A 71,014-nucleotide genomic window follows, 5' to 3' on the forward strand; every position below is an offset into this window, starting at 1 on the left:
CCTCTCTCTGAGTCTCTTTGCCTTTCAAATAAACAAAAATTTACAAAAAGGCAAATTTTATGTATATTTTATCCCAGTAAAAAATGCATTGGGTCTGGGAGAAAGAAAGCCTTTCTTCCCCTGCCCCCCTTGACCATTCCTTTATCTCGACTTTGCCTGCTGCATTGCTCTGCAAACAGGAGAGGAGAGAGAGAATGTGCTGGACACATCAGGAAGGCCATGGGACGCCCCAGCCCTCCCTCCAGGCTGGCTGTGATTTCTGGGCTAACACCGAGCTCATCCACTGCACAATGCCCCATGCAGCCCTGAACGCCTGGGTCTGTGCAGGGACCTCAGTGTGTGTCACGGAGGCTTGATCAGCACCACGTGGATGTCAGACAGTGGAGCCTTTTCCAGATAGCCCAGATCCCCTTCTGTTCTCAACCAGCTTGGCCTCCGAAAGCAAATGTCCAGAGACATTCTTGGTGGCTACAACTGGAGCCCCCGGACCCCTACACACACACACACACACACACCAGGGAGTTATCTGGTCTTCCAGGTAGGTAGTGCTGGAGGTAAGCCAGACATTCTTGGTAGCTACAACTAGGGTGGAGTGGGTGGGTGCTGCTGGCATCTCGGGGGTAGAAGCCAGAGATGCTGCTAGACATTTTCTAGTGCACGGGACCTCCCGGACCCCTACACATACACACCAGGGAGTTATCCGGTCTTCCAGGTAGGTAGTGCTGGAGGTGAGCCAGCCCCAGAAATACACGCACACACACACACACACGCACACACACCCTTAACCTACACCCTTCCAGCCATCTTCCTGGTATTTGTTAATTTTCAATGAATCACAAGATGTTTACAGTGTAAAAATCCACTTCTAAAATTAGCTTCTTGCTCAATATCCTTTAAAGCAAAGGGTCATGCAATAAAATTGCCTTGGATTTGACCCTATGTCCATCTGACAGGGCAGCGACAGGGAGAGGGGTGTTAAGACACCCTCCTGGCCGGCGCCACGGCTCAATGGGCTAATCCTCTGCCTGCGACACCTGCACACCAGGTTCTAGTCCCAGTCGGGGCACTGGATTCTGTCCCAGTTGCCCCTCTTCCAGGCCAGCTCTCTGCTGTGGCCTGGGAGTGCAGTGGAGGATGGCCCAGGTGTTTGGGCCCTGCACCCCATGGGAGACCAAGAGAGGCACCTGGCTCCTGGCTTTGGATTAGCGTGGTGCGCCGGCCGTGGCGGCCATTGTTGGGTGAACCAATGGAAAAGGAAGACCTTTCTCTCTGTCTCTCTCTCTCACTGTCCACTCTGCCTGTAAAAAAAAAAAAAAAAGACACCTTCCTGTGATCCATTCAAACCTCAACGGACAGGTGTCAATCAGCCAGTCGGACACATGGAACAGACTTTCTGGGAGCTAGAGACGGTTCAGGGTGAGGAATGCGTATTGTTTGACAAAATATATTTCACACTAGCATACTTGAAAACATTTATGGAAAATGAAATTAAAAGATAAGTATATTTTAGTGCAAAACATTTTTGAAATTCATGCATAGTTTTATTCACGATACACATTTGTATAAACTTAGAATTAGACTTAAATTGAAAGGCAGAGAGAGAGAGAGAGAGTGTTCCCATCTACTGGTTCTCTCCCTAAATACCCCCAGATGAAGTCAAGACCCAGGCATTCAATTCAGGTCTCCCATGTGGGTAGCAGGAAACCAACTACGTGAGCTGCCACCACTCTCCCAGGGTATGCACTACCAGGAAGCTGGAGTCAGGTTGACGGGGGAGTAAGAACAGCGTTTGTGAAGTGCTCCACACAGGGCCTGGTCTATGACTTACCGGCTGTTAACCTTAATTGCTATTTTTTTTTTTTTTTGACAGGCAGAGTGGATAGTGAGAGAGAGACAGAGAGAAAGGTCTTCCTTTTTGCCGTTGGTTCACCCTCCAATGGCCGCTACGGCTGGCACATCGCGTTGATCCGAAGCCAGGAGCCAGGTGCCTCTCCTGGTCTCCCATGGGGTGCAGGGCCCAAGGACTTGGGCCATCCTCCACTGCCTTCCCGGGCCACAGCAGAGAGCTGGCCTGGAAGAGGAGCAACCGGGACAGAATCCAGCGCCCCAACCGGGACCAGAACCTGGGGTGCCGGCGCCGCAGGCGGAGGATTAGCCAAGTGAGCCGTGGCACCGGCCCTTTAATTGCTATTGATAACCATTTCAGTCACTAGAATAATAAAGCCTTATGGTTTTCTAAAGGTAGCTCCTAACTGTGTATGTTTTTATGCTCATATATTAGAGTGAGAAAATGTTATAGTTAACAGCATTGCGATGGAGTTTGGCATTCTCTTCCTATGTGCCATTAGATTCACTTATGGATTTCCTCTTGATTACATCTAGAAGTTAAGTTCCTAAGGAATGATTCATTTTATTGCTCCTCTCTCTCTCTCTCTCTCTTTTTTTTTGGTAAGATTTATTTATTTATTTGAAAGGTAGAGGGCAGGGAGACAGATGTGTCCTCTGTCCACCGGTTCACGCCCCAGATGGGCTGAGCCAAGCCAAAGCCAGAAGCCAGGAACTCCATCGGGGTCTCCCATCCGCTGCTTACCAGACTCACCTGCAAGGAGCTGGATCCAAAGAAAAAGTGGCAGGGACTTGAACGGGGATGAGGGCATCTCAAGACACAAGCTTAGCCCACCTGCTCCCTAACACCCGCCCCTATTTTTATCTTTTTATTCATGAATGGCACACACATAGAAAGCTACACAAGTTGTAGCAGCTCAATTTTTACGAAGTAGACACACTCATGTACCCAGCATCCACGCCAAGAACACACATGACAGCCCTTGTGTGCAGGTGCCTCCCGAAGTTAATGGTAGGTCCAGTTTCATGTATGTTTTTCACTTTGTAGTCTCCAGAGTGTATTAGTTTGTGTCTGGCTTCTTGCTCTCTTCTTTTTCTTTCTTTTTCTTCTTCTTTTTTTTTTTTTTAGATTTTCCTTATTTGAAAGGCCTAGTTACAGAAAGAGAGGGCAAGAGAGAGATTTTCCATCTGCTGGTACACTCCACAAATGGCCCCAACAGCTGGGGCTTGGCCAAGCCAAAGCCAGGAGCCAGGAGCCAGGAGCTTCATCCAGGTCTCTCATGTCTGGGTGGAGGCCCAAGCACTTGGACCATCCTCCGCTGGTTTCCCAGGTGCATTAACAAGGAGCTGGATTGGAATTGGATCATTTTAGAATTCTCCTATCATGGTTGAGACCGAAGGCTTGAGCAGTGAAGTCCCGAGGACACAGAAGGCGGCCGTCACTCGGAGAATCCTTCCTAGCTCAGCTGTTTTCTTAATGATGCCCACTCAGACTGTTCCCAGGGTTTTTCTACAATAAAAATGATGAAATCGATGTCCCTGTACATACACTCTCACCTACTAGCATTTTTATTTCTGTAGATTTCCCAATTTGAGATTTGCTGAGTCTAGGGGTGTATGTGTCTACACATGTCATAAATATTACAAGTCTGTGTTACAAAACATTGTGCCGGTTCCCACTCCTAACAGCAGTGTGTGGTTTGCTTATTTCCCTCACCTTTGTCAGCACTGAGTGTTAATTGGTTAAAGATTGTTCTGCTAAACTAACTGTGAAAATGTTACTTCTGGGGCCGGTGTTGTGATGCAATGGATTAAGCTGCCACCTGTGACACTGGCAGCCTATAGCAGAGCAGCAATTCGAAGCAGGTGCTCCACTTCCAATCTAGCTCCCTGCTAATGAGCCTGGGGGGCAGCAGATGACGGCCCAAGCCCTTGGGCCCCTGCACCCACATGAAGCTGTGGATGGAAGACTTCTGTCTCTACGTCTCTTTCTCTCTGCCTTTCAAATAAATAAAGAAATGTTTTTAAAGACAAAAAAAGAAAAATTTTTTAAGAGAGAGGAGAGACAGTGGAATCGGGGGGGAGCGGAGAGCTCTTCCATCCACTGGGTCACTCCCTAAATGGCCTCAACAGCCAGGGCCGTGCCAGGCTGAAGCCAGGAGCCAGGAACTCATGGGCAGGAGGGACCCAAGTATCTGGGCCATCCTCTGCTGCCCTCCCAGGTGCATTAGCTAGGAGTTGGATAGGAAGCGGAGTAGCCAGGACTCAAACTGGCACTCTGGTATGGGATGCTGGCGTCTCAAGTGGTGATCCAACCCCTTGCCACACAACACCAGACCCTTTCTGGTTTTTTAATTGAATAATTATTTATTTGAAAGGGAGAGTTAAAGAGAGAGAATGAGATTTCTTTCATCCACTGGTTCACTCCCCAAATGGATGCAATGGCCAGGGCTGGGCCAGACCAAAGCTAGGAGCCAGGAGCTTCTTCTGGGTCTCCTACGTGAGTGCAGAGGCTCAAGGACGTGAGCCATCTTCCCTGCTTTCCCAGGCCATAGTAGAGAGCTGGATTGGGAGCGGAGCAGCTGGTACTTGAATTATTGCCGATATGGGTTGCCAGTGCTGCAGATGGTGGTTTAACTGGCTACACCACAGTGCCGACCCCCCCCCCCCCCCGCCTCTGTTGTTTTTGAAGTTCTGAAATTTTTGAAGTTTGAAGTTCTGGCTATTGGAGACAGGAAGTGTCTTTTCATGTTTATTGACCAGTAGGATTTCCTCCACTGTAGTTATTAAATTTGGATCTTAGAGAAAAGGGTTTCTGATGGTTCATATGAAGCATGTTCCAAATGGCTCGCTCCCAGGAGGTCTTCAGTCCGTGGAAGCCGCTTTTACGCCGTCTTCACTGTTGTTACGCAGAGCAGGTGGCCAGATCACGGACTGCTGCTGTTGCTGGGACCCAGCTGGTGGCGCCACCTCGGTGCCACGCCTCTCTGAAACAGCCAAACTGCCTGGTTAGCACGCTGAGCTTGACATTGGGGGGCAGAGAGGGAGGTGCTGGTGCCTGCTGGGAGCAAGGAAGAGGCTCAGGTTCAAACTAACCCAAGGTGTGAACAGACACAGGTGGAAGCCAGACTCACCTCCAACAGCTACGACGCCCCGGGTTCCAAGTGCGCAGACGCGGAAAGCAATGGCAGAGCTAATTTACCCAGGCTCAGAGGTGCCGTTTCCGAAGAGCAGAGACGTTCTGCCCATGGCTTCTGTGATGGTCCAAAGAACACAAACCTCAAGTTCTGCCTGAATTATTCCTGGGGAAGCCGGTCTCTCTGCCACTCTGGGGATGACAGATCAGCTGGAAATGCTCTTTCCTGCACACCGGGTTCTAGTCCCGGTCGGGGCGCCGGATTCTATCCCGGTTGCCCCTCTTCCAGGCCAGCTCTCTGCTGTGGCCCGGGAAGGCAGTGGAGGATGGCCCAAGTGCTTGGGCCCTGCACCCCATGGGAGACCAGGAGAAGCACCTGGCTCCTGGCTTCAGATCAGCGCGATGCGCTGGCCGCGGCGGCCATTGGAGGGTGAACCAACGGCAAAAAGGAACACCTTTCTCTCTGTCTCTCTCTCTCACTATCCACTCTGCCTGTCAAAAAAAAAAAAAAAAAAAAAGAAAAGAAAAAAAAAAAAAAAGAAATGCTCTTTCCTGCATGGACTCCAAATAAAAGGGCCCGCACTGTTTTTGCCAGAGGCTCCCAAGCCTTCTTGCTTTATACTCCATGTTGGGGTCAAGAGAAACACCTGCTAGTTCTGTTTACTAGGTAGTGAGCACCCCTACTCCCCTAAATTTTAATGCTTATGTTCTTTTTTTTTTTTTAAAGTATACATTTTTGATGTAGGAATAGCAAGCTTTTTTTTTTTAAGATTTATTTATTTATTTATTTGAAAGTCAGAGTTACACAGAGAGAGGAGAGGCAGAGAGAGAGAGAGGTCCTCCATCCACTAGTTCACTCTCCAATTGGCCGCAACAGCTGGAACTGTGCAGATCCGAAGCCAGGAGCCAGGAACTTCCTCCTGGTCTCCCACGTAGGTGCAGGGACCCAAGGACTTGGGCCATCCTCCACTGCCCTCCCAGGCCGTAGCAGAGAGCTGGATCAGAAATGGAGCAGCCAGGACTAGAACCAGTGCCCATATGGGATGCTGGCGCCTCAGGCCAGGGCGTTAACCCATTGCACCACAGCGCCGGACCCAAGGCTTATGTTCTAACAACTATGCAGGCATTTGGGAAAAAAATAGCCCAAGTGCACTAAACACACACACACACACACACAAACCCATTGTACACACATACAATAATACAGGATTGAAAATAGCATGCTGAATAATACACAGACATTAAATGCACGTTTAATTTGTATTTTGTTTCGTTCTTAAGTAACTCATTAAATAACTCAATCTGTGGGTTCTTGAATGACTCTCATGTTTAGAGGCTACAGTGACTTACCACGGAATGCACGTGCCTTTGGGACACTGCCCCATATCTCAGTCCTTGGAATTAGCCTGGGTACTGCCATCCTCATTCCTTTATCCTCACTGATTTTCTTTTCATCTTTAATTTTTTTTTTTTATTTGATGGGGTGGGTGCTGTAGCGTAGCAGGTTAAACCACCATCTGCAGTGCCAGCATCCCATAAGGGCACTGGTTTGAGTTCTGGCTGCTCCGCTTCTTTTTTTTAAGATTTATTTTTATTTATTTAAAAGACAGAGTTACAGAGAGAGGCAGAGACAGAGAGAGAGGTCTTCCATCCTCTGGCTCACTCCCCAGATGGCCGCAATGGCTGGAGCTGAACCCATCTGAAGCCAGGAGCCAGGAGCTTCTTCCAGGCCTCCCACATGGGTGCAGTGGCCCAAGTCCTTGGGCCATCTTCTACTGCTTTCCCAGGCCACAGCAGAGAGCTGGATCAGAAGAGGAGCAGCCGGGACTCGAACCAGCACCCATATAGGATGCTGGCACTGCAGGCGGTGGCTTTACCTGCTACGCCACAGAACCAGCCCCTGGTGCTCCATTTCTGATCCAGCTCCCTGCTAATGTGCCCAGGAAAGCAGCGGAGGATGGTCCAGGTCCTTGGGCCTCTGCATCCAAGTGGGAGACCCAGTGGCTTCAGATCAGCCCAGCTCTGGTCATTGTAGTCATTTGGGGAGTGAACCAGTGGATGGAAGACCTCCCCCACACCCCAACTCTGCCTTTCAAATAATTAAATAAGTAAACTTTAAAAAAATAAAATTTTATTTGAAAGGCAAAGAGTAGTACAGATATATGCGGGCAGAGGGAGGGAAAAATGGACAGAGAGAGATCTTCCATTTGCTGGTTCACTCCCCAAATGCCCACAACAGCCAGGGCTGGGCCAGGCCAAAGTCAGGAGCCAGGAACTCACTCTGGGTGCAGGGACCCCAGCACTTGCGCTGCCTACCCCTCCCCCCCCAAGGGTGAGCATTAGCCCGACACTAGAATTGGAAGCAGGTCTAGGACTGACACCAGTTACTCGGATATGGGATGTGGGCATCCCAAGCAGCGTCTTTTTTTCCTTAAAGATTTATTTATTTATTTGAAAGTCAGAGTTACACAGAGAGAGGAGAGGCAGAGAGAGAGAGAGAAAGAGGTCTTCCATCCACTGGTTCACGCCCCAATTGGCCGCAACAGCCGGAGCTGCGCCGATCCAAGGCCAGGAGCCAGCAGCCTCTTCCAGGTCTCCCACGCAAGTGCAGGGGCCCCAGGATGTGGGCCATCTTCTACTGCTTTCCCAGGCCATAGCAGAGAGCTGGATCAGAAGTGGAGCAGCCGGGACTCGAACCAGCGCCCATATCGGATGTTAGCATTGCAGGCGGTGGCTTTACCCTCTACGCCACAGCACCGGCCCCAAGCAGCATCTTAAACCCTGCACCAAATGCGCAGCCGCTTCCACCTTTACCTTCAGGCGGTACTTGCCTTTTCTCATGACAGCTGCCATAAAACCAGCTTTGCACAGATACAACGTCACCAAAAGGAACAGAGGGGCATCTGATGTTAAACCGTAAATGCGCCTGTGCCCCCCGTAGTGTGAGTGGTGACTGACAGACATCGAGAATCATTGTTTTCTTTGAAAGTTTTAAATACTCATAGCCCCACTGTGAGCTGCCTGTGGCTCCCTGGGGTGCCCTGGCACATGGCCTGGGAGCTGCTGGTTCATTTAACAGGAAATCTGGAGTGGGTGGCCTTGGGTTGGTCTAGCGACTTGGTGATATATTAAGGATCCACTTTTTGGCAAATGGCGACACATTCTTATACTGTCTCTCCATGCAAGAAAGAGATAGAGGGCTATGTGCCAGGCAATCGCAGAGGGAGGGAGGAAAGGAGGGAGGGAGGGGGAAGGGAGGGAGAGAGAGAGAGAGAGAGAGAGAGAGAGAGAGATCCCATCTGCTGATTCCCTCTCCAAACTCCTGCAACAGTCTGGGCCGGGTGGGGTTGAAGTCAGACAGAAGCAGGGCACCCGATCCAGGTCTTCTACGTGGTGCTGGGAACTCCACTTGAGCCATGCCTGCTTTCTCCCAGGATCTGCATTAGCAGGAAGCTGGAGTGAGGTGCTGAAGTCAGAACTTGAGCCCAGGCCCTCCGGTGGGGGACCCAGGTGTCGTAACCGCAAGGCCCAGTGCCGGCGCCATGTCTGGCTTTTGCACTCCCTTTGGGCCTGCTCGTAGATGATGCACAGATACTCATGGATGCAAAGACATCTTGGCCCATGGCTGTGCAAACAGGGATAAAAATCAGAGGACTTGGTCACGTCAGTCAGACTGGGATTGCAAACTTGGGAAGTTTGCCAGCTAAACAGTTTCTTTGGAAGATGATATCTCTTGGCTTCCCAGGTCTTTAGTGGTTTAGGGAGGCTAGTACGTTGTATTTGGGAATGGTAGGACATATAAGAATCCCCCTGTACTGTGAAGAAGTTGTTTTACCTGCACGGCATTCAGACTTCCCTGGAAAGCCACTGGCTCCGAATCTATGCAGCTCAGCCTTGGCTCTCCAAGGGAGAGGCGTGTCGAGATGACTAACATCTCGTTGGGTGAGGAGCCATGGAGGCTGTGATACCTGGTCTGAGGTATGAAAGCCAGGGAGTTGGCCAAGAGGGCAAAAGAGGACTCCAAGCAGAGGGAACGGCACGGGCAGGGAGGGGTGAGGGCGGATGGCTCATTTGGTGAATTGTCTGCGGATCATGTGGCAAAAGGTGAATCAGGGGCTGCGACTTGACACCTGTGCGGCTAAGGGAGTTTGATTTCGCCTGGAAAGCACGAGAGGCGCTGCAAGGTTTGAAGTCGGAGAAGGACTCCGTCAGGCTGGGGACCTGCAGCAGCCACCATGTGGCAGGAAACTGCTCGGGGCTTGCACCATGTCTTCTTTCCCTTCCTGCACACACAGCCCCACTGGAGTCCGAGGGGTATTTGTCGTGTCTAGGGGTCACCCAATAGCCATCTTTTGCACAATCCTCTGCCTTCTCTCTTTCCCCTTTTACTGAAGATTCTCGACTGGATCCCTGAGTCGCTGCGTGGCAGAGCGCACAATGTGGACTGTCACGTGAGCAGTGGACCCATCTGTATTACACTAAGGCACAGAGATGTTGGGGTTATCGGAGCAGTAAGCCTGCTGCACGACCAGCCATGCCCATGGCTGCTAGTTTTTGAATACTTGCTCTGAATTGGGCAGGTGCCAAGTGAATTGTCTTCCTCCATCCACACAACAACCCTAGGGGGTGGACTCCACGGTTAGCCTGTTACAGAAACCTGGTGTGGGAAAACTCTCTTTGTTCAAACAGGCACCAGAGATAGTAGAGGATCCACGCGGTTTATTACGCCAGCGGGCTCAGCTGGAATCATTTCCCGAGAACTGAGCAGCAGTCCCAGGTTTCTTACAATATTTATAGGTTCATTAGCATCATACCTGAGCTGTTACAGCACTGGTGGGTTTAAATTGCAGCCTGTGTGACTTAGGACCACACTGCCAATGGTCGGCGGGTCCGCTATGTTTGTAAAAGAGATACCAGGGGCAGGTTTATTAGGAGAGATTTATGACTGGAGTTGACGGAAGCAGAACTTAGGACGTCTTCCCTCCCTAGACAAGATGACAGCGGGCAGCTGCTGCACTAGCTAACGGCGATCAGTCGCTTTCCAAGGTTTGTGTTGGGAGAAGGGGTCCGCGTTTCTTCCTTTGTCCCTGGTTGTGGCTGTATTTCCTCTACAAGCCCACTTTTACCGAAAAGGACTCAGGCCGAGAGGGCAGATGGTAGGTGAGCGACAGAGCAGTCTGGTCCCCAGCTCTGGACTCAAGGGCCAAACTGTGCCCTGCTGCCTCCCAGCATTGAAAGAATGGATGAAAACTGGGACGAGGAGATCAGATGGGGAGGTCCTGCCTAGGAAATGGGGGAATAATAGGTTACTGCAAATGTTAGTCAGGAGTTTGTTAGAAATGTCAATCAAGGAGCCAGGGCTGTGGCGTAAAAGGTTAAGTCTTTACTTGCAGTGCCGGCATCTCATATGGATGCAGGTTCGAGTCCCGGCTGCTCCGCTTTCAATCTGGCTCCCTGCTAATGTGCTGGGAAAGCAGTGGAAGATGGCCCAAGTACTCGGGCCCCTGCACCCACTTAGGAGACCCGGAAGAAACTCCCAGCTCCTGACTTTGACCTGGCCCAGCCCTAGACATTGTGGCCATTTAGGGAGTGAACCAGCAGATGGAAGATCTCTCTCTCTCTCTCTCTCTGCCTGCACCGTGGCTTAACAGGCTAATCCTCCGCCTTGCGGCGCTGGCACACCGGGTTCTAGTCCCAGTTGGGGTGCCGGATTCTATCCCGGTTGCCTCTCTTCCAGGCCAGCTCTCTGCTATGGCCCAGGAGTGCAGTGGAGGATGGCCCAAGTGCTTGGGCCCTGCACCTGCATGGGAGACCAGGAGAAGCACCTGGCTCCTGGCTTTGGATCAGCGTGGTGCGCCGGGCGCAGCGGCCATTGGAGGGTGAACCAACTGCAAAAAGGAAGACCTTTCTCTCTGTCTCTCTCTCTCACTATCCACTCTGCCTGTCAAAAAAAAAAAAAAAAAAAAGATCTCTCTCTTTCCTTCTCTATCTCTGCCTTTCAATAAATACATCTTATAAAAATATATGAATAGGTTATTATAAATATTAACCATTAGGTTATTGTAGATATGAATTAATAGGTTATTGTAAGTCTTAATATGTTATTGCAAATATTGAGAAGTTATTGTAAATATTAATAGTCCTTAAGGAATGGAGCAAATAATAGGCAATTACAAATATTAATAGGTTATTGTAAAAATCTGTAGATTAATGTGACTATCAATGATTAGGTTATTATAAGTGTTAACCCTTAGGCTATATAAATATGAACTAATAGGTTATTGTAAATATTGAGAAGTTATTATAAATATTATTTCCCTTATGAAATGGAGGAAATAATAGCTATTATAAATATCCATAGGTTATTGTAAAAATCAATCGATTCTTGTGACCATCAATGAATAGAATGTCGTCACAGAAGTCGTCATTGAAAGGACGCATCCGAGGGCGGGGTGCAGGGCCAGCATCTCTGGCTGGTGCAATGAAGCTCGTTCGCTGTGTTCCCAGAGACTGGGCAAGAAGTGACGACGGGCAGGGGAGGAGAGCCCAGCGCGGTTCTGCCAGCAGGCCTGTGCGAGGCGGGGAGGACGCGGGAGGCGGAAGGCCCGGCGTGAGAACATCTCCTGCGCAGGCAGCGATAGGGCAGGGGGGCGCGGGCGGAGAGCGGGCGGGCTTGGAGATAATCAGTCAGCGGCAGGGCCTGAGGCTTCCAGGGCGGGAAGATGCGGGTGCAGAGGCTCCCCCGCAGACAAAGGCCCGGAAGCCCTTGTCGGAATGCAGGCGCTTGCAGGCTGTGGCGTTGGTCTGCGCCGCCGGGAGCAGCGTCTTTAACTTCTTTGTGCCTTGCGTTTATCATCTGAAGACAGAGATAATGAGTCACAGGACTTGCAAAGTTGTCATAAGAAGATTCAGAGCGCTTAGCTGCCTGTGTAATGAACGGATCAGAAAGGGTAGAAATTGCCATTCAGATTCCCTGATCTCTAACACGATGGGTCCGTGCATACAAACCACGGATGACCGCTGTCAGAATCCTGGCCTGTCTTGTTCACTGCTGCAGCTTTAGGCAGCTCTCAAAACAGTGATGAGCTCACAGCAGCTAGTTACATATTTGTTGAGGGCCTGATGCTGTGGCCTAGCGGGTGAAGACACCACCTGCAATGCCAGCATCCCATATGAGTCCCGGCTGCTCCACTTCTGATCCAGCTCCCTGTTAATGCACTTGGGAAAGCAGTGGAGGATGGCCCAGGTGCTTGGGCCCCTGCATCCATGTGGGAGACCTAGATGAGGTTCCTGGCTTCCGCCTGGCCCTGTCCTGGCGGTTTTAGCCATTTGGGGAGTGCACTAGCGGATGGAAGATCTCTCTCTCTCTCTGCCTCTTCTCTATAACTCTGACTTTAAAAATAAATAAATAAATCTTAAAACATTTGTTTAAAAAAATTGTTGAATGAACCAATAAATAAACCCATCTCACTGTTTCCCTCCCTCCCTTCCACCTCCCTTCCTGCCGGGAGGTTCTTCTGGGTCTCCCACATGGGCACAGGGGCCCAAGGACTTGAACCATCTTCTACCGCTTTCCTAGGCCACAGCAGAGAGCTGGATTGGAAGTGGAGCAGCCAGGACTCAAACCGGTGCCCATATGGGATGCCGGCACTGCAGGCGGTGGCTTTACCCGCTCTACCACAGCGCCAGCCCAATTATCTATTAATTGTGTAAAATAATAAGGTTCCTGCCACCCAAGTTGGGGACCTGAACTGAGTTCTCAGAACCCTGGCCATGGAGTATGGTAGCTTAGCCTACAGCCCCCCCCCCCCCCGTTCTATTATAGTAGAATACAGGTAACATAACATTTCCCGTTTTAGCCACTTTGAAGTGGTATTAGGTATATCCCACTGCGAGTGTGACCATCACCGGCATCTCTCTCCAGGCCTTTCCTGTCTGGGAAGACAGAACTGTGCCCGCTGAACCCTAACTCCCCATTCTCCCTTCGCCCCCCTGGTACAAGCCACCATCCTCCTTCCTGTATCTGTGAGTCTGACTCCTCCAGGAAGCCATTATGTAAGTGGAGCTGTGGAGCAGTTGTCTTTTTTTTTTTTTTTTTTTTTTTATCAGCCCAGGGTTATGCAATCAGGTAAGCTGTGTGGTCACGAGATATCAACATGCCCAGAACTCTACATCCTCATCTGGAGAGTGGCCGTGATCATAGGTTTAAGTGAGGCAACAGGTCTAAGGTACTTAGCCCAGTACCTGGCATGTAGAAAGTGTCCCATATGGCCGGCGCCGTGGCTCAACAGGCTAATCCTCCGCCTTGCGGCGCCGGCACACCGGGTTCTAGACCCGGTTGGGACACCGGATTCTATCCCGGTTGCCCCTCTTCCAGGCCAGCTCTCTGCTATGGCCCGGGAAGGCAGTGGAGGATGGCCCAAGTCCTTGGGCCCTGCACCGGCATGGGAGACCAGGAGAAGCACCTGGCTCCTGGCTTCGGATCAGTGAGATGCGCCAGCCACAGCGGCCATTGGAGGGTGAACCAACAGCAAAAAGGAAGACCTTTCTCTCTGTCTCTCTCTCTCCCTATCCACTCTGCCTGTCAAAAAAAAAAAAAAAAAAAGTGTCCCATAAATGGTAGTGACCCTGAACTTCCCTACGGAAATGAGCACAAGTGTTAGGTTTATTATGTGTCCGGCACCATCCTGAATTTTCTGCACTTATCAACTCATCTTAACCTCACGTTGACCCTGTAGCATTGGCTGTATTACTGTCATCCGCTCCTCACCCAGGAGAAGGCCACAGAGAAGTTAAGGAAGGTGCTTCTGGCTGGGCAGCTAGCTCAGAGCAGCGCTGGGATTCAAGGGCAGGCAGCCTGCTTCTAAAGTCCACTTGGCTTTCCCAGTGCACCACGCTGCGTCTTGCTGGTCCTTGCTGCCTCCATCCGTGTGTGTGTGTGTGTGTGTGTGGTGTGTGTGGTGTGTGTGTGTGGTGGGGAGGGGTTGTTCTTCATCTTCATGCTGGTCCCGGGTCAGGCTGTTGGGGTGCACGTGCGTGTCCGGGCCCCAGGGAGAAGGGAATGTCTGTGGGAACGGTGGAAAGTCATTGAAGTTGACTTTGCTGTTACTTACCATGCAGTTGCACCCCGTGGCGCCTTCCTCGGGCCCGCTTTACCTGGACTGCAGGGAGCTGGGCTGCTGGCTCCCCAGCGCCTACTGTGTGGCCCTGGATGGTGCCACCAGCTCCACGCTTTTGCCCCTCCTTGGCAAAAAGCCCAGCAGTTCTTGGCCACCCCCACCTCCCGCCCTGCCCTGTTGAGATTAAAAAAAAAAAAAAAAGTTTGCTCTTCTCGGCCTCAGGGCCACCTCCCACCCAAGGCTTTATTGCTTTCTCAACACCCTTGGGAGCCTCTGCAGCTGTTTAAAAGGAAGCAGCACCTGTAGCAGGATCCACAAGCCCTGTCCCGGAGAGACGGAGAGAAGTCTGTGCCACACAGCAGGTGCAATTTCCCAGCAGCCCTGGCAAGAGCCCAGGCTCTGTACCATCTTACCCCGATGTCTGACGAGGTGAGCCCACTGCTGCCATCTTCTGTGGCAGCCTGGCAGTGTGAGGGGGTGGCTGGGGGGTCGGGGCTTCTGTCTGGGCTCACACCCCATCTCCCGTGTGCATTCTGTGTCTTTTGCCACACAGGCAACCATGGGTAACTCTGAGCTTGGCGGTGGCAGGGTGAAGGAGCTGACCCTAGGCAGCAGGTATCAGGAGTCCTGGTACGAGCGGTTCGTGCAGCCCTGTCTGGTGGAGCTGTTGGGCTCGGCTCTCTTCATCTTCATCGGGTGCTTGTCGGTCATCGAGAACGGGCCGGACACAGGGCGGCTGCAGCCCGCCCTGGCCCACGGGCTGGCCTTGGGGCTTGTCATCGCCACGCTGGGGAACATCAGGTAAGAGCAGCACCGAGTCTTCAGCCTGGTGCGGACTTGGGGGGCTGGGAGGTGGGGCACAAAGCTGTTGGCAGGGACCCCTGGACACACATGCAGGGCTGAAGGAGCACCATGGAGAGGTGATCAGACCACCCAGGGTCAACTCCCCGGGGCTCTCCAGTCTGTGAGTCTTGTGGCTTTGGACAAATCACTCTCCAGACCCTGGATTCCCACCCTGGCAAATAGGAATAATCAACATCTTAGCTCATTAAAGTATCACTTAACTGACACGTGAAAATTCTGTGTACTTCTGGGATACCAAGAATAAGAATTTTAGGAAAGATTTTTTTTTTCAAGCCATCATGCACGGATTGCTGCCCAGGTACCAGGTGCTTACTGTAAGCACTGTACAGCCATCAATCATATAACCCTGGGAGCCACCTTGCTGGCTAGGAAAGGCCGTGTAACCTGTCCAAGGTTATGGGGCAAGAAACTGACACAGCTGGAGTTAAGTCCAAGCTGTCTGGCTCCGGTGCCCAAACCCACATGCTTCGTGGCAGCGGGGCACAGCCCCAGAAGAGCTTGGAGGCTGTCGCCTACACAGTCACTAATGGCTGCTGTGTGACTGTGATTGTCGGGGCGGCGGGGGGGGGGGGTGTTTGGGGAGCGGACTCGTGCAGCTGAAGCGAGCAAGGAGTGTTCCCACTTGGTAGATGGGCAGCTGCAGTGGGCGCAGCCTGCAAAGAGGGGAGATGCTCCCCCTGCTTCGTGCTCCTCTGGATGGGAGCTCCTTGGAGGGGCCGGGGGAGGTCACTGGGTCCTCGGTGAGCCAGTGACTTGCATGGGGCATCTGGCAAGGGGATCAAGACCCCACAGCTGCTCACTTTTAGTCTCAGGAGACTGAAACAGTGTTGCTGAGAGTGGGAGAGGAACCTTGAACATCTCTGCAAACACGCGAAGGAGGGAGGCTGTGGTCAGGGTGCAGGGTACACAGTCTGCCCATCAGAAGGATCCAGGTGGAATGCAGCCTTTGTCCCGTTTTAGCTGGTGGCCAGGGCAAGCCGCTGAACCTCTGAGCGCAGCGGTATAAAGGTGGATAATTACTGCAGCTGGCGCTGCCAGGTTCTGTGCATGGATCAATTCATTTGACCTTTGCAACAGCCTTATCAGGTAGGGATCTTGGAGGGAGGTTATGTAACTTGCCCAGTCACACAGGTGCTTGTAGCCGAGCTGGAGCTGGGGTTTGAACCCAGGCCATCTGGTGGGAGAGAAATCTCCTAGGCACTGCACTGTATTGGCTATCTGAAATGCCTTTTTTTTTTTAATTTGAAAGGCAGAAAGGTGGGGGGTTGGAGGAAAGGAAGAGAGAAGGGGAGGGAGTGATATCTTCTATCTGCTGGTTCACTCCCCAAATGGCTGCAGGAGCTGGAACTGCATCTGGGCGTCCCACGTGGGCAGCAGGAACCCAAGTACTTGAGCCCTCATCCACTGCCTTTCCAGGCACATTAGCAGGAAGCTGGATCGGAAATGGAGCGGCTGGAACTCCAAACCGGCACTCTGATATGAGATGCCGGTGCCGCAGGCAGCGGCTTAACCTGCTGCACCACAATGCCAGTCCCTGAAATACCAGCCCTTCATTCAATCATTGAGGTCTTCAGCAAATACTTGTATAGCCTTGACTTTGAGGTTGCTGAATGGATCCAAGATAAGGTCTATAAGGTACCCAGTACAGCTCCTGGTATACAGTAAGCGTTTAATAAATATCTGCTGAGTGATGAGTGAATGAACTCGGGGAACGTCTTGATCACTTTACTGTTACTGAGTGTGTGGTCACCTGAGGAGCTCGTGTGGTGCGCGAGGCACACAGCCCTCTCCCGGGGCGGGGTTGGGGGGGCATGCTGAGCATACAGGGGGGAGGGGGCGGAGGCCTGAGAGCATCTTTTATTTTGATTTGTTTTCATTTTTAAAAGGTGTTCTTATTTAAATCTTTTCAGATTAACAAGGAATATTTTAATCTGAATATGTATACTTTATGAGAGGAAATATTTGCAAATTACGCATCTGATAAAGGATTAATATCCAAAATATGTAAATATTCACATGGAACAGAAAACCTCAAAAACTTAAGAAATTCAATGGCAACCTAACAATCAGTTAAGAAATGGGTGAAGGATCTGAATAGACTTTGTTCATTTTTTGCAAATGTTTATTTTTCATTTACTGAAAGGCAGGGAGAGAGAGAGAGAGAGAGAGAGAGAGAGAGAGATATCCCCCTTCTCCCCTAAATGCCCGCATCAGCTGGGGCTGGGCCAGGCTGAAGCCAGGAGCCAGGAACTCCATGTGAGACTCCCACATGTGTGGCAGGAACCCAGGCACTGGGGCCATCGTCGTCTGCCTCCCAGGGTGCGTTCGCAGGAAGCTGGATCAGAAGCGGAGTAGCTGGGACTTGATCAGGCACTCTGATAGGGAGTGCAGATTCCCAAGCAGTGGCCTAACCAACTGTGCTACAGTGCCCAGCCTGAACAGACATTGTTTTGAAAAGAAGAAATACAAATTGCCAAGGAAAACCAAAAAAATGTTCAATATCACTAGCCATCAGAAATGCAATAGGGCCGACGCCGCAGCTCACTAGGCTAATCCTCCGCCTGTGGCGCGGCACTCCGGGTTCTAGTCCTGGTCGGGGTGCCGGTTCTGTCCCAGTTGCTCCTCTTCCAGTCCAGCTCTGCTGTGGCCCGGGAAGGCAGTGGAGGATGGCCCAAGTGCTTGGGCCCTGCACCCGCATGGGAGACCAGCAGAAAGCACCTGGCTCCTGGCTTCAGATCGGCGCAGCACGCCAGCTGCAACTGTAGCGGCCACTTGGGGTGTGAACCAACGGAAAAAGGAAGACCTTTCTCTCTGTCTCTCTGTCTCTCTCACTGTCTATAACTCTGCCTGTCAAAAAAAGAGTAAGAAATGCAATAACAGATCATGATGAGGTCCGAGCCCACTCCTGTTAGGATGGCTGTTCTCAAAAAGGACAGGGTAAAAGCTGGCGACAATGTGGAGAACAGGGAGTCCTGGTGCAGGGTTGCTGGGAACTAGCGTTATCACCGCCATTACGGAGCGCAGTGTGCAGAGTCCGCAACAAACTGACACATCCACCCTGCGACCCAGCTTCCGCCCTGGGAAGCTGTCCAGAGGAAGGGAGACTGGCTTCTGACAGAGGTTCCTGCACTCCCGGGTTTATCGCCTCCCTGTTCACAATAGGCCAGATGGTGAGATCAATCTAGGTGCCCATCACAGGCAGAGTGGATAAGAGCACACGCTGTGTGTGCACCGAGGAGTACTACTCAGCCACGAAAAGGAACGAAATCCTGACATCCACAGCCGAACGCATGGAAACGGAGATCACTGTGCTAAGTGACATAGGCCAGGAACAGAAAGACGGCTACCGCGAGAGTTCCCTCTGACGTGGACTTGGAAATTATAGGCTGCAGTGTGACTCCAAGAGGGCTCTGAGTCCCCCCCCCCGCCACTCCATCTGCAGGCTGGGGTGCCTGGCTGGCCTCTCTTCTTGCCTTGCGGAAGTTTCCCTGTGGGCCTGGGCCCAGCACCGGGCCAGGCAAGGTAGAGCCAGCTGGTCTGGGGGTGTCTGAGCCGAGGTCTCCTGTGCCAGGCTCTGTTCAGTTCCCTGTGTCCGTGGGCTCTTAACATTTAGGGGCGCTGTGGCTGGTGTGTGACACGGGTGGAGGGTCTTTGGGGTCACGTTTCCTCCTCTGGGGGTACCCATTCTTGGGGTTCAGAGAATTTTAATGGGCCAGCCCCTGACAGTAGTGCCTGTATCAGAGTGGGACTGGGTGGGATATGCCTGGGTGTGCCAGAGGCTTGGGGGCCTCCTGGCTTTGGGCTTGTTCTGGTTGAGGGTTTAGGTGGAAGGGCAGGCTCTTTCCCCATGGCCCCTGGAGGGGCCAGTGAACCTGAGTGTGCCCTTTGCCCCTGAGTTCTGGCTTGTTGCACTCCCGTCCAGGTCCCTCCCTGACCTGATGGTGAACTTCCGTCCCCACCCAGATCCTCAATGCCAATTTCCACCTTGAACTCCTGATCTCACTGTGACACTCGACTGGATTTCAGACCAAAACCAGGATCCTTATTGGCTGAGTAGTTCAACCAATCAGCTCCTATTCAGGACTTGTCTATAATCTTTTAAGACTTATGGTGTTAATTTGAAAGGGAGAGAGAGAGAGAGAGAGAGAGCGAGTGAGAGAGAGCCAGAGAGAAAGAAATCTTCTATCTGCTGGTTCATTCCCCAAATGGCTGCAACAGCCAGTGCTGGACCAGGTGGAAGGCAGGAGCCTGGAACGCTATCCGGGTCTTCCATGGGGGTGGCAGGGGTCCAAGCACTTGAGTCTTCTGCTGCTTTCCCAGGCACAGTAGCAGGAAGCTGGGTAGGAAGCTGAGCAGCCGGGACTCAAACTGTGCTCATATGGGATGTCAGTGTCACAAGTGGTGGCTTAATTTGCACTGTGCCACAAGGCACGCCCTGCCTGGCTACTTCTGCAGAGAGGCCAGGATTCCTCTCTGGGACTTCAGTGTGACCTGCGGCTCACTGCAGGGAGCTGTGGGGGAGTGTGCACAGCCTAGGGGACAGTATTTCTACATCTTCTTCTGTGGTCCAGGTTCAGGGGGTAGGGGCTTCTCTCTTCCCGGCTCTTCCGCATAGCTCTCGTGTCCCACCACCTGGCACCCCAGGAAACCTGGGAGGTATCGGGTGCCTGTTCCTGCCGGGGTCAGCCCCAGGCCTGGCCCTGCCCGTGCGAAGCCGGCCCTGGGCTGCGGCTGCGGCTGCGGAGCTGCCAGGGACGCGGTCTCTCGCCCTTCACCTTGGCCTCATGACTCCTTCTGCTCTTGCTGCTTCCAGTGGCGGGCACTTCAACCCTGCGGTGTCCCTGGCGGCCATGCTGATCGGAGGCCTCAACCTGCTGATGCTCCTTCCCTACTGGATCTCGCAGCTGTGCGGGGGGCTGATTGGGGCCGCCCTGGCCAAGGTGGGTGTCCCCGACCGGGCTGGGCTGTGGCTTTAGCTCTGACGGGGTGTGTGTCGGGGGAGGTGGGGAGCCGGGACATGTGCAGCTCTTTGCTGGTTTCTCCCAGTGGGATTGGGTGGCCCTGTGCTCCTGGGTGGGTGGGTGAGGGAGACCTTCCCAGGGCTTTGGGTGCCTTACAAATGCACCCAGCTGTGTCCTGATCAAACCTTCCCCTGCCCGGAGTGGGAAGCAGATTCAAGACTTGGCGATTCTCTTCCTGAGCCCGTTTCTGGTTTTGGAGTGGATCTGGGAAGTTCGTAATGTTCGATTCATTTGCTCATTCACTCATTCATTCGTTCACTTGCCCATTCACTCTGCTCACGGCCAGAATTCAGTGTCAGTGTGTTCTCTGGTTTGCCATACTTTAAACTGAAATACCTTTGATGGCAGTTGCTACTCAGCTTGCGTTCGGAATCCTCCCATCCCCGCAGGAAGGCCACAGACTTTGCAAAGCTCTGTGCGTGTACAGCAGCGATGCAGTTTTGGTTAGCATATCTTGATCTGCAGTTGGGAGGATCCACTGTGTGTGCTGTCATTGAATCTCCCAGTCCTGAGAGAGCGCCCACTGTGTGCGAGCGAGGAGCTGTCATGACCATCCCCATTGCATAGCTGGCGGAAGCCGAGGCACTGAGCAGCCAGGAAAGCTGCTGCAGGCCCACCATCCTCTCTCTCTAGGAGCTGCACCCATTTCCTGTGGCGTTCATTGAGCTTTGCACTCCCTAAGGCTTTCCTTGCTCTGCGGCTGGGGTCCCATGGGGGCCTGGCAATGTGTCCCTTGGCCCTGTGTGAGAGGCATATCTGAGTAGGATCTCAAAGAGAGTGGCCCAAGTTACCCAGGAGCCAGGCCCGTAGCCCCCGGAGAACCTGTTGTGTTACCTGCAGATGAGCAAGGCAGCCTTGGCAAGGTCAGCGACAAACACTGGTGGCCCCGGGCAGGGCACCCGGATCCGCCCACTTGCAGACTGACCCTGAGGTGGGCGGGAAGCACTTGTAGGGCCCCCTTGCCCCTGCTCTGAGGCTGAGCGGCTTTCCCCTCGCAGGCTGTGAGTCCGGAGGAGAGGTTCTGGAATGCCACGGGGGCGGCCTTTGTGACGGTCCAGGAGCATGGGCAGATGGTGAGGGCGCTGGGGGCGGAGATCATCATGACGACACTGCTGGCCCTGGCTGTGTGCATGGGCGCCATCAACGAGAAGACGCGAGGCCCCCTGGCCCCGTTCTCCATCGGCTTCTCCGTCGTCGTGGATATCCTGGCGGGGTGAGTGTCCCGCAGAAGTGGGGCTGCTGTGCACAGAGCTGGGCTGAGAGTTGGCCCCGAGGAGGTCAGGCCTGAGGGTGGTGCACACACTCGCTGGGAGGAGCCAGGAAGGGGCTTGCAGCAGGGGGACCGGGCTGGCCCCGGGCAGACAACAGGGGGTGGTGGGGACTGTGGCATCCGAGGAAGCCACCACGCGTCAGGGCTAGTGTGGGTCTGGGAGGACTTCCTGCTGATTTCTTTGCAGGAGAGTCAGAAATCTGGATTTTAACATAAACTGTTCTCCATTTTCTGGTGTGAATAGGACATTCCTACAGGCTGTGCTGACTCCCTGGGTGCGGCCGGGTGAGGTTTTAGTCTCAGACTGACAAATAGCATCCACCCCCTTTGCTTCCCTTGGAGCTTCTCAGCAGGCTGGGGAAGGGATCGAGGAGATAAAGTTGGGTCAGGGGTTATTTCCTCCCATTTTAAAGATGAGAAAAATGAGGCACAGAGAGGACAGGAGGGATTTAAGGTGGTGGGGCTGCGGCAAATGAAGTGCCTGCCAGACCTGAGGCCGGCGCCCGTATCTGCTAGAATGGACGAGGGAGCTTCTTACCAATGTCTGACCCTGGCTCTTGTGGACACAGAACAGAGTCAGGGCTTTGCTGGGCTAGGGTGGCGGGGTGGGTGGGGAGAGTGATGCGTTACTGCCCTCTAGTGGCATTTGGCTCACTTACAAGACTATTTTTCAAAGACTTGCTGATTAACTTGAAATGACTCCCCAGTAGCCACAACAGCTGGGGCTGGGCTAGGAGGAAGTCAGGAGCCAGGAGCCCCAGTCACGTCTCCCAAGTAGGTGATAGAATGCTTGAGCCATCCTCCGTGCTTCCCAGATGCGCGAGCAGGGAGCTGGGTCGGAAGTAGAGTATCTGGAACTTGACCCAGGCTCTTGGATGTGGGACGCAGGTGTCCTGAGCAGCTGCTTAGCTCTCTCTGGGCCATAGCATCCACACCACTTCCAAGGCCCTCGAATCCTGACTTTGGTTACTGGACACAGGGTCGGGTGAGGCCTGTGGGACCTCCAGCCAGAGTGATTGTGGGTAGGAAGACAAACCCAGACACGGAACCAGAGAGGGGCCCTTGGAGTGCAGGCCCCACAGAGGAGATTCTGGGTCCCACACTTGTGGTGCAACAGGACTGAGTCAGCGCGAGTCTAGACAGCAGCTTCTGTGTGTTAACTGGATACATGAGACATGGGCTCCACTTAGGTGTTTTCTCATTCACTGACCACCACCAATGGGACAGGTACCTTCACCTCTGTGGAAACACAGAGAGGGTAAACAGAGCTCACACAGTGGGACTAGCTCAGCTGGGTTTTGAATCTGGGTCAAGTTCATCAAGTGCTCGACCTTGCTTTATAGACTTGGGCCCCTCTCCTCTTCCTGCGGTCACCGTGCAGACATTCCTTGCTGGCTGTTCTAGAAGTGTGGGGAGTGGCCGACTGTCCACGCAGGGAGGAGCCATGCCCTCGCTTCCATATCGACAACAGTCTCTTCAGCTTCTTTGGAATCCACCCAGGAGCCCCTGACCGGGGTGTGGGGGGCTCAGCGAGGGTTTCAGGGTGGGGTGTGACCAGGCTACGTGGGGGCCTGCCTGGGCACCTGTGACCAGCGAGGCTGGGTGTTTGCAGGGGTGCTGTGTCGGGAGCCTGCATGAACCCTGCTCGTGCCTTTGGACCTGCTGTGATAGCTAACCACTGGAGCTTCCACTGGATCTACTGGGTGGGCCCTCTGCTGGGCGGCCTGCTTGTTGGAGTGCTCATCAGGTAGGCATGTGACCCACCTGGTGGGCCCGGGGATTCAGCTCCCACAGAGTCCAGGGCTGGAGGGCCAGGCTCTGGCCCGGGTCTGAAGAAAGAAAGAGGGTGCCTTCTTCAGAGGCCAAAACCCTGGCTCTATGGGGGGACTTTGGTTGCAACTGACAGAGCCGCAGCCCAGAAGGGGAGGTTCATTGGTGCTCAGAACGGAGTTCACAGGTAGCACTGGCTTCCTGTAGGCCGGGGTTGGGAACGTCCAGCGCTCGGGCCGTATAAATAGGTCCACAAAATCACCTGGTCTGGTCCCGCTAAGGCAACTACAGATGGGACTCAAACCTCAATACATGCACAGCAGGCTCCCTGTTACGTTGATCATTGTGTACGGCCTGCCAGCGGTGCCATACACATCTAAACGGCCCTCCCCTCCTCCGGGTGCGCATGCTCAAGCAGAGTGTCCCCAGCAGAGGCCCCGGGCGCTTGGGAACCACCCCAGGCTTGTGTCCCAGCCGCTGAACAAACTCCAGAGGGAAGAGAGAAACAGCTCTAGCAAATGGCCTGCATTTGATGGCCGCTGGCGTGGGCTGGCCCAGCCTGGAGGCGTGGGTGTACCCCAGAATCACTCACTGCAGCCATGGGGGTCAGGCAGTGCCTGGAGCACAAGTCTCACCTTGGGGTAGGGTTCAAGGTCAGCCCGATGTGAACAATTTTGAGTAGGACCGAAAGCAACAGATGGGTATCCCCCACGGGGCAGCTGTACACCACCGGGATTGGGGGGCTGTCCACACAGGGAAACTAAGAGGAAGCCTGTCGGGAGGTGCCATTCCTATAAAATGCGCTGGGAGCAGTTTTCCCTCTGCCCCCATGTCCTGATACCTAGCTCCCTCTGCTCCTGCGTGCAGGGCTTGGTGTCTGGACTTGGTATGAGACGGGCCCACCTTGCATGGCCTGGGAGGGGACAGGTGCTGGGGCGGACCGGTCTGTGAGCACCCTGCCGCCTCTGTCTCAGTGCACAGCCTTGTTCACCGTTCTCTGCTGTCAGAGGGCAGCCATGTGGCATCTCTGGGGAAGGTGCTGGCCACTGAACGGGAAGCAGCATCTCCCCCTCCCCACGGGTGTCTGGCTGTGGAGGCTAGAAAGGCTCAGGGAGGCCTCTCTGGAGAATTCTGGGCCAAGAGATACATGATGGAGGGCTGGGTCTCTTCCATTAGACCCCACAGGCACAGGGCCACTTTTTTTTTCTTTTGTAGGTTTGTCATTGGAGATGGGAAAACCCGCCTGATCCTCAAGGGACGGTGAAGTGCAGCCAGTGGGATTCCTGCTGTCCCACGCGCCCTCAGCTGCCCCACCCCGGGCTGAGGCTGGCACGGCTTCTGCACTTCCCGCCAGGGCCGAAGCCCACAGCAGAGGTCGAGTCACTTCTGCTGGCTCAGGCCCGGCTTCCTGGGCCACGCCCGCAGCAGGCTCTAGGCTCTGGGAACTCCTTTGGTGCTTGGCAGAGATCTCGGCCTGTGGGAGGTGCTGCCAGCGCTGCCCACAGAGAGGTGGAAACAGCACAGCAGGAGGGTTATTTTTCTGAGAGGGAAGCTCACAGGAGCAGAAGAGCACTTGGAAGACGCGGCTGTCCACGCACATCGGCTCTCCCGCCACCCCCTTTCGCTCTCGTCCGCGTGTTCCTTGAGTCCTGTTCTAGAAGGGCCTTCTGGGGCCCAGCCACCTCCTTGCTTCCCACAATACCGGTAATAAACTGTCCTGTGTTTCCTAATGTGCACCTGTCGGCTTGCCTTTCTTTTACCAAACGGGCACTGCAGGGGAAGGAAGCAAAAGTCTGGGCTTGGGGCCTTAGCTGCCCTGAGTGTGGCCAGGCCTAGACCCCAGCCTAGAGTCCAGTGCCAGTGGGGGCACTTGGCATGGAGTCCAGCCCGGAGCCTGTCCCTACCCAGCCAGACCCCTCATGGAGCTCCGAGTTCGTTCTAGAATGCAGTGTGGACAGCAGTTGGAGTCCACTCCAGATCAGCTCTCAGGACCCTGCTGAGGAGCCCACTGTGGAGTCCAGGATCCAGCTGAGTGCCCCAGTCTGTCCTGGGCACGGGAGAGACAGTGGCTTAGATGGAAGGCAGGAGCCGAATGAGTAAGAAAGGATAAAAAACATACTTATGGAAGGTGATCAATATAAACAAGACCATAAAAAAGTGCCAGGGAAAATCACTCTCAACAATAAACAGAACTTCACCCACATTTTTTAAAAATAAAGATTGTTCATTTGAAAGGGGAAGAGAGAGAGTCAGTCAGTCAATCCATCTGCTGGTTCACTCCCCCAAATAGTCAAAACAGCCTGTGTTGGGCCAAGCTGAAGCCAGGAGCCCAGAACTCCATCTGGGTCTCCCAGGTGGGTGCAGGGGCCCAAGCACTTGGGACCATCTTGCTCTGCTTTCCCAGATGCATTTGCAGGGAGCTGGATCAGAAGCAGAGCAGTTGGGACTTGAACCTGCACTCCAATGTGGCTTAGCCCATTCCACCGCAATGCTGATCCCCTTGCCCACCTCTACAAGAGGAGCAAAAACGCTTACCTGACTTAAAACATGAAGGAATGTGCGTGGGAAAAATTCAGTAATACAGTATGATTCTGCCTGTTGACCAAACGGATGCACTACATCTCCAACCACCCAAAACGGTCTCAAAGCAAAAGAGAGTAACAGAAAGAAAAACCACCACTCTAAGCAATAGAAAAAGCGAAGGGAGAGATGAAAAAATCAGAAACAAGCAAATTAGAACACTTACAAAGAGGAAGTAAAAAAAAAAACCTTCAAAGCTACTGATTCGCTTGGTGAAATATGAAAATAAAACTTGGAGAAATCTAGCAAACAGCAAGACAGTCAGGCATCCGCACTCACATAGCCATACAGGTGCACGGACTCAAGGCCGCCGTGTACCGAGTGTTTAAGTGCTGGGTACTGTGCTGAATGTTTGCGCTCCATCATGCCACTCACTCCCCACAACAGTCCGGCGAGGTAGCGTCCTGGGAGGAACAGTGTGGTCCCCAAATCCACGTCCACCTGGAACCAATGTGAGCTTATTCAGAAACAGGGTCTTTGTAGATTAAGGTAAGGGTCAAGAGGACATCATAGTGGATTAGGGCAGCCCTGATCCAATGAGAGTGCTCCACTGAGGGACAGAACTGGGTCTGTGTCCTGCCCTCTCCCCCCCCCCCCCCCAGGGGGTGCAGGAGAGAGGTCCATGTGAAGGTGGAGGCAGAGCTTGGAGACTTTTTTTTTTTTTAAAGATTTATTTAGCCGGCGCCCTGGCTCACTAGGCTAATCCTCCGCCTTGCGGCGCCGGCACACCGGGTTCTAGTCCCAGTCGGGGCACCGATTCTGTCCCGGTTGCCCCTCTTCCAGGCCAGCTCTCTGCTGTGGCCCGGGAGTGCAGTGGAGGATGGCCCAAGTGCTTGGGTCCTGCACCCCATGGGAGACCAGGAGAAGCACCTGGCTCCTGCCATCGGATCAGCGCTGTGCGCCGGTCGCAGCACGTCAGCCGCGGCGGCCATTGGAGGGTGAACCAACGGCAAAAAGGAAGACCTTTCTCTCTCTCTCTCACTGTCCATTCTGCCTGTCAAAAATAAAAAAAAATAAAATAAAAGATTTATTTATTTATTTGAAAGGCAGAGTTACAAATAGGCAGAGGCGAGGGTGGTGGGGAAGGTCTTGCATCCGCTGGTTCACGCCCTAAATGGCCACAATGGATGGGGCTGGACAGATCCAAAGCCAGGAGCCAGGAGCTTCTTCTGGGTCTCCCACACAGGTGCAGGGGCCCAAGGACTTGGGCCATCCTCTACTGCTTTCCCAGACAATATAGCAGGGAGCTGGATTGGAAGTGGAGCAGCCGAGACTCGAACCAGCGCCCATATGGGATGCCGGCACTTCAGGCGATGGCTTTACCCGCTACGTCACAGTGCCAGCCCCAAGGCTTGGAGTCTTACAGTCACAAGTCAGCCCCGAAGCCCACAGAAGCTGGAGGTGGTGGGGCCAGGGGAGGAAGGAGCCTCCCCTTAGGCCTCTGCAGGGAACACAGCCCTGCTAACACCTCAAGTTCAGACTTCTGCCCTCCAGAGCTGGGAGAGGATTAACTGCTGTAATTTTAAGCCATGCGGTTGGTGGTCGTTAGTTCCCGTGGCCGCAGGAAGCTAAGCTTGGAGGGAGCCTTGCTCTCCTCGTCTTCCAGAGGAGTTCCTGGAGGTTCTGCAGTTGGTGCCTCGGTGGAGCCTGCGATGGAGATCAGGTGTGTTTGGCTGCGGTGGCCACGAGCTCTGTCATCACCCTTGCTGTTTCTAAAGAATGGACGCGTTAAATCTTCTGCCTGGTTGCCTACTTGCCTAATTAGTCCTCCATTCAAAAGAGGACAGAGGGACAGGCGTTTGGTATAGCAGGTAAGAAGCCGCTCGGAATACCCGCATCCCCTATCAGAGTGCTTGGGTTCGAGTCCCAGCCCTGCTCCCAGTCCCAGCTCCCTGCTAATGCACACCCTGAGAGGCAGCAGGTGAGGGCTCAAGTACTTGGATCCCTGCCACCCAGGTGAGAGGCCTGGATTGAGTCCCAGGTTCTGACTTCTGCCTGGCACTTGGGCATCTGGGGAGTGAACCGGAAGATGAAAGATCCATCTCTCTCTGTGAGTGTATCTGTGTCTACCTTTGAAATAAAATGAAAACAAAGGTGTTTTGGGATAAGAGTTGTGGAAATCCATGCATAGTTTCTCATATTATGCATTTCCCTTGCACTTTCTGAAGGGCCCTCATATTTATTTTAGACAACTGCTCTCACATAAGGACCTCTGAGTCTCCAAAGAGAAAGTTTGGGAACCCTCATCCTGGCCAACTCCCAGACTCAAACAACTGACCACAGTCATACAGTTGTCTATCGGCAAAGCCCACTCAGAATCCAGGATCTGGGACACAGTCTAGGGTCTCGTCTATGGCAATGGGCATGTACTCAGATCTTTAGGGTAGATAGACATTAATTTCCATTCAGCAGAACAGGCTGTGCTGTTGGGAAGCCTAGTAGTACAGTCTTGCATCTGTCCCTCACCATACTGTCCAAGAACTCTGGGGCCTAGGGGCTGATGCTGTGGCATGGCAGGTAATGCTGCCGCCTGTAGTGCCGGCATCCCATATGGGCGCCGGTTTAAGTACCAGCTGCCCCACTTCCGATCCAGCTCTCGGCTATGGCCTGGGAAAGCAGTAGAAGATGGCCCAAGGTCTTGGGCCCCTGCACCTGCGTGGGAGACCTGGAAGAAGCTCCTGGCTCTTGGCTTTGGATTGGTGCAGCTCTGGCTGTTGCAGCCATCTGGGGAGTGAATGAGCAGATGGAAGACGTCTCTGCCTCTCTGTAACTCTGCCTTTCAAATAAAAAACAAATAAATAATTAACTAAAACAAAACAAAACTCTGGGGCCTTAAGCAATCCTGAAGAGTCACGTTACTTATTACCGAGCGCCTGCAGCCACTGCCATTCTCCTCCCTACCACATGGTGCCGCTGTTGGAAGTGGTTCTCAGAGACAGGTCACTTGCACAGGCCAAGGTGGTTTCTGGAGAGAGTGCTCCTGTATAGTTAACTCCACAACATCCGCTTGCTCCACTGGCTCTATGGTCATGTATCCAAGCAATCCTTAAGGCCTTTCCGATGCCTCTTCTCCCTTTGATCCCTCAGCTCCCCCGAATTTCTCCATTTTCCTTCAGAGTCTTATGGCCCCAGAGTGGGTGTAGGCCTTTCCCTGTCTTGGAACCCAAAGGCACTGTTCTCCTCCAGTTTCCTGGACCCATGATGCAGTTTGGGGGCTGTGATTAGCTGTGTTCCTTTTGGTGCAGGACACAAGCATTCATTCTTCTCTCTTAAAGTCTTAATAGCCTCAATGGACTTACAGGAATTGAAAATTTCTAACTCTTGGGTGATTATTCCCCCCTCTCAGGTATTTAAGTCCCAGACTTAAATCTCTGAAGAAAGGGGTGGGCAGGTAACCTGTGGGAGAGCCCTTCTCTGACACTGTGCAGGAATTTTATGAGCCTTTATCTTGATGGTCTGCAAAAAATGATTGCAGCCACTTAGTCAAGAAAAAAATATAGAAAACCTACTGAGGGCTGGCACACAGTGGGTTAAAATGTCACTTGCAACACCAGCATCCTGTATTGGAGAGCTGGTTCAAGTCCTGGATGCTCTGCTTCTGATCCAGCTTCCTGTTAATGTGCCAGAGAAGGCAGTGGATGATGGCTCAAGTGCGAGGGCCCCTGCCACCCAGGAGGGAGACCAGGATAGAACTATTGGCTTCAAGCTGGCCCCGCCCTGCTGGTTTGGCCATTTGGGAGTGAATCAGTAGTTGGAAGATCTGTCTCTCCCTTGTTGTTCTGCCTTTCAAATAAATAAATCTTAAAAAACAAACAAACAAACAAACAAACAAACAAAACAAACCAAATAGTCCACTGGGACTCTGCAGATATCAACACCCCAGACAGACAGACTTAGCAGTTTCTCTTGAGGTCCTTGGGTGCTATTGCAGTCTGCTGCACAGATTCCAGGCTTGTAAAACCCACGTTTGAGACTTCGGAATCTACTTGTTTAGCGAACCGGTTCTGACTCCATCCTGTGGTTCTTTCTGCAGTTCCCAAGAGTAGGGTTGGAAACAAATCCTCAGCAAGTGGCAAACATCTCCCCACTGGCTCTCAACACTGTGAAGGTGACAGAATAAGCCACCCCAAAACATGCTACTTTTTTTTTTTAAGAGTTAATCATTTTACTTTCATCCATTTTTTTTTTTTATTTGACAGGTAGAGTTATAGACAGTGATAGAGAGACAGAGAGAAAGATCCTCCCTCCATTGGTTCACTCCCCAAATGGCCTCCATGGCCGCCACTGTGCCGATCCGAAGCCAAGATCCAGGTACTTCCTCCTAGTCTCCCACGGGGCGCAGGGGCCCAAGCACTTGGGCTGCAGCAGAGAACTGGACTGGAAGAGGAACAACCAGGACTAGAACCTGGAGTCCATATGGGATGCTGGTGCCGCAGGCAGAGGATCAACCAAGTGAGCCACGGCGCCGGCCCCCAAAACATGCTACTTTTTGACCTAAGGGTTATTCTGAGCTTAAGGCACTTGAAAAACAGTTCATGCAAAAGGGGAGCACCAACTTTCCTTTTCTTCCTTAAAGCAGGAGGTAAACCTCCCATGTGAAAGAGGCCCTCCCTACAGCAGGGGGAAAGAAACGGTCTCACTGCCCGAGACAGGGAGCTGAGGCTACGAGGATTCTGTACAGACCTCGCTAAAAGAACTTGTATTTTCCTTTGGTCTTCCCGTTTGAGTCACTTGCCTATAACTGCCACTCTGTTTAATCCAGGGTGTAAGAACTTAAGACTGTGCTACTTTTTTGGGTCTTCGCTTCTTGTGGAGACACTCTTGTACATACAAAGAAAGTCTGTATGGTTCTTTCCTGTAATGTGTCTTGTATTTATTTCATCCTTGAGACCAGCTGGGGCCGGTGCCACGGCTCACTAGGCTAATCCTCCGCCTTGCAGCGCCGGCACACCAGGTTCTAGTCCCAGTCGGGGCGCTGGATTCTGTCCCGGTTGCCCCTCTTCCAGGCCAGCTCTCTGCTATGGCCCGGGAGTGCAGTGGAGGATGGCCCAAGTGCTTGGGCCTTGCACCCCATGGGAGACCAGGAGAAGCACCTGGCTCCTGTCATCAGAACAGCGCGGTGTGCCGGCTGCAGCGGCCATTGGAGGGTGAACCAACGGCAAAGGAAGACCTTTCTCTGTCTCTCTCTCACTATCCACTCTGCCTGTCAAAAAAAAAAAAAAAAAAAAGAGACCAGCTGGATACCTTGTGAGTACCGGGCTCTGCCTCCCCTACAACTGTCTTCTTCCACTCTTGGGCTGTGGGTGATGCCGCCATCATAAACACTGCAGTTAGTGTGACCCAGGCTGACAACTGTCAGAGGACTGTGCAGGAACAGCGTGCACTCACAAAAGATGTGTGGAACAGTGTGGTGAACTGAGACGGACATTCTCTTTTTTATTAGCGACTCTGATTGGCTTTTAACTTCTTGGACTAGGGTTTTTATTTTTTCCCCAGCTTTAATAGAAGATATCCTTTACAGCATGGAAGAAGCCAACGGGAGCCAGTTATTTTAGACATTTATTTCACATACAAGTCTTTAGGAGGACATCTAAGTGAACATTAATACAAAACAATGAACAGACAGACATTTATACTTGGTCTGGGGAAGCATTCATCAGAGAGAAGCAAAGCTTTACAATTACAAGTTACCCGCTCCTTCCACTTGGGAACTCCCCGGCTCAACCACGGCTGCCTGTCAGGTGGAGACAGACCTCACAAAACAGACTCTCTTCCCTTCAGCTACCTGCCTCTGGCGACCCAGGTGCCTGGGAGCTGCCTGGTGTCTTGCCCTATTCTTTACAGAGCAAGCTCCTAGCTGCCTGTGCTATCAGTGTCCCCTTCCTAAAGCAGGAAACACATTCAGTATGGCCCGGGTGCAGCACGCAGGCTGGGAGCCTGGACCTGCGACCTCTTCCTCATTGCCGTCACACCCCACAGTCTCATGAGACGTTAGATCCTGAGTGGCCCAGGCAGTCAAGCTCACCTTCTCTTCAGACAAAGTCCAGAGAGCAGCTTGCATCTGTCAACCAGTACTCAGGAAGGGGTAACCAATGATAAGACTAACACTTGTCTCTTTTGGCTTCTGCTCTAATGCTCATTCCACAGTGGCAGGCTATCCTGAGCTACTCCTGCGTATGTGTGAAGCTTTCCTCTTACAAAACAAAACAAAACAAAACAAAACAAAAGATTTAATTCCCAATGAGTGAACTGGGTTGAGTTTGTAACAATATCACCAGTAAGTTATGGAGGTTTTTGTGGGAGTGACAAAGCAAGCCTACACAGGAAATACAAGCCTCATTCTAAAATGTCTAGGTAAGATGTCAGAGAATAAAATGTTTATTTGCTTACACCATCCTTTTAAAAAATAGGATTTGAGACAATCTCCAAATAAATAAGGCAGAATTAAATAAATAGAGGATTAGGTAGCTGGCTGAGGGGGACTGTTTGGTTGAGCTTCCCAGAAGCCAGAAGAGAGAGAGAAGCAATAAGTTATAAAAATCACAGTGTTTATAAGAGAAACTGTCCCCCTCGCCTCCTTATTTTTGCTTAAGTTCACAGCATTTCCTGGTACTGAGATGTGGAAAAAAAGCTTTTCCTTTGGGCCTTCATAAAAGCAATGTGATGTGATATAAAAACATATTACTTAAAACATTTTCACTTCCATGCCTCAGCTGAAGAGATAAAATTCAGGAGACAAGTTGCCTTGGTCTCAGATGGTGACAGGATGTTTTATTTCTTCAGAACAGAGACAAGTTCTTGATCAGTACAAACAGTCCATTTTCCTTTAGGAATATAGGTAGCAAAACCTAAATTCTACCTCAGCTGGAACCACATCTGGGAGAATCAGTTTGTCCCACCAGAGTTGGAATGGGCCTTGAACCTTTCCTGCCACTGGGAAGTCTGACAGACAGAGGTGCCAAATACGGTTTGGGGCAATTTAGAGAAACTCTTTTGCAACGGAACATAAGGGAAGATGATTTTCTACTGAGTTACTGACTTTTAAAACAGGCATGGGTGTAACCATGTAGTTACCTTTTGCCATAATACTTCCTCTATCATATATTTTTTTAAAGATTTTATTTATTTATTTGAGAGGTAGAGTTATAGACAGTGAGAGGGAGAGACAGAGAGAAAGGTCTTCCCTCTGTTGGTTCACTCCCCAAATGGCAGCAACGGCTGGAGCTGTGCCAATCCGAAGCCAGGAGCCAGGAGCTTCCTCCGGTCTCCCACACAGGTGCAGGGGCCCAAGGACTTGAGCCACCTTCTACTGCTTTCCCAGGCCACAGCAGAGAGCTGGATTGGAAGAGGAGAGCTGGGACTAGAACCAGCGCCCATATGGGATGCTGGCGCCGCAGGCAGAGGATTAACCTACTATGCCATGGCGCCAGCCCCTCCTCTATAATATTTTTAAGTTCCTTGAGAACTGTCAACATGCCTCCTTTTCAAATTTCCATCTCTCACTGTGGCTAGAACATGATCTAATACGTAACAGTGCTTAATAAATATTTATGAATAAGTCATCTACTTTCCTGCATCATGCTTCCACGTAATTATCAAGCCTGTGTACATATTACTAAGCGACGATTCCTATTTATGTGCATCTTCTCTAGAGCTGGAATTCCAGAACATCTACACGATATAAGCACGGGCCCACTGGCACCACACACATCTCACTGTGCTAGGCACACCACCAACATGAAGCTACACGCACCATCAGACGTCTATAATTCAGACAACACAGAGGAAATCAACCTACTGGGGTGTGAGCAATTTTAACATGGCTAACAAACGTAAATCAGAAACGTTCATCAATGTTTACCTGAGTCACCTGCCTTCCAACAGGCCACACCCTCTTCTGGCAACACGAATCCCATTCTTTCTACAGTGCCCATCCTTGGTACTTTGCTGAACAGTTCCAAAATATCCAAACATACTCAAAGGAAGAATTTTATCTCGAGATGTCTTCAGATGAGAGGACATTTGAGAAAGAAAGGAAGAGGTAACAGCAAAATAGTAATTTATACACAGTTCTGACTCTGGTTATCTTTCCACTAAACTCCTGCCTTCTCCTTCCCCAAAGCAAACTGCCCTGGGTCATGCATGTAGGAAGGGTGCCAGTGCCATGAGTCTCACCCTGAACCAAGTAGCGCCAGAAGACGGAATCCCTGGATTTCAGCTGGAATCTCATAAATGAACTAAGCACGCTGCCTCCCGTCTGACCCTTCTTCAGCATTTATGGGGCTAATGCTAGCGATTTCTCAGATTTTTTTGGGACAAAGAGGTAAATGAGGAAAACAAAAGTGGTGCTTTGGTAAGCAAGTTTGTGTAAGTATTTCAACTTTCACTCAGTGGGCTGTCGGGCTGTATAAATTACTCAGGCTTCTACTGAGGTTTATCCTCCTGTGAACAGGGAGTAGACGCCTCAGAAATAAGAGATGGTTTACCTAACAGCCAGCCCTGGAAGTGCTAGTCTGGACTGAGGTGTTCTCTGGTCTATAGCAGGCCTAAGGAATCTAACTGGGCTCAGAAATATTCAATTATTTCAGGTCTCTATTGCACATTTTTTTCCTAACCCCTTAGTGTTTTAGAAACACTATTATACTCATAATATTCTACTGAAGTGTGGGGGTAGGCGTTAGGTCAGCTCTAGATAAGAGCCAGGGGAGCTACGGGTAGAACTAGGATGTGCCTGAAATTCTATTTTTTTAAGGAGACACACACCAAGCATGCATCCTGAGAGAGGGCACGGCAGTGTGGAAGTCAGACAAGAGCACCCAGGACAGTTAGGAGATCAGTGTAGGACTTACGGCAAACAGTGGAAGGAATACAAGTTACTTGTAGCATGGAGAAGCAGCAGCCAAGGGGATTTAAGTCTTCAGGGACAGAAAAGGGTGATGGGTGATCAACTGCTCCTCCTCTCGATGGAGGGCCAGGCAGTAACACAATTTCAGTGACAGTACAGGGATTCTACCCTATTGGGATCAACTTCTTGACAGAGAAAGGGGATGCTGTAGCAGACTTCTGAAGGAAGCTATCAAATCTTCACTGATTTTTCTTTTTTGTAACTATCTTCAAAAAACAAGAGATTTGATGTACTTTTGAACAGACTCCTGAAAATTCTACCCAAATGTGAGAATCCATTTTCAAGTTGCATCCAGGATCTCATATAGATAATAATAACAACAACAATAATAAAACCCTTTCAGTATGTTTTGTCTCCTTGAAAACAATCCACTCATAATGAGGGAGCTTGAATGTTGCTGAAATTAGCAATCCAATCAATAGCAGTGGCTTCAACTTGCTGGAGAAAATTTCGTTCTGAACTCAGTTGTGTCTTCTCCGCTTTATTAAAGGAGAAGCTGAGACACAGAAGGAGAGGAACAGACTGATCGAGGCAGAGGCAGAGGTGAGGACGTCATACCAGTCTTTAGTTTATTTACATTCTCATTTGTCTTGGGAATTACACTCTATAGCTAAGAAAAGATTGCTTCCAAGAGTGAGATTAGGGTAAAAATGGCTAAAGGGACATGTATGAAGAGAAGAAACCATCATCAAAGTGTCTTCCTAAATTCATCAGTCTTGCCCTTCAGTGGGTTCTCTGGGGAGTACACAGACGGAGGGTATGACAGGAGCTTTTCTTTCATGTGGACCTCCCGGTGTTTGGTAAGAATGGAGCTCTTACTAAAACGTTTGCCACATTGGGCACATCCATAGGGCTTCTCTCCAGTGTGCATTCTCCGATGTTCTCGAAATCTCGTACAGTTATTGAAACTTTTCTCACAGTCCACACATTTGTAGGGATTCTCACCAGTGTGGACTCTCCGGTGGGCGCTGAAGTGAGAACTGTTGGTAAAGCTTTTCCCACACTCCCCACACTGATAGGGCTTCTCACCAGTATGGGTTCTCTGATGTATAATGAGACTAGAGCTTTGACTAAAGCATTTTCCACACTCTCCACATCTGTAGGGTTTCTCTCCCGTGTGGATCCGCTGGTGGGCACCAAAATTTGAGGAGTCATTAAAGCTTTTCCCACAGTCGAGACATTTGAAAGGTTTTTCTCCTGTGTGAATTCTTTGGTGTCTGATTAGGCTTCTGCTTCTACCAAAGCACTTTCCACAGACACTACACTTGTAAGGATTTTCCTTCAGGTGGGTCATCCTGCACATAAGACGAGCACTCCTTCCAAAGCTTTCTCCGTATTTGAGAAGTCTATAGGGTCTCTTCCCCATGAAAGGCCTCTGATGCACTACAGCTTTGCCTAAATCTCTAGGCTGAGACATTGGTTTTCCCTGTCTAATTCCTTGGAGGTTTTCCCATTGTCTTCCTGAGATGTATTCTCTTTTGCGACACTTACTGGGATCAGCATTCTGTGAACCAACTCTTTTAGACTTTTCTATTAATGCCCTATGTTGTTCTATGTCCTTATATATTATCTGTGTTGGATCCTCTCGGGTACTACTTCCAATTTCAAAATCTAAAAAAAGAAAAGAAATGATGATATAAATTTCACACAACTCATATATTAACATAAATAATTAACCTGGCCTGGCCTGGCCTGTAAGGTTTGGTATGTTACAATCCCTAGGGACCTCCCTGGCTTCAGCTCCTGTGACTCTTCCTAGATTCATTATGTAGTATTTTCTCTCAGCTCCATGAACAAGACAGTAACATCTAGTACAGAGTGAACCTTCAGAAATGTTTCCTGAATTGAATTATAATTCCAGCCACTATCCCCATTCATATTATGATTAACTTGGGAGCAACTTGGCTTATCTGGCTGAAGTAATACTCTAATTCACCAAGTTTTTATTTTACATCTGTATGAAAACATACTACATCATAACAGTCTGAGATTCTAGTAACCAAGTCCAAATTCCTCAAAGGACTTCTCAATTCATCAATGCCTAATTATATTCTACCCAAGAGTACTTCTTTCTTCTTCACAGATGTCTTGTTGCTGTGTTTTCCTACTGTCTCACAGATACACTAACTCAAATCTTAATTTTCACTGTTCCCCAAACTGGAATTACCTTCTTTCTAATCTCTATCCTACCCCACATTCACTAGAAGATACATCTTAGAACAAGCTTTGCCATGAAGTTTTCCAGACAAAGAGCATACCACGGAGAGGAGACACAAGCTTTGGATTCATGCAACTCTGGTTTTGGTATCATCCTGGTCACCTATTAACTGTGTGACTTCAGCATTAACTTTTTATTATGGGAAATCTGAACACACAGAAAGGTTAAGAGAAGAGTATGTGTAATGAGTTCCCAAGAACCACTTACTTGCCTTTAACAATTATCTATTCATGGAAAATTCTGTTTCATCTCTATTCCCACATACTCTCTCTGCTCCTCCACGGAGACTACTTTGAAGCAAATTCCAGACATCATATTCGTCCATACATATTTCACAAGCTGTGCAACTCAGGCCCACTGAGGCTTGTTTGATCCCCAAGCCCTTGTTATTAGGCATGTGCTAGATGGCCTTGTTTCTTCCTGCCAGCTTCCACAATACTTTCCTTCCACCCTTCCAGCTGAAACTGCTGCGAAGTCTCAAGTCTAAGACCGGTGGTTGTGGCATGAGCTTGGGGTGGGGGGGTGGGGGCAGCCACCCATCCACTCATCAACTGGAGCAAAAAGCCCTAACAATGCTGTCTTTCACTGAGCAGTGGTTCTTTTGAGGTTTTGATTGAATCCAATGTTGTCTGGGACTTGCAGGAAGTCACAGCCTAGTAGTTGACCCAGACAGAGCCTGAAAATTTGATGATAGGTCAGGAGCTTACTTCTTCTTCTTTTTTTTAATTTGACAGATAGTGAGAGAGAGAGAGAGACAGAGAGAAAGGTCTTCCCTCCGTTGATTCACTCCCCAAATGGCCGCCACGGCCTGTGCTGCTCCCATCCAAAGCCAGGAGCCAGGTGCCTCCTCCCAGTCTCCCATGCGGGTGTAAGGACACAAGCATCTGGGCCATCCTCCACTACCCCCCTGGGCCACAGTAGAGAGCTGGACTGGAAGAGCGGCAACCAGGACCAGAACATGGTGCCCATATGGGATGCCGGCACTGCAGGCGAAGGATCAACCAAGTGAACCACGGCGCCAGCCTCTGGAGTTTACCTTAAAAACAAGATTCACTAGGACTTTATTTCCAGAGTTCTCAAAACCAGGGGTATATGGGACTTGATTTAAGCTTTTGTACTATAATTTCACATGTAAATACTACCAGAGAGTGTATGTGTGAACTCCCTTCTCTAAGGTAAGTGGGCATTACTTTCTCTTGCTGGGCCTCAGTGCCACAGTCCATTCTGGCAAAGTAGTACTGTAGTACCTCACATACTCCTGTGCACCCTGTGGGCTTAATGCAGTGCTGCAGAAAGATAGCGCTCCTGTCTGTCAGGTGCTCATCATGTACTGGGGGATCTCAGGGCCAAGTGTTCAGTGGCATAAAACAGGGAGACAAAGTAGGGGAGCCGAGAGTGAGAGTTTAGACATGGACATACATGGAACTGACACTCAAGTCGAGGGAGCATCATGAGCTGAAGTTTAGACGAGCTTAGCGTGCATGTGGGAAGCAGCAAGTTTTGAATAAGGAAGGAGTGTAGAAATGAGAACACTAACATACAAGGCGAGGAGAGTAAGATGAACTTTGATTAAGGATGGGGAAAACTGGTTTGGAGATTTTCACAATAGTCTAGGTAAGAGAGACACAGAAAAACTGAACTAGGTGGGGGACCAAAGAGGGCACAGAGATATGAGGGTTTGTGTCAAATGATGAATAAAGAGGTATTCAAATCACCTCTGGCATTCTAAGTCTGGATGTGCAGTGGGAGCACACAGGGAGGAATCATGGTGTGGGATTCCAGTTCTGACATTTTAAGTTGGCTCACCTGGAGAGGCACCAATGAGAGGACCTGGGAGTCAGTGGGAAACATGCAGGTGGGGTGCAGGGCCAACATAAACGTCAGAACATTACTACACATTACCATACTCTCACTGGGTCTCTGGCACATCACACAGTCCTGAGATACTCGCTTTGAGCTCACAGATAGAGCTCCTTCCTGTAAGCTTTTTCTCACGTATAATTCCAAGTTCTCCTCATGCACAGTGGTTTCTAGGGATACAAAACACTGACCAATACACACAAGGGCCAAGGCTGAGATCCCAGACTAAGCCACTAGGATGGAGTCCCTTCTTTGAATAGAAGCATCACCAGAACAGGAACATTTTACTCATTGCTATGTGCCCTTGTCCGCAAATAGCACATGGCACTCAAATATTTGTTGAATGAATAAATATTCACAAGCAAGCATTGTGCTCTATCAACTGATTTCCAGTAAATTATACTGGCCCCTCTTTTAGACTAAAATCCCTTGGTGATCCTTACCATTTGGGCTTTGCAGTCGAACTGGTGGTCCTTGGAATTCTGGTTCTTCCAAAATTTCCTCCTCACTCATTCTCTCACTGCCAGAATCTTCTATTACTGCTTCTTGTGAGGTCTCCTCAGGCTCCCAGCCTGTAGGTTCCTGGGGTTCAATCTCAATAACCCCTCTTTCTTGCCTTGAGGGCAGGAGGATCTCCTCTGGGGGGCTGGTGGAAGGGGCGGGTGCCCGAGAGTTGATCAAGGCATCCATCTCCTTGTAGAATGCACAGGACTCTAACACGTGGCCATTTTTCACTTTGCGGTAGCTCTTCTGGAGGCTTTTGAACTTAGTCCGGCACTGTTCTGGGGTTCGAAGGAAGCCACACTCTCGCAGCTGTTCGGCCACAGCCCCATACAACTTGCTCTTCCGATGACAGGCTTGCAGTGCTTCATAAAACCGAGTCTCACGGAGGATGTCAAGAAAAGTCTTGGTTTCTTCATAGCCCCAGTGCACACCTGCCATTCAAGGATAAAGTTCAAAGATGTAAGAAAACCGTCTGTAGTTTTTATGCCACATATATCAGGGGTGAAAAAAAAAATCCCATTCATGGCAGTAACAAGAATTATGATGGGCCTGGGAATATGCTTTGCAAGAAATGAGGAAGTCTATATAAAAACACTATAATTTTTTTATTGAAAGATACAAAAGAACTAGAAAAATGAGACACTATGGTCCTAGGTAGGAAGATATAAGCTGTACAGGTTTCAATTCTCAAACCAATCTATAAAGACAAAGTCCCAACAGGATTTTTATTTATTTATTTATTTATTTATTTTTGACAGGCAGAGTGGACAGTGAGAGACAGAAAGGTCTTCCTTTTCTGTTGGTTCACCCTGCAATGGCTGCTGCGGCCGGCGCCCTGCGGCCGGCACACCGCGCTGATCCGAAGCCAGGAGCCAGGTGCTTCCTCCTGGTCTCCCTTGTGGGTGCAGGGCCCAAGCACTCGGGCCATCCTCCACTGCACTCCCTGGCCACAGCAGAGAGCTGGATAGGAAGAGGAGCAACCGGGACAGAATCCGGCGCCCCGACCAGGACTAGAACCCGGGGTGCTGGCACCGCAGGTGGAGGATTAGCCTATTGAGCCATGGCGCCGGCCCCCAATGGGATTTTTAAACTGAAGCTGATAAGATGATCTCAAAGTTTATTTGGAAGAGTAAAATGTAATCCCTCAAATCTGTCATTGCTATGGGATTAACTTAAGGATCTGGTTGCATAGAGTGTTTTTCCCAAGGGGTTAAGAAACATGGACTAGAATATTCAATTGGAAGCATTTTTCCCAAAAGGTCTCATCACTTTAACCATTTTCCTTGAGAACTGTGCCTAGTTCAGTTTTTTATGCCACTGAGTCCTCAACTTTGAGAGGTGACACAATCTATAAGACAAGCAGATGTTCTGTATTTATGACAGAGTAAAATTTCAAGACATGTCTGACTATAATTAAGCATGCTTCTTGTACATTCTGGAAAAAGTATGCTTTTTCCTTTATCTTACTGGGTGGTCTCTTCCAGTCCTATCACTGGATTCCTGTATCTGAGACCATCCTAAGAGCCCCAGTCTTGTGTTTATAGTTGTTAAGAGTTGGTGAGCACCTGTATTTGCATAAAGCACCTTCCTATCTTTTAGCAGGTGTAGTCAGGAATACACTCGCAGCTCTCCTAGCTGATTTATTTTTCCTTTCTATGTAAGAACTTACCATCTTTTCATAAGATTGAGTGGAGAAGCATTGCTAATAAGTGAGGTCAGGCAATGGTATATTGTACTTCAGCATTTTCAAAACACTCTCATCTACATTTCCCTCTTAGCACTGAAACAACCCTGTGCTCTTTTTTTTTTGACAGGCAGAGTTGACAGTGGCCGCTGCGGTAGCGGTAACGGTAGCGTTCTGTGGCCTGCGCACCGCGCTGATCCGATGGCAGGAGCCAGGTGCTTCTCCTGGTCTCCCATGGGGTGCAGGGCCCAAGGACTTGGGCCATCCTCCACTGCACTCCCCGGCCACAGCAGAGAGCTGGCCTGGAAGAGGGGCAACCGGGACAGGATCGGTGCCCCCACTGGGACTAGAACTCGGTGTGCCGGCGCTGCAAGGCGGAGGATTAGCCTAGTGAGCCGCGGCGCCGGCTTTAACCCTGTGCTCTTAAGTCATATTTTACAGAGAGAATTTCATGAGAAAACAAACTCAAAGCAGTTACATGGTAGTTCTACTGTTACATGGTCATTAGCTAAAAGCTGACTTCTGCATGTCCCAGTCCTCAAAATACCAGTTTTCTCTATCATGATAGATCTTGCTACTGTTTTAATGTCTGGTGTTTATTCATTTAAGATATATCTTCTGTAAGCTACATGTAGGTGTTTTTAATTTCTAGTGATCTTATCTTCTAAGTTTGTAATTAATGATACATTGCGCTTACCTTTATTGTGTTACTATTTTTTCTTCTTTTTTAAATTTTAAGGTTTTTTTTAAGGATTGTATTTATTTATTTATTTGAGAGGTAGAGTTACAGACAGTGAGAGGGAGAGACAAAGAGAGAGGTCTTCCATCCACTGGCTCACTCCCCAAATGACTGCAATGGCTGAGCTGAGCTGATCTGAAGCCAGGAGCCAGGAGCTTCCTCCAGTCTCCCGCATGGGTGCAGGGGTCCAAGGATTTGGGCCATCTTTCACTACTTTCCCAGGCCATAGAAGAGAGCTGGATCAGAAGATGAGCAGGCAGGGCTAGAACTGGTGCCCATATGGGATGCCAGCGCCACAGGCAGAGGATTAACCTATTGTGCCACAGCACTGGCCCCTACTATTTTTTTCTATTTGATTCTATTTTATGTTCTTTTTTCTCTCCTTCTTTGTCTTGAGATTAAGTAAAAATGTTCATTTCATTATTTTTACTCTTTTGTTTCATATTCTTTTGCAACATAGTACCTGATTATCCCAGGTACTATAACAATGCATCCTTGACTTATGTATGATCTAATATAAATGGTTGCACTATGCCAATTCTCAGATAATCTCAATCCTTAGGATACTTATCTCCATTTCCTTTTCTCCCACAGGTCCCCAAATACTCAAAATTCATGCTGAGCTCAAAACTGAAAAAGAACTTTCTGTGGCCACTCTCACTGCTCTGGAGATAGCAACGAATACCCGAGAGGGTTTTCAGTATGTGCTACGTTGCAGTCAAAGTGGCAAGGCATGCATGGCAGCACTCCCCAGGGCTGGTCACTTCCGATCTATTCCCTTTTCTACAAGACTACACATCTGTTTTTATACCAGAAAACAAGCATAATCCTTACCACTCAGGTTTTGAAACAAGACAGGGGCACCACGAATCTCAGACTTGCGGATAAATTCAATCCCCATTTCATCACCATCAGATTCTTCTGCAGCTTCCTCCTGCTCCACTACACTGATGTGTTCTTTAGCACCAATACCGATTCGCTTTAGTCTGGGGAGAGAGATAATCTCCTTTGGTTTATCAGTGGATGAAGCATGGGCTGCGGGGTTCAGTAAAGCATCCATGTCCTCAAAGAAGGCACAGGGCTCCAGCATGTGGCCATTTCTCACTTTTCGATAGCTCTTCTGAAGACTTTTGAACTTGGTCCGACACTGTTCTGGGGTTCGGAGGAAGCCACATTCTCGCAACCACTCAGCCACAGCACCATATACTTGACTGTTTCGGGGACAAGCCTGAAGTGTTTCATAAAAGCGAGACTCTTTGAGGATTGCTAGAAAAGTCTTTGTTTCCTCATAGCTCCAGTGCACACCTGCTATTTTTTCATCTTCTAAACCCCACTGCTGCTGCTCCCTCCATGTCTTTCCTGCATTCCTTGCAGGGATCTGAACAGTATGAACTGACTTTTCTTTCACGTAGTTGCTTCGCAGGATATTCCTCTTGTTAGAGGAAGGCAGACCTACAGTCCACGGCTCCTTTCTTTGTTCCAACCGGGCTGTCTTGTTAGAGGTAGACACTGAACTTCCTATAGTAAAAGAAACATACTTCATTGTAGACAGAGGAGTCATTATTGCACGCTTCAGTCTATTGCTGTAGCAGGCTCTCCTGGGCTGCTTGTTCACACCAAAGCCTTCCTCAATCATGATAACACATGCTGTGGTTACTCTGACACAATCATCCAGTGCACACTATCATTTTACTTCTCACATAGGCACCATTCCTTTTCTTGTTCTTAAGAGAAAAACTTTAAGGGTAAGAAGCCTATATTTTATTATATTTCATTCCCTTTCATTGGCTAACATTATGTTAGCTTCTAAAAGTATGCTCCTAATCGTATCTTTCAATTATAAAATAAACCATGCTTATATCTGCTCCTTACTTTCTATGACTCCCCCCCCCCCCCCCCCCCCCGCCACATCCCTGGGCTGAGAGAGATTTCAAAGTCAAAAATTTTTGTCAAACTATGTTACAATGCTACAGTAACCAATAATATGGTACTGGCATAAAAACACGAAGAGCAGTGAAACAGAATAGATCCAAGAAATAAACCATGCATATATGGTCAAATTAACCTTTGACAAGGGTGTAAAGAATACACAAATTGGGAAAGGACAATCTCTTCAATAACTGCTATGGATAAAACTGGATATCCACATGAAGAAGAGTGAAATTGGACCTCTATATTGTATCACCCACAAAAATTAACTTGAGATGCACTAAAGGATTAACCAGATCAAATGTAGAAACTGAAATGGTCAAGCTCTTAAACAAACATCAAACAAACAAACAAGAAAATCAGGGAAAAAGCCCCTGACACTAGTCTTGGCCATTATATTTTTGATGACACCAATGCACAAAAAACAGGGGGGAATATGCCAAATTAAAAGCTTCTGCACAACGATGAAAACAACCAAAAAACTGAAGGGGAGAAAGTATTTACAAACCATGTATCTGGTAAGGGGTTAATAACTAAAATATATCAGGAACTCATGCAACTCAAAAACAAAACACCATCACTACAAAACACACACACACAAAACAAACAAAAAAATCACAAAAAAAAAAAAAAAAAAAAACAAAAAACCACACACAAAAAAAAAACCCAAGACAAATAATCTAATTAAAATGAGCAAAGGACCTGAACAGACTTTTTTTTTTCCAAAGAAGACATACAAATGGCAAACAGGTATATGAAAACATGAAAAGGTGCTTATCACCACCAACCATTAGAGAAATGTAAATCAAAACTACACTGAGCTATCATCTCCCAGCTGTTAGAATGGCTATCATCAAAAGGACAAAGGTAACAAGAGTTGGCCAGGATATGGAGAAAATAGAACCCTTGTGCACTGGTGATGGGAGTGTGTATCAGTATAGTTATTACAGAAACCAGAAGGTAGGTTCTTTTTAAAAATTTTTTTTATTATTATTTTACTTGAAAGTCACAGTTGCACAAAGAGAGAAGGAGAGGCAGAGAGAGAGCGAGCAAGAGAGAGAGGTCTTCCATCTGCTGGTTCACTCCTCAAATACCTACAACCTAGGTTATCTTTCATTAGATTAATGGATGAAGAAAATGTGGCACACATACACTATAGAGCACTACTCAGCTTCAAAAAAAAGAAGGAAATTCTGTTATTTGTGGCAACAAGGATGAACCTGGAGGACGCTGTGGTAAGTGAAATAAGCCAAGCACAGGAAGATAAACACTGCACGATCTCACATATATGGAGTATCTAAAACAGTCAAACTCACAGGAGTAGAGAGTGCAATGATGGTTACCAGAGCCTGGGGGAGGGTGAGGAAAGGGGATGTTGATAAAACGGTACACAATTCCAGACAAGAGGACTTAGCTTTGTTGATCTACTGTACAGAATGGCAGCTACTGTAACACGTTGTAAATCTCAAAACTGCTCAGTGATTTTAAATGTTTTCACCACAAAAAAAAAACCAAGTATGTGAGCTGATGGATCTGTTAATTAGCTTGATTTACTCATTCCGAAATACAAACATGTATCAAAGCATCACACCATACTCCATCAATGTACACAATTAGCAGTTTTAGAAAACAGCAAGATCAGTGCTGGTGCTGCAGAGAAATGGAGGCCGCTGTGTGTAGCTGGCAGGGATGTACACTGGTACAGGCATTATGGAAAACAGCGTAGCAGTGCCCTGGAAAATTACAACCAGAACTATTGTACGATATGGCAACCCCATTTCTGGGTCTCCCTCTTAAGGAAACAAAGTCAGTATGTGAAGGAGATACCTGCATTCCTTTGCTCACTGTAGCACTATTCACAATAGCTAAGACATGGGAACAATCCAGGTGTCTGCTGACAGGTGAATGAATAAACAAAACATAAAAACACAGAAAATATACTTATCCAGCCATAAAAAAGGAAATCCTGCCATTTGGATGAATGGAGGACATTATGCTAGGTGAAATAAGCCAGAGAAAGACAAATGTTGTACTCATATATCTCAATTATATGTAGAACCTAGAAAAAAAAAAAAAGAAAAAAAAACCCAAAAACAAAAAAATCAATTATATGTAGAACCTAAAAAAGTTGACCTCACAGAGAAGACAGAATGGTGGTTGCCAGGGGCTTGGAGGCAGGGAAATGAAGACATGCTGGTCAAAGCTGTAAGATAATTAAGTTCTGGGGATCTAATAGACAGCAAAATGACTCTAGTCAACAATACTGTATTGTATACTTGAAATTACTTTAAGTGTTCTCACCACAAACACACAACTACATGATGGTTGTGTTAACTAACTTGACTGTGGTAAATCACAATGTCTACGTATATAAAAGCATCAAGTTGTCCATCTTAAATGAGTACATGAAATTTTATTTGTTAATTATACCTTAATAAAGCTGGAAAAGTTTTGACAGGAGAATCTAATTTTCAAACAGTTATGGGGGTCCATAAATATACATATCAAAGAAATGATGTGAGGGGCCGCCGCCTGCTGTGCCAGCATCCCATATGGGTACCAGTTTGAGTCCCAGCTGCTCCACTTCTGATCCAGCTCTCTGCTATGGCCTGGGAAAGCAGAAGATGGTTCAAGTGTTTGAGCCCCTGCACCCATGTGGGAGACCTGGAGGAAGCTCCTGGCTCCTGGCTTCAGATCAGCTCAGCTCCACCCATTGTGGCCATTTGGGGAGTGAGTCAGTGGATGGAAGATCGATCTCTCTCTCTCTTTCTCTCTGCCTCTCTGTAACTGCACCTTTCAAATAAATAAATAAATCTTAAAAAAAATACAACATGGAGTTGTTTTGCTTAAGGAGGTTGGGGGGTGAAGAGATTTATAACTTAGCTTATTATCATAAGCCACTTAAAAGATAACTTTTCCTCAAGGATACTGAACTCCAGTTCTCATTACATGAAGGGGGAATATTATCTGCAATGTCACATTCTGAAATAAGTATTTTTAATAAGTAATTATTAAACAACATTTTTCATTAACTGAAAAAAAATCTTTTGGAGACACTCTGGAAAGGCTAATTAGTAAAAGCTGTAAGAGTAGGATTGGAATTGAGAGTTTGCAATGTGACAATACTGAAGAGATCAACATGTTTTTTGTCTTCTTTTTTAAAATATTTATTTATTTGAAAGGCAGAGTTCAGAGAGGCAGAGGCATAGAGGGATAGAGAGGGAGAGAGAGGGACAGGGAGGGAGAGGGAGAGAGAGAGAGAGATTTTTCATCCACCGGTTTACTCCCCAAATGGCTGCAATGGCCAGGAGCCAGGAGCTTCTTCCAGGTTTCCCATGTCAGTGCAGAGGCCCGAGGAACTGGAATACCTTCTCTTGCTTTCCCAGGTCATAGCAGAGAGCTGGATCCGAAGTGGAGCAGCTGGGACTAGAACAGGCGCCCACAGGGGATGCTGGCACAGCAGGCGGTGGCTTTTACCTGCTATGCCATAGTGCTGGCTCCCATGTTTTAAATTTGAATCTTAGCTACATTGCTTACTAGTCTTTTTGATCAGGACAAGTTTCTTAACCTCTCTAAGTCTCAGTTTCCTGGGGGAATGATATCATCTATTCCAACAGGTCCTGGGAAAATTTGATAAATACGCATTTAGAAATCATCCAAAGCCCAATAGGCAGTGTATAACATTCAGCTTTCTTTCCCAGACAACACACATAGAAGCTTCAGAATTTTACAGAAGCAACAGCAAACTGAACCCTCTGACAGCACCCTGGAGATGGAGATCTACTCCATTTCTACAGAGAGAAACAGGTGAGGAGACAATGTAAGTCCACACACCTGAGGGACTGGGCAGGCCAAGCCAATGAGAAGGTGGCTGGGGTGAGAACTACAATAGTTGAGCATGAACCCTTTACTTAGCTCTGGCCAACTGCTGCCATACAGGAAGGTGGGCCCATGGTGCTCAAGTTGGATTTGTAAAGATATAGTTGAAATTCAGATTTATAAACTTATTTTACATTAAAGCTCCACGCAGGCCAAAATATATTCACATGCCAGAATCAGCTTTTAAGCCACTAGCTTATAATCTGCAATAAAAGACAGGGGTAGGTGTCTCTGGAACTGGTTTTTTTTCATATGAAATTATGGGTTAGGCTAAATCTGAATTCTCAAAGAATGATCCATTCCCTAAAGTAGCAGATCTTCCAAGGGACTCTAGCTTAGTATTTTACTAGATCTGGATGTTGTGTGAAATTTCCAAGGAAATGGTAGGGAGACATGTATTGTGTATGCAGCAGGGAGAGAGCAGGGAAGAGTGCTTTGTTAGTCATGTCACATCTGAAGTTAGCCATTTTTTCTACTACTTCAACTGCTTTCTAATGATAAACACTGCTGGTTTACTTTTATTCAGTCTGAGAGTGTTCACTTTATAATCTCGGTATGTGTAATGTTTGTATGTAGCTTTGCCAGTAGAACATTCTGAGATGAAGGAAAAATTCTGTCATAGTGCTGTCCAATATAGCCATTAAATATCTTTTTTTTTTTTAATTTATTTATTTTTTTTTTTGACAGGCAGAGTGGACAGTGAGAGAGAGAGACAGAGAGAAAGGTCTTCCTTTTGCCGTTGGTTCACCCTCCAATGGCCGCCGCGGTAGCGCGCTGCGGCCGGCGCACCGCGCTGTTCTGATGGCAGGAGCCAGGTGCTTCTCCTGGTCTCCCATGGGGTGCAGGACCCAAGGACTTGGGCCATCCTCCACTGCACTCCCTAGCCACAGCAGAGAGCTGGCCTGGAAGAGGGGCAACCGGGACAGAATCGGTGCCCCGACCGGGACTAGAACCCGGTGTGCCGGCGCCGCAAGGCGGAGGATTAGCCTAGTGAGCCGCGGCGCCGGCCAGCTATTAAATATCTTAAACATAGTTGTTGCCACTGAGAAACTGAATTTTTATTTAAGGCAGCACATTTAAATAGCCATACGTGGCTGGTGGCTACCTATTAAAAAGCACTTATACAGCATTTATAATATGGATTAGTGTACATTTCTGACCTATAATTTTATTCACAAGAAATTTTTGACTTATGAATAGAAGTTCACATATGAATGAATCACACCTTATCTCTAACGCTAAAGTGGATAAAGATAATTCTCCAAAGGTTTGCTTGTAGAATGACACTCGGTGAGTATACATGCCTATGCTCCACAGAAGTGTCTGGGTTCAAATCCTAATCCTCCTCACTCCAGCTTTCTGCTTTTGCACATGGTGGGAGGCAGCAGTGATGGTTCAAGTACTTGGGTCCCTAACGCTCATGTGGGAGACCCAAACTGAGTTCCTGGCTCCCAACATTAACCTAGCTCAGCCTTAGCCATTGTGAACATTTGGGGAATGAACCAGCAGATGAGAGTGTTCTTTCTTTTTCTTGTTGTGTGTCTGCCTCTTACATATGCAAAACATTTTTCAAATAATTCACCACATGCTATTAAGGTTGCTTCCCACCCCCCTTCCTTTGTGAATAGTTCCATTCATCCAGCAAATATTTACTGGGCATGCACCCATGTGTCAAGCTCTATCCCAAGTGCTGTAGTTGCTGTGGTAAAATAAAAACAAATTCTGAAAAGACCGTGTGACTTCTGGAGCTTTTAGTCTAGTGGGTGAGTGTAAATTCTTAATAATATTTTTAATAATATAAATAGGATAGTCATATATAACTCCTCATCAATGTTTTAATCATTAAATACTAATTATTTAAATAATAAATAATTTAATAAATTTAATACATATTTTACTGGAAGGAGGAAATGGGTGAGGTAAGAGAACATGGGTAAGTGACTTGATAACCCATGGAGATCCTTTAGGTGTTAACATGTATCATCAACAGTAGAAATGAATATATTATAAATCCCTAAGTCTTTTCTTTGAAAAGGGAAAGAATTCTTACCCAAGGAGACCACGTTCCTGACACTCTCCCTCCTGATATCCCGGCAAAGGTCTCTGTGAGCAGGAATCTGATGCAGGCTCTTTTTGTAGGGAAAACCTCTTGTCATGTGGACACCTTTCACTGGTTCCTGCAACAACACTAACACCAATGACTACCATGGTAACTGCATGGGTCCTCCAAGCACAAATAATCATGGCTGAAGACGAGAAGAGCCCTAAAGAAGAACTGGAATCAAGGAACCAAGTTCATGTTACATGCTAGATGAAGCTGAAGATACAATCAAGAATCCTGAGACACGAGAGGTGACCCAGCAAGGGGTCCTGTTTCTCAGAACACTGGGCTCAATCTTCTCCAGAAAGGGGATGAGGACAAAGTCTTTGGTAGGGAGTATAAACATCTGAAGATGGCGAAGGCACAGAATGTGTGACTGAACATCTGAGAGAGCCAGAGAGGGCAACTGCCTTTACCTGGGACCCAGCAGCAAGACGTGTGGCTGTCACTTCCTGATCTACGACGCTCCATTCATCGGCAGCAACAGAAACCCAGGCAGAAGGCCGAGCTACAGAAAGAGAAACAATTAGTACTCTGGGCTCTGGCCCCTTCATTCATGCTGCTTCTCCTTCTATGAGTGTATATTAAAAAAACCCCACAGATATGAACGGATCATTTTCTCAATGAGTTAGGAGCAATGCTCCCAAGTAATAGGCCCTGCAGCCAGACTCACAAACTCAAACGCTTTCAGGGAAAAAGCCGGAGAAGTACCTGATAAAGGCGCTGAGTAAGGACCGTGGGGAACTGGAAAGCACAGGTCCCACAAAAAGGGCACAGCCAATGCTCAGCTACAGACAACGGAACTCTGGGAGAGACAGAGCCTCTTATTTGTTCAAAAGAAGCCAGAAGGAAAATCTGGATATTTGTGAGATCTCAATTCTCACCCCTCTGAGAACTAAAACCCACAAAGCCTCCAAACAAAAACTGTAGGTAACACAAAACTAGTCTGACCTGGCGGACAAATTTCCAGCTTGAGATTTCTAGTATAAATTAATCCCTGAGTGAGTACTGTCCTAAGAACTCAGCATCCACAGACACACAGCAGTGAGCACTGCAGGCAAACACACCATTCTGAAGGTGGAAGGGAGATGTAAACATTTGCACCTAGCACAACCTGCAAAGTAACTTCTTCCGTAACTGTCACTTGTGACCAAGAACTGAAAAGCTTACTCCAGTACTTTCTATAGATGTAAACGGAATTACTTCCTTGGAAACATATTTCCCGAGGCACAAATGGCTGAATTCATACATCTTCCTTTAAAATGAATTCACCTTTCCATGTAGTCCTCAAAATTTCTGATTTCCTATACCAATGGTTTGTTCAACACAAACTTTCCAGTTTAAGAATTCCTTATCGTGCAAAATCCAGAAACACCATAAATAAGTATTTATTGTACGAAGATTATCAGCTAACATCACTGAGGTCTTCTAATCCACGTGAACAAGGGGGCTTTGATGATAGTAAATATACTTTGGGTAATTTAGAAACCATGGATATTTTCAATACATTCTATCACAATGTGAATTTGGGGTGAAAGGGCAGGGTATGGTCATGGTGAATCTTGCCTCTTCGTAAGGGGATGTGTAAGCCAGACAGACCTGGAGTTTAAAAGGTCATTAAGAGAGAATGGAAACTAGTACTTATCAGGCACTATTATGCATTGGCTCTTTCATGCTGCCTCATTTGGCCTACAGTAATGATGGTGGTATTCTCCTTTTACAGATGGGAGAGCAGAAAGTTCGAGAAGTAACCTGACCAAGGCCACACAGAAATACAGAAGAGTCAGGTTTTGAACTCAGGTCTGTTTGCCTTTAAAGACCAAGCTTTTAACTTCTATGCATTAATGCTCTTTGTCATACTGCTTGCTTAAGATCACAAGGAGTGAAAGTCTTGCTTCTAGGTCCTGTGAATCTTGCCAGTCCTCTCTTTAAGTCTGAGATAGAGACACACTTCAGGGGATGGAGAGATCACTGGAGACTGGGTGGAACAGGTGTTCATCTCCTTATATTTGATTCTTTAAGGTCTAGGGAAGCTACCGACATCGGTGAAGTCTTCCCTTACTGGTAACCCTTTCCACATGCCACCTCTGTGATGTCTGGATTTGCGTGTGTTCCCAACTCCTGAAGCTAATATTCAATTTATTTTCAAATATGTATCGGAGGGACCCTACACTGAGCAAGACACAGTGACACCCATCTGCCAGAGTATCTGCACTTACCAGTCCTGGGTAAGAGCTGCTGCTCTCTCTTCTGGCTCAGCTGTTCCTGGCGCTCTGAACGAAGGTTTCCAGCATCTTCCCGAAACACCACCCTGTGTTGGTTCGCCACTCGTTCTGGCTGAAATTCTGTTACCTCCCAGGCGTCTCCAAGTGGAGCTTGCTTCTCTGAGTGTACAGGACTGTTGACCTGGGGAACAAGGTCAATGCCAAAATGGAAAGAGGGAAAAGAGGTCCAAATTCCTCCAAAAAAAGATATCAAATGAAAGAAGACATGAGAAGGAATAAACATTTCACTCCATTCCCAGTGGAGTCCCTGAGGGTATTGGGTTAACAGTAATGACCATGAGTTTGGGCAAAGGGGAAGAGGAGGCTACTTTGACTACTGTACAGTGGGGGAAATCTGTCAAATACAGAGCATCCTTGTTCCTAGAGTAGATGCTGTGTCCTCACGTTAGGTGTACTGGGGAATAAAAGCGATCAGAACACAGAACACTAGCGAAACTACAAATCCAATCCTCACAGCTATCTGGCCACTCCTGACCACCACAGCAACTTGCTGTTAGTCACATCTTCACACAGCTCAAATCCCGGGCAAGGCGACACTGCAGATCTTGCGAATGCTGCGGGATTTCACGAGGTCAATGAAAAGGACGCTGAAAGACAGAAGAGCATGCAAAGCCCCTGAGACACGGAGACCTGCTCTTTAACCGGGAGGAGAGTGGCAAGGAAGGCGGCACTGAGCACACTTCAGAAGACACTCACTGGAATATGAAAGGGCTACAGACGGCCCTGGGGTAACGGATGACTCCCCCCCACCCTTTTACGATCCAGCTGCAAAAGCCAAACTCTGTGAAGCATACATAACCATATTTTCTTTCCTGTTACATTGTTGGAAACATCACACCCAAGATTACACACACAAGTGCATAACGTTCATTTTCAAGATAATATTTCAATCAAAGCCTTTCTTCCTACTCAATAGGAAATCCTGACTCTCTTTTACAGGGATTCCCTTGAAAGATTTTCAATAGTTCCGTTCATCTTTCCACAGGCAGCCCGTCCTGCAAGGCTCCCCGGTCTACCTCCCTGTTCCTCCCCCTTCTTTGTAAACACAACATTTTGCAAGGTCCTCTCTCACCTGTTGTCTTAGTCTTCCAGTCTCTTTCTCCAAATGCGCCACCAGGGCCACCGCCTCCTCTCCGCTCTCCGGACACTGCTTCTGCGCCCACGCCTGAATCTGCTCGGGTAAAATGGTGAGAAACTGCTCGATCACCAGCAGCTCCAGCATCTGCTCCTTGGAACGCGTTTCCGGCTTCAGCCACCGGCAGCAAAGTTCCCAGAGTTTACTGAAAGCTTCGTGGGGTCCGGTCACATCCTCGTAACAGAACTGCCTGAAGCATTTGCGAAAGGTCTCAGACTCGGAGCTGCCCGATTCTTCTAGAACGGGCTCCGATGCCCACTCGGGGTCCTTTTCCACCTTCATGATGACACAGCCATCCACCTCCAGGGAGGCGTCGATGTGAGAATTCAGGGCTGCAGCCATGCTCACGTCTAGCTTAAAGCGGGGCCCTGGATGTGCTCTTTGCTCGTTCCTCAAAGTGTGGGAAGGTGAGGAGGTAGAAACGGCCGGGTTGGCAAGAACAGGGTACCCCCCTCTCCCCGCCCGCCCAGGTACCTTAACCAAATCTATCCTAGGCCCCTGAAAAGGTGACCGGGGACACTAAGGTCCAAAAAAAAAAAAAAAAAAAAAAAAAAAAAAAAAAAAAAAAAACCCAGCCTCTTCCCCAAACAAGTCGTGTCCCTGCAACTTGGTTTTCCAGGGTGCATCCCTTTTAGTGCAATGTCGGAAACGGGGAGGAGGAAATCTAGCGGACTGAGGGGAGAAGGGGTGCAGGCGGCGCGCCAGGAGAGGGGTGTGTCAGACACCCCGCAGTCGGGGGGGCCCCCGGTGGGTGGGTGGGGCCGGATGTGCGGGCCCCGCCGGGCCTCGGGTTCCGGCCTCTGGTCACTGAGGCGCGCCCGGGCCGCTGCGGCTGTCTGTGGAGCCCGGCAGTGTTCGAGATCGGCCCCGACAGTCCCGGGAAAACCTCCTCACGCCGATCAAAGGCCGCAAAGCGGTTCCGCTCCGGAGAGGAGAGAAAGAAAGAAAAGAAAAGAAAAAAAAAAGCCGCGAGCCGAAGCGGGGCCTCGCGGGGGGCGGCGGCCGGCCGGCGCCCAGCGCTCTGCTTCGTCCGCTCTGCCCCGTCCGCTCAGCCCCGCGGACTGCGCGAAGGGCGCTGGGAGCCGCGGCCACGCATGCGCCGTCCGCGACCCGCGCGCCGCGGCGTCCGCGCGCGGCTTCCTTGCGGGCGAGGGGCTGGGGGAGGGGTGCTGCGTGGCCGCCTCTCGCGAGAGCGCGTAGCGCGGCGACTTGCCGCTGAGGGCCTCGGAGCGTCTTCCCCGGGGCGGAGGGACACAGTGCGTGGCACTGTGGCGGGGTGAAGGTGGTGTGGCGGCTGTACGTGACAAGAGAATGGAGCGTGGGTTCCTCCTCCAGCGGGGGAATGTCGGGCGGCGGAAAGGCTTTTGTGAGGCGGAGGCTTTCGTCGGCGGCGTTGCGTCCCGTCTGCCGCCGAGGGAGGACGCGGGGAGAGGGGACTACTTTGCCTGGCGGAGGGATCGCATCCTTGGTCTCAACTCGCAGTCCCGCGCTTGGGGTTCGGGCCTGGCCTATGGCCGAATGTCGGTACTACGCCTTCCCCCTCAGAGAGACACGCGCAGGTTCTGGAACCCACGCCTTCCCCCTCAGAGAGACACGCGCAGGTTCTGGACCCCATGCCTTCCCCCTCAGAGGGACGCGGCGCAGGTTCTGCAAGGCCCAGTTAGGGGCGCCCCCGGCCCCAGCCGGCCGCCCCAGGGGTTTCTCAGGAAGTCCTGTGGCCTGGCAGGTCGCAGAGAGGGGAACGCCTGGGCCAGAGTCTCTCTCCGAGAGGGGCCGCCCCTTGAAGCCCCCCTAGGTGCGGGCGTTCCGGGAAGCCGGCCTGTCCATCTGGTGGTCACCGAGCGCTTCCTGTCTGCCAGGCAGCGTTGTAGGCCCTGTTGTAGGTGGCAGCTCCTTAGGAAACAGCTTAGTGACTCGATGCTAAAGTCCGAGTTACATCGTGGGCCAATTCTAGCAGCGCCCAGAGGCGTGGGAGGGCGCTTCAGAGAGGCTGTGGGGCGCCTGCATGCCCAGAACTGTGAGTGACTACGCAGTTTCCTTTCTTGAAACTTTTTAAAATCTGAAAATGGTTATTTATTGAGCGCTTGTGTGTGCCGGGTAGGAAGGAGCGGCAGGTGGTGAGCGGAACCCCGGGCCCTCTGCCCCTGTTGAGGTGAGAGAGGCAGACATTCTTCAGGCCATCCGCAAATTCATGTGCACTTGTCGCTGAGAGACCTAGGTGTATTGGGATTTGGTCTCTTCAGGAGGTCTGCGAAGGTTTCTTTGAAGACGCTTGGTTAGATAGGTACAAAGACAAGGCGAAGAGCTCATTAGGCAGAGCCCGGTCCCCATAAAAAGCCCGGAAACAGATGATTGTCTCCTGAGTTCAGGGCATTGAGACCTAAGCAAAGCGACGTAGCTTCCCAAGGACACTGCAGGTTGAGGCAACTAAGATTCAGAGAGATAATAGGGTTTTCTACATGCTCTGGGGCCGGTTGGTTTTAGGGGATGTATCACAACAGCTCAGGGACATTAAGGGGTCAGAAACTCGAAAGACGCCAGGGCGCAAGCAGATCGACAGAGGTAGGCAGAGATTAAGACAATAGAGAGGGGCCGGCGCTGTGGCGTAGTGGGTAAAGCCGTGGCCAGCAGTGCCGGTATCCCATGTGGGCGCCGGTTTGAGTCCCGGCTGCTCCACTTCCAGTCCAGCTATGCTATGGCCTGGGTAAGCAGCAGAAGATGGTCCAGGTCCTTGGGCCCCTGCACCTACATGGGAGACCTGGAGGAAGCGCCTGGCTCCTGGCTTTGAATCAGCTTAGTTCTGGCCATTGCAACTAATTGGGGAGTGAACCAGCAGATAGAAGAACTCTCTGTCTCTCCTTCTGTCTGTGTGTAGCTCTGATTTTCAAATTAATTAATTAAAAAAAAAGACAATAGGGAATGGTGGGTACTAGAGAACCGGAGGCCACATGTTCTCTCTGAAGGAAGCAGCCCTCACATCCAGCCTCTTGTTGCCATGCTGACGCGAGGACAGAGTCTTAACCACATCTGAATCTTTTAAGGAAGCTGGCAGTTAGTGTCACACTTTTAAACTATTGGCAGGTATATTTATCTGTCTCTCCCATCAATGAAGCAATATATATATATTTTTTAACCACTCTGTGCTGGGAGCTTAGAACAGTGCGTTCTGCATAGTCCATACCATAGATCCTCACCTGCTGTTCAGAGCCTCTGGGCAAGTCCATGTGTTCGTAGTTTCTGTCCTGGTTCCCTCCCCAAATGCCTCAAGCACCCAGGGCTTGACCAGGGCCAAAGCCAGGGGCTGGGGACTCAATACAGGTCTCCCACTTTGAACCCAACTACTGGAACCATCACTGCCTACCTCATAGGGTTTGTGTTAGCAGGAAGCTGGAGTCAGGAGCTGCAGCTGGTTATGAAAACCGACCCACAGGTCCTCTGTAGGGAACGCAGGCATCTTAGCTGGCATCTTCGCTGCAAGGATAAATGCATGCCTGTGCATCTATTTTCTTCTTTTGTCCACCATCCTCTCTGCTGGTTCCCCATGGGTGCTTTGCAAAAAGCCCCTAGTAGATTTCCACTGGGGAAGTAACTGAGGTGTGTTAGTACCTATCTGCTCTTTCATGTATCATGTATCAGTTCATGCCAATGTGCTTGACATCATATCCTGGTCCTACTTTTTTATATCCCAGTTTGTATTTAAACAATGTTTTTGTTGTTTTGGACCTTGCAGACACCACCTCAAGCTGGTATCTGACCCATAACACCCAGCTCCAGCCCTTGCTACTCCAGGCTGCTCCCAGCTGCTGTTTGTCAGGGGAAGAGCATGGAAAGGGGTCATTTCTCAGAAACTGGTCTCGAGGTATCTTCTCCAGAAGAAAGTGATCATCCTTAGATTTCAGAACTTTGTACTTTGCAGAATTGCACAACACTAAATCTCAAGTGTGCAGGACAGTAATAGCCTAGGTTTCTTAATGCTTCTCTTGTAGCAGTGAGTGTATGGGCTTGCTCTTCCATTATCCCTTAGGATCCCTTGTGATCTTCAGGAATGATATGTTTTGGTGGCCTCAGTAACATATGCACAGGATACATATAAATATATATTATAAATTTGTATATAGATATTTTAATGAAAAATCACAGACATATAAACAAGAATTAACTTGTGTTTCTGTCCTCTGGTTTAAAAATGAGCAATGGCCAATCTTATATCACTCATAATTTTGTTGCTTTATAATGCCTTGGGAAGGCTACTTAGGAAGGAAGTAGGGTTGTTTCAGCTACGGTTTGGAGGTTCAAAGTCTTAAATCAGGTGGGTCCCTTTAGTCTGATGTTTGACAGAGGCTGACAGTGATTTAGTGTGTACTGAGGAATATCCCATGGTGAGCCAGGATGCAGAGGGAGCAAGAGCGAGTGAGTGATCTAGGTCAAACCTGACTTATAAAACCAACCCTCTTGCAAGAACTACCTTCTAAGGGCTGCTCCCTTCTCCTGCCATCCCCACCCTCAGTGACCTAAAGACCTCCCACTGAGTCCACCTTTTTTTGGACCCCATAATTGTGCAATTCTCCATCCTTAGTTGATTGACCATTAACAAGACTTTGGGAATCAAGGCTTCAATAAATGAGCCATGAGGGGACACTCAAACTGCTCTGCTATCCAATCGTAACACTTGTCTTCCTTACATTTTGAAGCAAGTCTTGAATGCCATATTATTTTGTCAGAATGTATTGCAGAAAACCAAGGACTTGATTTTAAATGTAACTTGACTCCCATCCTAAACACTCCCAATTGCATCAGCAGTTCTTCGATATAATTTTTTTAAAGCTTATTTTACGAATGATTTGCAAAGGGGAAAAGGGTCACAGACACCTTCATTTGCCAATTAGGTGTTTACATTTAGTTCCATATTAAAATTTCTCTTAGGAACAGAAGAGCAGGTTGTTGCAAAAGTAGTGATTCCATACAGGTCATAAGTGAGGGTCATGCTACTTGGAGACATCTTGGAGTGGTTATTTCCTCCAGACTTCCATCATCTGTGTTTAGTCAAACCTAGGGGCACTCTGTTCCCCTAATCCCCAAAGAAATGTTTGTACCAATCTTTGTAGAACGTCTAATCTCAGAGCTGTCATTTTACAAGCAACCTTAGAGCCACCTTATGCAGAACATTCCTCTGTCCATGGTGCTGATCCACCAGCCAGCACACTGTGGAACCACAACTTACTTTTGGCCAACAGGAATTAATGAAGGGTCACCACAAAAGTGAATGTTAAATGTACATTAAATAATTTCAAGAAGTGCTACCTGTGTCTGTGCTAAGTTAAAATGAGACAAAGCAAAAATTCCCAAAGTTGGTTACATTTCGAGTAATGAAAAATTTCAGCCATCTCTCAATAGGCATATATTGTAGTCAACAGCTTTTTGCCACATACCTCCTTATAAATCAGCACACCAGGTACTAGTGGGATAGGTCATAGACATGGCCTTTTTACTCAGAATATTAACAGTAAATTGAATAAAATTATTCATGGTTTTGTCATATATTAGAATAAATTTGGTATGCATAAGGTCGATGATGGCACAGAGTAGCAGCCCCTCTGAAAATGAGGAACTACTTCATAGACTCTTGAGAACTATTTAGCAGGAAGGGTAAGAGAAAGATGTTCTAGAGAGAAGTGACACAAGCATGAGTAGTATTTTTCTGTCATGGTAAAATTTGGATATGCTGAGAACTTACTGTGGGCAAAGGAAGTTGTGGGATATGAAGCTGTGAACAAAGGTTAGAGGGCATTTGGACTTGCTGCTAGGGAAGGTGGGCTTTAAATGAAGCAATGGAAAGTGTGCTCATTACTGCAGGAAAGGAATATATCTCCTTTTACTGGGAGAAAGAGTTCTTTCCTGTATAGGCTCCTGGGCTAGAGCCAATATGGAAATAGTACATTGAGAGAGTACTTATACAGAGATTTGAGTATGACACTTTCTGGGATCTGTTAGTTTTTAACTCATCCATCCATCTACCCACTAAACACATCTTATAGAACTAATTATGTTTTGAGTCAAATATTGAGTACAAAAAACACAGCATTGAAAGACCCAATTCCTGCTGTTAAGGAACTTATGTTCTAGTAGAGATTGGAGAAGGAGATAAATAATGTGCAAACGAACATACAAGTTAACAGGATGCTTTCACGTTGTTGTAAATACTGAGAAGAAATTAAACAGAATGGTGGGACAGACAGTATCCAGGCAGGGTTTAATATTTGAGCTGGAGTCTGAAGGATGTTAAGCAGCCATAAATGCACAGAGTTTGTTAAGGAACATTGCTGGAAAGGAAAATAGTAAGTGTATCCAGAGGCCTCCATGTGGGAAATAGTGTTCTATGAACTGAAAGGAGACCAACCTGGCTGTGGCATAATGAGAGATGGGAGAGATGAGTGAGAAAATCACATATGCAGGGGCCAGGCTGTGGCCAAGGCTTATGATTGCCTCTAAAAATTGACACTTGAAGATTTTAAGCCTAAGAATGACATGGCCTGATTTATACTTCAGCACAATCACTGGATGATGTTGAGATTGTGTTGGAGAAGGACAAGCATGAAGGGAGGGTGGCCAGATAAAACACTCTGGGTTTAGTTCTGACAAAAGGCATGGATTTGAGTGTGACAATTGGGGTGGAGAGAAGTGACTGTGTTCTATATATTTTGTGTGTAGAACTATCAGGATATGTAATGGTCTGGTGATAGAGAGGGAGACACTGAGGATGGCTCCTAGATTTTCGATTTGAGCAGTATTATTGAGCCCTGGTTTTAAAAAATTGTTTATTTGAAAGGCAGAGAAACAGAGTTCTCCCATCTTCTGGGTCACTCACCAAATGCCTGTAGCAGCCAGAACTCGGCCAGATCAAAGCTAAGAGCCAGGAACTCAGCCTGGGTCTCCCACCTGGGTGATAGCGACCCAGGGACTTGAGCCATCTTCTGCTAGGATGCACATTATTAGGAAGCTGGATCAGAAGCAGTGAAAGTAGGCAGCTGTGTATGTTCTGACATCTTGAATCAGTCCTTTGATATGGTCCTTTTATGTGGATTACTGTTGATATAATCATCATGCTGTGTTTGTGCTCATGGTTACCAGGGTCTAATCAGAACCCCTTGGCAAATCTCCCTGGACATTTCTTCTGAGCTGTGAATATTTGAATCAGTACCACCAGTGGTAATGCCCAATAAATATAGCCTTTATCTGTTGATTTAAGAAATAGTTTGTTCTTAACTATGAACACACCACAGTTGGTGACAGAAATGTAATATACTACAGGGTTTCTATTATTAGTGAGTTTATGACCTGCTTGGGGGAAAAGAGGCATCCATATGAGGAAGGATAAATAAAAATACATGAAATAAACAACATGAAGTCTTTTAAAGATTATTTATTTTCATTTTTTATTTGAAAGGCAGAGAGAAAAAAGAGGGAGGGAGGGAGGGAGAGAGTGTGTGTGCTGTATATTTTTTGATTCTCTATTTACTAATTCACTCCACAAAATGCCTGAAACATCCAGTGCTGGGGGCAGGCCAAATCCAGGAGCTAGGAGCCAGGAACGCAGTCTAGTTCTCCCATTTGGGTGGAAGGAACTCAAGTACTTGGGCCATCATCTGCCTCTCAGTGTGCACATTAGCAGGAAACTAGATTGGAAGTGGAGAAGCCAGGACTTGAACCAGGCACTCTGATATGGGATGTGTTTCAGGCAGTAACTTAACCACGGTACCAAATGACCCTTCCCCTAGACATGTCTCACCTAGACATGGAGATTTATTGACTAGGGCTATTTCAGTTACAAATTGAAAAACCTAGCATGTATCATATTAAGTTAAACATTATAGTCTTAAAAAAGATTATTTGAACATCAGAGTTACACACAGAGAGAAGGCAAGGCAGAGAGAGGTCTTCCATCTGCTGGTTTACTCTCCAAATGGCCACAACGGCTGGAGTGAGCCGATCAGAAGCCAGGAGCCAGGAGCTTCTTCCAGGTCTCTCACATGAGTACAGGGGCCCAAGCACTTGGACCATCCTCTACTGCTTTCCCAGGTCATAGCAGAGAGCTGAATTAGAAGTAGAGCAGACAGGACTCGAACCATCCCACATGGGATGCCGGCACTGCAGGCAGCAACTTTACCAGCTACACCATAGCACCAGCCCCAAAAATATATAGTCTTATATGATGTATTCTAATGTCTAGGATAGTGTTTGGCACACAACAGATCTTCAATAAATACTTGTTGAATTAATGAACAAGGAAAATTTATTATCTGATTTAACTTGAGTGTACAGGGAAAGTTTTGGTTCGAGTGAAGATATATCCAGAGACCCAGATGATGGCCTCAGGCATCTGATTCTCTCCTCTTTTTACTCTGCTTCCTTTTGAATCAGTCTTATTTTTAGTAGATTCAGGCCATGTCGTAGCTGCTGGTCTTTTTGAAGAGAGTGCATTTCCTCCTCCCAATAGTTTCAGCAAAGTTCTGGGGCTGACACTTGTAGGGTTGACTTGGGCCATGTGCCTATCCCTGAACCAATCACTGTGACCAGGGATATGAAATAGTTGCTTGGTCAAACTTGGGTCACATGTCCATCCTGGAGTTGAGATTTGTGATCAACGCTTTCTCAACCACATGGACCAAGAATTTGAAAGGACTTTTTGTTTTTTTGTTTTTTTTTTTCCCAAAGAAAAATCAGAAAGGCATTATTACTGGAAGAAGGGATAAGGGATGATACATAGGTAAAACTAAGCAGTTCACTCTCCTACAAGGCTCTTATAAAAAGTGTCATAATTCTACGTGATCCTATCACATTATAAGAACTGTCAGCCCAAAGGATCCCTTAGTGGTCAAAGCAAGCTTCATTGCTGCAATTGAAATTTTGTTAAACTTGAGGAATGAGCAGGTATTGACTTGATCCAGGAAAGGAGTTCTAGAGCTGGGTGGGATGAGAGTGCATTCACTGGACCACAGTGACCTGAGAGGACAATTGATAAATGGAGGGAGATTGGAGGTTCCAGAACATAAAGATTTCGTTGAGTGGATATCCTTGGCTGTAACAGCCACAAGCAAACCTTTCGGCAAAATTTGCCCGAGCCTGCCTGTAGTGTAATCTCCTGCATTGTCTCTGATGCTGGAAAAGCCCTCTGGACTCAACTAGTCTTTGTCTCTGTAGTTCTGGGGACATCTGTTACTGACTCCAATGCCTGCTTTGTGATGCTGTTTCTATTTGTTAGCAAAGTCTGGTTTCCATTTATGCCCTCCTGTGAGGAAACCAGGTCACCCCTTGGAACTGACTGCCAAGTCTTTTCAGCCTAGGGCAAGGAAAGTATGCTGCAGTCAGCCAATGGGAGAGCTTGCACTGTCTAAATCAGAAAACCAAGGGGAGCATAAGCAAGTAGCGGCTTCTAAGGAAATCAAGGCTTGTGGGGTGCCAGTCATGCTCCTATTAGGTACCCTGTTAGTTGGTAGCGAGACCCAACACTCTTCCTGGGGTCCCATCCCATCAACCTGAACATGCAGACAAGGGAGTTGCCCTAAAGCCAGGGAGTTCAGGTTACTGCTTATGTAGTAGCTAATGTCTATTGATTTCTTATTATGAGCCAAGTTGAGTTTTAACTTTTTATGTAGTAACTAATTTCCTTTCCATGCTGACACTGTTGTGTGTGGGGGAGAGGGATCATGGGGAGATGCTAATATTGTCCTTATTTACTAGTAAGGAAATTGAAGCAGAGAAAAGTAGAATGCCCAAAATGTTCCAGCTACTGAGTGGAGGAGCCTGGATTCAAATCCAGGTGGAGCTGAGTCCAAGTTTGTGCTCTTATCCGTGACTTTATGCTGCATCTAACCCCGTTGATTTAATCCACGATGATTACAAAGGCAAATAAACCCAGCTTTTTATCAGAAAGGACAGAATGCTCCACATAGCTTGTCAGGAACAGACTCAGAGTCCAGAGTGCTGCCAGCATCCCTTTTCTATTTTATGTGAAGCATGTTTTGGTCAGGCTGAGTTTGTCATTCATGGAAACCAGGACTTCTCCTTTGTCTGTATCTCTCACTCCCTCTGTTTCTAGCAAGGGCTGTCACTTTCTTCTGCATAGCACTCAGCACTCAGCTGGAAAGCTGAGTATCCCACTCAGTCCTGGAATTCAGATCCTGACGTAGGAACTCCAGTTTTCCTTCACATGAACACTGAGAGTGGGCCCAGGCTGCCCTGCAAGCTGTGTTGCTTGGGTTTGGGTGAGACAACCAGCTGTGTCTTAAATTTGTGGCTGATTATGTGAACAGATCTGGGGTTTTGGTAAGTCTCAGTGAGGACCCTAAGTAGGTGGTCTGAGAATGGGGTGGGGGACCATTTCCCCAGTAAGATGTGATCTACACCAGTTCTCTGAGTTTGCTGAGAAGATAAAATGACTACTGGAGACTCTGCCTGAGCATGGGGACTCCACGGTGGAAAGCAGGGCCACAACACAGACAAGGGTGCCACAGAGCTCCAAAGTTATTATTTGAGCCCCAACATCCAACTGTGCCTGAAGCCACAGCCTGTTGTCTTTTTTTTTTTTTTTTAAGATAATGAGTGTACTGAAAAAAGTGCCTGGAGGGGCCAGTGCTGTGGCATAGCAGGTAAAGCCGCCGCCTGCAGTGCCAGCATCCCATATGGGTGCCAGTTCAAGTCCCGGCTACTCCACTTCCGATCCAGCTCTCTGCTATGGCCTGGGAAAGCAGCAGAAGATGGCCCAAGTGCTTGGGCCCCTGCACCTGCATGGAAGACCCAGAAGAAGCTCCTGGCTCCTGGCTTTGGATCGGCACAGCTCCAGCCATTGTGGCCATCTGGGGAGTGAACCAGCAGATGGAAGACCTTTCTCTCTCTCTCTCTCTGCCTCTGCCTCTCTGTAACTCTGCCTTTCAAATACATAAATAAATCTTTGAAAAAAAAAGTTCCTGGAAAAAATGGAATTTGTTTTGGTGCCAAAGAAATTTGAAATTCATGCATAGTTTTTTTCATAATACATATTTTCCCTGAACTTCTTGAGGATCCCATGAATGTTTGGATTTTAAATATTCTGCACTAAAATTAAATATCACTTAACTTTATTTTCCCATAAATTTTTTGAATGCTTGTACATTCCCTTGTTTTGCTTAAGCTACCTTGAGTTGAGTTTCTGTCACTTGCAACCCAAATAATTCTATCATACTGAGTAAGCATTTTGCAAGTTGTGTTCTGTGACTTAGAATCTATTGTCTTCATTTTATAGATGAAGCAATGGAGGTAGGAGTAATTTATGTGGATCCTACAGGTAGCCAGTGGAAGAGCTAGGATGTGACACAAGGTTGATCTTGCATATAAAGAAGAAAGTACTTTACCAAGAACATTAAAAAATCTGTTGGGCTGAGCATTTGGCCTAGAGGCCTGTGTCTACAAATGGAGTGCTTGGGTTTGATCTGGCCCTGGATCCTGACTCCAGCTTCCTGCTAATGCAGATCCTGGGAGGCAGTGGTAATGGCCCAAATAATTGGGTTCCTGTCATCCACATGGGAGACCTGGATTGAGTTTTCAGCTCCCAGCTTCAGCCTGGCACAGCTCTGACCATTGTGGGTTTTTGGGAAGTAAACCATTGGATGGGAGCTCTGTCTCTTTATTTCTATTTCTCAAATGGCATAAATAAAAAGAAAATTTAGAAAATGTTTTGAGGTTTGGTTTCTCCAAGAAACAAACACCTATGATTCAAAATCTCCTCTAGAGAGTGACACTTTCCTGCTGCTTGGCTCTAGAATTTAGTTCGTGAGTTGTCAGGCTGACTCTGTAGTTGTTTATACAATCTGAGAACTTGTAGTTTGTGGTATTTGGTAATTTTGTTTTCCCAGCTGTTTAACAAATGCAGCTTTGTGAGTAAACATTGCCCGTGATTTAAAACCATCACAGTAATGAAACACATGCGTGCGCGCACACACACACACACACACACCCGGAACGGTCCACAACTCTTTGAGTAATCACATGTGTAAAGTACAGTGTTTACAGGAAATCAGCAGGTGGCAATTAGCATCTTGCAAATTATCTGGGGAACACAACTGGAGCTGCCACTTCAGGATGGATTTGCAGCAGCCAGCAGCTAAGTAACAAACCCCCTTGGAGTTGGGAATGAGTGGGGGCTGCTAGGCACGTGGCAGCTGGTGGGGGCAGCCTGGGGTGGATCCCGGACTGCCAACCTTCCCCTTTTCCTTCCAGCTCTCAAAGAGTGATCCTTGGGTAGAGACATAAAATAGTTGCTTGCCAGGCTGACCATCTTAGAGCAATCTTTAAAAAACACTCAGACCTTAGTCTAGGACAAGCAAACACTGGAACTGCTTGCTGCACCTGTTGTTAGAATATTGAACTTTTCCCCACCACTTAATAAATAGCTGCTGTCTTGAATTCTGTGAGGGACACCCACTGCCGCCCTTCCCTGTGGCTCCTTTAGCTCTTCAGCGTCAAGTGATCAAAATGTTTAATCCTCAGTCCTGCTCCATTGTGAAGTCTAGGGTCCATTCTGATTGGTCAGCCAGTGCTTGTGCTGTCTGATTGTTGAGTATTTGCAATATCATCTCCTGGGGAATTCAGTGATCACTACAGAAGGCAGAAACATGGGGCTGGGCTTACTTGAAGGGACAAGGAGAGGAAACAGCATATAGTCCATTTTATACTTGAGATGTTCTTCATCAATAATTGAAAAAATACTCAACATGTATTAGATCTGCAAGAGTACTCAAAAAAGTGTGGAAAATTCATATTATGAATATAAACAATGCACAGAATTTAAAAAAGATTTCTGTGCCAACATAAACTTACTTTTAAATTTCATTTTTTCTGTAGCTTTTTGAAGTACCCCTGACTTATGCCTGTATCATCTATGTCTGTCTTGCTGTGGTTTGAGTATATCCCCCAAAAGTTAATGCATTGGACACCTAATCCCCAAATTCATATATTTTTTCAAATTTTTATTTTGAAATGGAGAGAGAAAGACAGAGCGAGAGCAAGCTCCTATCTACTGGTTCATTCCCCAAATGTCTGCAGCAGCTGGGGCTGGGTCAATCTGAAACTGGGAGCTGGTAACTCAGTCCAGGTCTCCGAGTGGGTGGCAGGAACTTAACCACTTGAGCCATCCCCCACCACTGCCTCCCAGGGTGCACATTAGTAGAAAGCTGGAGTTGAGAATGGAGCCAGGACTTGAACCCAGGCACCTGATACTCGATGCTGGCTTCCCAAGGCATCTTGACCACTACAGCAAATGCTGCCCCATTTATATGTTAATGGTGCATGGAGGTGGGCCTTCTGGAGGTGATTAACATGTAGATGAAGTCATGAGGCTGGGGCCCCCATGATGTGTTAGTGGCTGTATAAGAAGAGGAAGAGAGCTGAGCTAGCATGCTAGCTGTGTCTTGCCATGGGATGCCTGCCATGATACTTAAAATGCAGTAAGAAAGCCTGTGCCAGATGCTAGCACCTTGACATTGAACTTCCCAGCCTCCAGGAATATCAGCTAGATAAATCTCTATTCTTTATCAGTTACCCAGTCTCAGATATTTTGTTACAACAACAGAAAATGAACAAGCCCTGTATCTACCTCATCTTCATGTATGAAATAGCACTAACACCCTGCATTCCAGACCCTGCTCCATTTGCTAGCATTGTGACCCAGCACCGAGACCCAGTGTGAACCTCTGGTTCTTGGCCCTCTTTAGAATCACCTCTGGATCTCTCTGTCTGTCTCTCTCTCACTGTCCACTCTGGCTGTCAAAAACAAACAAACAAACAAACAAAAAGAATCACCTCTGGAAGCTTTTTTTTTTTTTTTGACAGGTAGAGTGGATTGTGAGAGACAGAGAGAAAGGTCTTCCTTTTTGCCGTTGGTTCACCCTCCAATGGCTGCTGCGGCCGGTGCATCACGCTGATTCGAAGCCAGGAGCCAGGTGCTTCTCCTGGTCTCCCATGCGGGTACAGGGCCCAAGCACTTGGGCCATCCTCCACTGCCTTCCTGGGCCATAGCAGAGAGCTGGCCTGGAAGAGGGGCAACCGGGATAGAATCCAGCGTCCCGACCGGGACTAGAACCCGGTGTGCCGGCACCCAAGGTGGAGGATTAGCCTGTTAAGCCACAGTGCCGGCCTCTGGAAGCTTTTACAGGATACAGATGCTTGGACACCACCCCTAGAGATTCTGACCCAGTAGATTTGGGGTGAAGTTCAGTCATCAGAGTTTTTTTTTTTTTTTTTTTAATGAAAGTTAACTAGATTGATTTTAATATGCCACTGAGACACACTGCCATAAATTATTAGATTTTTAAAATAAAGATCTATTTATTTATTTAAAAGGCTGATTACAGAGAGGAGGAGGAGGGGGAGGAGGTGGAGGAGGAGGAGGAGGAGAGATATTTTCCATCTGTTGGTTCACTGCCTAAAGAGCCTGAGGGCCGGCACCAAGGCTCACGGATTCTGTCCCCGTTGCTCCTCTTCCAGTCCAGCTCTCTGCTGTGGCCCAGGAGTGCAGTGGAAGATGGCCCAAGTGCTTGGGCCCTGCACCCCATGGGAGACCAGGAGAAGCACCTGGCTTCTGGCTTTGGATCAGCACTGTGCGCCGGCCGCAGCAGCCATTGGAGGGTGAACCAACGGAAAAGGAAAATCTTTCTCTCTGTCTCTCTCTCTCACTGTCCACTCCGCCTGTCAAAAAAAAAAAAAAAAAAAAAAAAAAAAAAAAAAAGCCTGGGACAGGGCTGGGACTGGGCCAGGCTGAAGCCAGGAGCCTGGAACTAAATTGGAGTCTCTCACTTGAGTGGCAGGAACCCATGTGTTTGGGCTATTCTCCACTGATTTCCCAGGTGAATTATCAGGGAGCTGGATTGGAAACAGAGCAGATGGGACTCAAACTGGCATTCCAGTATAGGATACTGACATCACAAGCTGTGGCTTAACCTGCTGTGCCACAGTGGAGGCCCCACAAACTTAAATTTTCTAAGCTTTGGCTTCCTATGTAATGAATCAGTGCTTGTCTCATGGGATTAAGTGAGATAATATACAGAAGATTTTTTTTAAATAGAAGGCTTTTCATACAGAATATGGGATATGATTATGTATATGTTAGTTCCATTAATGAGTAATATTCACCATCTTTAAAAGAGGTTATTGTTATCTTTTAATTATATAGGAAGTAAGAAAATTCATCCTAGTTGTCAACAATTCAAATAATAGAACTAGAGTGAAAGTGATGAAAGGTTTTCTACTTCCTCATGTGCACAGAGGTAAACACCAAGTCACCATGTGTATCCTTCCAGAAATTTACCTGTGCCTTTGTCTAAAAAAATGTGCATATTCACTCAAGGCTTCCAAAAAAATTGTCCTGAGGGACAAGCATCTAGTCCAGTGGTTGGAACGTTGGTTAAGGCACCTGTCTCACATCAGAGTGCCTGGGTTTGATTCCTGGCTCTGGGTCCATCTTGTTGCTAACGCAGATCCCAGGAGGCAGCACCGATGGCTCAAGTAATTGAATTCCTGCCACCCACGTGGGAGACCTGGGCGGCCATTGCAGGCTCTTGGGGAATGAACCAAACTAAAAAAAATAATTAAAATAATCAATCTAAGATGCGCTAAGGAACTCAATAGACATTTTTCCAAAGAGGAAATCCAAATGGCCAACAGACACATGAAAAAATGTTCAAGATCACTAGCAATCAGGGAAATGCAAATCAAAACCACAATGAGGTTTCACCTCATCCTGGTTAGAATGGCTCACATTCAGAAATCTACCAATAATAGATGCTGGAGAGGATGTGGGGAGAAAGGGACACTAACCCACTGTTGGTGGGAATGCAAACTGGTTAAGCCACTACGGAAGTCAGTCTGGAGATTGGTCAGAAACCTGAATATAACCCTACCATACAACCCAGCCATCCCACTCCTTGGAATTTACCCAAAGGAAATTAAACTGGCAAACAAAAAAGCCGTCTGCACATTAATGTTTATTGCAGCTCAATTCACGATAGCTAAGACCTGGAACCAACCCAAATGCCCATCAACAGTAGACTGAATAAAGAAATTATGGGACATGTACTCTATAGAATACTATACAGCAGTCAAAAACAATGAAATCCAGTCATTTGCAACAAGATGGAGCAATCTGGAAAACATCATGCTGAGTGAATTAAGCCAGTCCCAAAGGGACAAATATCATATGTTTTCCCTGATCGGTGACAACTGAGCACCAAAGGGGAAACCTGTTGAAGTGAAATGGACACTATGAGAAACAGTGACTTGATCAGCTCTTGTCCTGACTGTTGATGTACAATGTAATACTTTATCCATTTTAGTATTTTTTGTTCTAGTACTGGTGGTTGAACTCTGTAATTAGCACACAATTATTCTTAGGTGTTTAAATTTTAACTGAAAAGTGATCCCTGTTAAATATATGAGTGGGAAAAAGAGAGGGAGGAGATGTACAATTTGGGGCATGCTCAATCGGACTTGCCCCAAATGGTGGAGTTAGAAATGTGCCAGGGGATTCCAATACAATCCCATCAAGGTGGCATGTACCAATGCCATCTCACTAGTCCAAATGATCATCTTTAGTTCACAATTGATCACACTGATAGGTCTAAGAGTCAAAGGGATCACACAAACAAAGTTAGTGTCTGCTAATACTAACTGATAGAATCAAAAAGGGAAAGAAGGATCCAACATGGGAAGTGGGAGACACAGTAGACCCATAGAATAGTAGATGTCCTAAATAGCACTCTGGCCTCAGAATCAGCCCTTAAGGCATTCGGATCTGGCTCAAGAGCCCATGAGAGTATTTTAGGCATGGAAAGCCAAGACACTCTGTCAAAACAAAACAAAACAAAACAAAAAAAGAAGACCTAAATGAAAGATCTCAGCGAGTGAGATCCCAGTGGAAAGAACGGGGCCATCAAAGAAGGAGGTACCTTTCTCTGAAGGGAGGAGAGAACTTCCACTTTGACTATGACCCTGTCAGAATAAGATCAAAGTCGGCAAACCCTAAAGACTTCCATAGCCTTGGCAACTCATGACTAGAGCCTAGGGAGATTACTGACGCCATAAACAAGAATGTCAAATTGTTAAATCAACAACAGGAGTCACTGTGTACTTTCGTCTCATGTGGGATCTGTCCTTAATGTGTTGTCCAATGTGAAGTAATACTATAACTAGTACTGAAACAGTATTTTTATACTTTGTGTTTCTGTGTGGGTGCAAATTGATGAAATCCTTACTTAGTATATACTGAATCGATATTCTGTATATAAAGATAATTGAAAATGAAAAAAAAACCTTGGTTTTAAATTGGAAATTGCATAGAAAATTAATCAATTTTTTAAAAATATCATGTAGGATCTCTGTCCTTAATGTGCTGTACATTGTGATTTAATGCTATAACTAGTACTCCAACAGTATTTTTCACTTTGTGTTACTATGTGAAGGCAAACTGTTGAAATCTTTACTTAATATATACTAAACTGATCTTCTGTATATAAAGAGAATTGAAAAAGAATCTTGATGTGAATGGAAGGGAAGAGGGAGTGGGAAAGGGGAGGGTTGTGGGTGGGAGGGAAGTTTGGGGGGGGAAAGCCATTGTAATCCATAAACTGTACTTTGGGTATTTATATTCATTAAATAAAAGTTAAAAAAAATAATCAATCTAAGTATAGAGTAGTGATTACTAGAAGGTGGAAGAGATTGGGGGAAGGGAAGATGAAGGCTGGTTGGAGAGCAGATGGCAAAGCACAAATAGATAACAGGAATAGGTTCCTAGGGTAACAGCACAGCCAAGTGACTACAGTTCACAAGAAGCTACTGCACATTTTCCGAGCAAACAGAAGAGGGGCGCTACAAGGGTCCAATCATCAAGTAATGACAAGCAGAGGGAAACATTAATCAGCCTGATTTGATCAGTACACACTGTGTACATGCATTTAAATGTCACACAGTACCTCATAAATATGTACAATGATTGTTAATCAAAAACATTTTAGAAATGTTTAAAGAGAAGGAAATGCTAACTACCTGATTTGATCTTCATACATTGAATACTTGTATTGCCTTATCACATTGTACTCCATAAACATGTACAATTAAAAAGGAAAAAGGAATAAAAATAGGACCAT

General features: G+C 48.0%; 2 protein-coding genes across 2 annotated transcripts; one reads left to right on the forward strand and one right to left on the reverse strand.

The window, feature by feature from the left end:
- Positions 1–14,517: 14,517 nt before the first annotated feature.
- AQP8 (aquaporin 8) lies at positions 14,518–24,289 on the forward strand. The gene is made up of 6 exons (XM_062180054.1): positions 14,518–14,529; positions 14,654–14,901; positions 19,778–19,904; positions 20,984–21,198; positions 22,868–23,002; positions 24,241–24,289. Exons 1-6 carry the CDS (start codon positions 14,518–14,520, stop codon positions 24,287–24,289), a joined length of 786 nt encoding a protein of 261 aa, XP_062036038.1.
- Positions 24,290–31,152: 6,863 nt separating this feature from the next.
- On the reverse strand, positions 31,153–53,362 carry ZKSCAN2 (zinc finger with KRAB and SCAN domains 2). Its single transcript, XM_062180344.1, has 7 exons — positions 52,782–53,362; positions 51,644–51,830; positions 49,841–49,932; positions 49,374–49,500; positions 42,350–43,033; positions 39,032–39,523; positions 31,153–36,121 (listed from the first exon to the last, which is right to left on the reverse strand). Exons 1-7 carry the CDS (start codon positions 53,184–53,186, stop codon positions 35,199–35,201), a joined length of 2,910 nt encoding a protein of 969 aa, XP_062036328.1. The 5' UTR covers positions 53,187–53,362; the 3' UTR covers positions 31,153–35,198.
- Between the last annotated feature and the right edge of the window lie 17,652 nt (positions 53,363–71,014).

Source organism: Lepus europaeus, chromosome 21, assembly GCF_033115175.1.
Source record: "Lepus europaeus isolate LE1 chromosome 21, mLepTim1.pri, whole genome shotgun sequence".
In the NCBI taxonomy this organism is placed as follows: Eukaryota; Metazoa; Chordata; class Mammalia; order Lagomorpha; family Leporidae; genus Lepus; species Lepus europaeus.

Excerpts from the sequence above, each read along its gene's own strand:
- AQP8 (XM_062180054.1), top strand. Across the intron at positions 14,902-19,777 it reads GCCACGCTGGGGAACATCAG|TGGCGGGCACTTCAACCCTG; the intron begins GTAAGAGCAGCA and ends TGCTGCTTCCAG. Across the intron at positions 19,905-20,983 it reads TTGGGGCCGCCCTGGCCAAG|GCTGTGAGTCCGGAGGAGAG; the intron begins GTGGGTGTCCCC and ends TTCCCCTCGCAG.
- ZKSCAN2 (XM_062180344.1), bottom strand. The coding sequence starts at position 53,186 with ATGGCTGCAGCCCTGAATTCTCACATCGACGCCTCCCTGGAGGTGGAT. Across the intron at positions 39,524-42,349 it reads CTTGTTTCAAAACCTGAGTG|GTGTGCACTGGGGCTATGAA; the intron begins GTAAGGATTATG and ends CTTGAATGGCAG. Across the intron at positions 36,122-39,031 it reads TCGACTGCAAAGCCCAAATG|ATTTTGAAATTGGAAGTAGT; the intron begins GTAAGGATCACC and ends TTCTTTTTTTAG.